Source organism: Abramis brama (assembly GCF_963993115.1).
Source record: "Abramis brama genome assembly, chromosome: 19".
NCBI lineage: Eukaryota > Metazoa > Chordata > Actinopteri > Cypriniformes > Leuciscidae > Abramis > Abramis brama.
In genome coordinates, this window is record NC_139981.1 from 11,775,566 (window position 1) to 11,836,842 (window position 61,277).

The window sequence follows — 61,277 nt, forward strand, 5'->3', positions numbered from 1 at the left end:
TAATCAAGAGGAGATAAATATTACAGCACATTAGCTCCATTTATTCTACAAAATCAATTCTTCTCTGGAATGTTTTCCTTCCCTTTCTGCTCCAAGCTAAAAGAGAAGACAAATCGCTACTTTTTAATACAAGCCCTTAATTCAGATGAATGGTAGTGTCCATCTTTACACAATTCTCCTGTCAGCCCGCTTCTCCATAAACAGCTAGCTGCACCAGAAAGCTCCTATCTCTACCAGAAATTCAATCTATCAAACACCACCACAAAAGCATACCTACTAATGACTATTCACACACATATCTACATTTGCACACGTTTATGTTGGTCAGGTAACTAAAGGCTGGCCCACACTAAAAGATTTTTTAAAACCTTATCAGATTTTCAAAATGTGAGAGACCATAAACATGACAATAAAAAAAATAGATTTTGTACCTATAGTGTGTGGAGTGCCTCGATGTGACCAAGAAAGCACAATATACACTAATTTTCCATTCACAAACAACCAGATTCCCGACTGTGAACACAGGAAATCTAGCAAAATCTCTCAAAATTTTCTAGTGACTGGTCACACCTAAATTTTTCAATTGGCCCAAGTGAAATTCTGTAAATTTAATTTTAGAATTTACAGAATTTAACTTGGGCCAATTGAAAAATTTAGATGTTAGAAGTTGGGGAGATTAGAAATTTTTTACAGTGTTTCAATCACTCTTAATAATCAGGATTTAGGATTGCGGGATAGGGGGAAATTATATGCTACTTTGTTTTTAAATGAACACTAACCCTTTTTCCAAACTCATTCTTCTCCTTTTCCCATCGCATATCAGCTTGGAAAGTTGTTTACTTTAAATAAAAGTTAAGAAAATATTTGAAAAGAGGAAATAAAGTGCCTAACGGCTATTTAATAGGGCGAATAAAGTGTTTAACGGGTAGGGTTAAGGTTAGGGGTAGGTGTAAGGGTGGGCTTTAGGAACAGGGGCAAGTTAAGTCCCAATAAAGGAAGCATATGATTATATATTTTATAATTTTATAATCAATACACTGAGGTGCAAATAGTATCTGCCACTATTTGCACTAAGTATAAATAACATCTAACTACTATTTCCAGTTAGTGCAAAGAAAGTACTGCCATTTTCACTAAGTGTAAATATAATTTAACATATGTGCAAATAGCCGCTGCCTATTTCAAACTGTAATAATATTTCATAATATTGTTGTTTTTACTGTAGTTTTGGACAAATAAATGCAGCTTGGGTGAGTATAAGAGACTTTTTTCAAAAACATTCATGTTCACCATGTGACTAGTCAAAATTTAGCTTGCATCCACTTATTTTTCAAATGACAGAGCAGGGTCTTATGTTTGCTTCACAGAAAGGAAGATGGGAACAGTAAGGCAAACAGAAGAAATGGTAATGACATAAAAGACAGAGAGTTGATGTTTGAGTCTAATTCCCTGCCCCATTAGCCAGGTAATGGCTGATTAAAATGAAGAGGTGTTAGATGCATTGAGTCCTCCCTAGTCATAGGGGCACTGCACTCCCAAAGGTTTGCAGCAACTATTGATGGAAAGTCATTACACTAGGATGTGGTGAAATCTATAGTCACCTAAAGGCTTGTGAGATCATCTAATTAACTTAACTGAAGTGCATTTTCTAATACCATTTTATTTTCAACAATTTGTCTAATTTATTTTGTGTTCCATAAAATAAAATAAACAATATGGGTTTGGAATTTTCATTTTTGGGTGAACAAACCCTTATCTGTGTTCTGGACTTGGGACAAATGACCTAATATCTAAAGTCTTACTATAAAAAATAAAGAAAAACAGATCAGAGCAGAGCTTATCATTACCAAAAAAAACTTGTTCAACCTTCTAGAAGCTTCTTTGAGGGAAGTTCTGGTTCCAGAATAAATCATAAGCTCAATTCTAACAGTCACTCACTTTCATCAGAGTCAGAGAAGGTTGAAACACCTAAAACATTAAACAAACTATTAAATGAAGCTGTTTAAAGCTGCTCAGCCTCAAAAAGAAGGTGCAGACACCCTGACGATTCCACATATTCAGTTATAACATCAACATCAAAGAGATTTCAGATATTCTGCACCTCAAGCATGTTGTTTTTAAACGGCTCACTGAACTGAACACAGGTGGATTGAAAATGAAAAAGTTAGACATTTTATATTGGTAGAAAAAAAATAATAATAATTTAACAAATCAAAAATGTAAATAATGTATATTTCCTTATGTGATTGTGCACCTTTGAAAGTGTATTCATTTATCCTTCAGTGTCTCAAGGACATCTTTTTCTGTTTTTCTCTACAGAGTCCTACAAAAATCCTTTCTATCACTGCCCCACTCTTTCAATATGGGCTTTTTGTCTCAATTAAATTTACGGAAATTCATCAATGTTGAGCCTTAGAGAGTGATGATGTACACCTGCTTGATATTTGTAAACCTGACAGCACTCTGCTTTGGCAGTTTCGCAGCAATCAACAGCAGATGTCATAATAACTAAAAGTGACTGTCTCTGCTGTACTAAATAAACTGTTCAATGTGCAGTTACAGAAAGATGCCATTATGGAGCTACTTTCATAATCCATCATCTTATTCGTGATCCATCATCTTAATCAACACTGGTTACAACAGATGAATGCATTTTAAATGTTAATACTAAAGCTACATTCAATAATATTTCAAAAACATGTTGACATTAACAGTAAAGAGTTATTGTATTGCACAAAATGGAAGATTCTTGTATGCTGTCTATATGTTTCCCATCACAATGTCTCTTTCCGTAAAAATAAACTAGACATACCAGGAACCTTTTTGTTGTTGTTGTTTATTTCATTGAATTATTTATGATAAGAGAACACTTTTAAATGACCATTCCATTTGACATTCAAATCAGTTCTCTTAGAAACTAAGAAATTAGTTTCATCGTGCTATGCATTGCATTTATCTACTTAGCTATGTCCACACTTCTTTATAAATAACATAACTGGGCTGCGTTTCCCAAAAGCATTGTAAGCCTAAGTTGATCGTAGAACAATTGCCACCAATGGTCTCTACGATCAACTTGACTTACGATGCTTTTGGTAAATGCAGCCCTGGGCAGTAAAAATGGAAATCTGAGAACTTTATTTTCCTCATTTACTTTGCTAATCTGCTGGTTCAAATATCCCCCATTATTTCAGCTGGGTGTCTGTTTCTTTCAGGTAAATGGAAGGCTTGTCTGTAAGACTGTAATGTGAGCTACGTCAACCGTCTTTGAGTTCCATTATGGTCATAATCACACTTCAATGGCTTCTTCTCTGTAACAGATGTTATTAAGTATTACATCTAAGTGTTGTAAGAGAGTTGATGTCATCCCAAATATACTGTCAGGCCGTGTCATCATTTCAATCTGTTATTCCGAATGAAACATGAGAACACAGAAAATTGCACTTGGAGTTCTCAAGCAACGATAGGAACGTCTAAACAAAAATCATGCCCAGCAGGAATTTCCAATAATGCTCCAAGTGGAAATAACAACAGAGATGTTGATCGTTTTTGCTTGTCACTGCAGTGCTGACAATATTAGTATTCGTTTTCGTGGAGTCAATATGTTACTTTTGAGTACTATGATCATCCGAGTGAATGTTTCGTGTAAATTGATACTTTTAACTGAAGGGTCACACATCAGATGGATTCTACCCCTTTATTCTCTCAGATGGCTTCATCAATAAAATTACCGCTGACAGTTAAGATGAAAAAAGTGTCTTGTGCAAGTTGAATAGGGCAAAAAAGCAATCAGTTAAAAATCATTCTTTTCAAATATCTAACTAAAGATAAATTCATAAATATAGATATACTGTATGTGTGTGTATAGATAGATATAGATATAGTGAGAGAGAGAGAGAGAGAGAGAGAGAGAGAGAGAAAGAGAGAGAGACTTGCAGTAAAACAGTCATGCTTGCAACAGTCATCATCAAAAATATGTTTTACTGCTCAGGTTGTAAATTAACATTCAAGTGAAAAAAAAGTTTTTTGGGGAGTAATCTCTGATTGAATGCAGTGAATCTCTTGTTTATGCTTCCAGACATGCTTCGACTTAATGCTTTCTTTCTTTTCCTTTCATCTATCTGTGGCACAATTTACAATTTCTCCTATTACTGAAGAAAGGAGAAAGATTCTGAAAGTGGTCATGAAGGATTCATAATTGGGGGTTTGGACAGACCAATAGTGTGTTGTTCATGTTTGACAATGATCAGCCTATTTCACTGGTCTGATTTACAGTGTATACAATGCATTATAAAGCAAAATATTAAACCATGTGGAAGCACAAGCATATTTTTCAATTGAAACAGTAATAAAAAGATATGTAAAATTAAAAATGAATGTCAATAGAAAGATATACATTTTAAAATGAAGATAAAACTATTTGGACTCTTTCTGGTTGCAAACTTCAAATTTAACGTGTGAATTTGAGGGGAACTGACTTCCTACATAAAAGTCACCTTGAGACTGAGCTTGGATTTGGTTAATCCTAATTGCAAAGCTGTCAAAGAAAGGGGAAGTTAGTTCTGAGCAAAGGTCAAGCATCATTTGTTTGCAGATGGCACTTGGTTTGATATATTCAAGAGTGACTTAAGAATCCAAATACTTTTTAGGGCCTTATAAAGTAGGCTATATGACATAAAGATAGAAAAGTATTATTGGTTGCTGTATTCTTGAACATTCTGCAAGCATTTCAAAGTATCAGCAAAGCTCTTTTCAAGGAAAGTCTGTTAACTCAGCAGCCATATTTGCAACACCTCCGGGCAGCTATTTCGCTAAAGGGGGAATCCTGAAATCTCACAATTAAATAACATATTTCAGATTAACAACAAAATCTGACCTGTACTGTCACATAAATGTTGCTCAAATAATCTTACAAAAAAGCTTATTTTCAGGCTAGACCAGCCAATGTGCATGTCCAGTCCTAAGTGCGAGTCTCAGGTTTCTGTATATAATATGTGCTTTCGTGTAAATTGATACTTTTAACTGAAGGGTCACACATCAGATGGATTCTACCCCGGCAAATGGCAGTTGCAGTGACTTTACCAATTAGCAATTGGTTCTTTTATTTAGAAGGTGGGACATATTGCACATTGCAGTCTCTCCCATTCATTAATTCTTTGTATATCTATAGTCTTTGGTATCAGCTAGCAAAACCCTTTAAAGGTTAAGAACAAGAAGTCTATTTAGGAGAGCTCATATTTGTAACTCTTTCCTTTGAAGTTCCCTGCGGTTCAAAAACAGCAGGGTTAGAGTAGTTGTACAGAAAGCCAGCTCTGTCTGGGGTTTAAAACATACCTTTCTATATGGTGACGCTCCAGTCCAGCTTCCACTAGCAAATGTGCAGCCACTGCAGTGGCACAGCTGGCACATTACTGCTGTTGGAAGAATACAGTGGACTACAACCAAATGTCCTCCAGCCAACCTGGTGCTCATATGACTGTTCTTGTATTATTCTGCATTTGTGTAAAATGGTTGAATGACCATTTCACTTGCCACCTGTCATGGTCTCTAAAAGGCTTCAATAACTATCTGGTTGTGAAACCGGTGATCAAGTTCAGCCTTATTGTATATGTTTTTATTTACAGTGATCACAGGTAAATCATTCTGTGAGAAAACCAAACTACAAGTTTGTTGACAAATTGCAAGTTTGCAAGTTGCAAGTTTTTGCAAGTTTTGTAGAAACTGGAGCAAACAATATGTTTGGTTATGGTTTTGTGACTTTAAAATACAATGTAGTCAGGTGATAGCAGACATAATATAAATAATATAAAATAATATAATATAAAATAATATAAAATAATATAATATAAAATAATATAATATAATATAAAATAATATAAAATAATATAAAATAATATAATATAATATAATATAATATAATATAATATAATATAATATAATATAATATAATATAATATAATATAAAATAATATAATATAATATAAAATAATATAATATAATATAATATAATATAATATCATATAATATAATATAATATAATATAATATCATATAAAATAATATCATATAAAATAATATAATATAAAATAATATAATATAATAGAATAGAATATAATATAATATAAAATAATATAATATAAAATAATATAATATAATATAATATAATATAATATAATATAAAATAATATCATATAAAATAATATAATATAATATAATATAAAATAATATAAAATAATATAATATAATATAATATAATATAATATAATATAATATAATATAAAATAATATAATATAATATAATATAATATAATATAATATAATATAATATAATATAATATAATATAATATAATATTTTGTTGCATTGTTTCCATAGCTATACCCTCGTTTGTTACAATGGCCGCTTGTTATCTTGTATATACCCAGTGTTTCTTATGTTCGTTGTCTGGTGTTGTCCAATTTGGATGTATTGTGTGGGTCGTTTTCAGTTTTGTTCAGCCTGTTTTGGATTTTATCTGTTTTTGCCTGTTTTGTTATCCATTGCCTGGATTTTCTATTATATTGTTAATAAACTGTTATACTGCACTTGGATCCTCTTCTCCCTCATTTCTGAAACACTTATCGTTACATGCAGTTGTAATGCATTTATGTCTGCATTTTACATGCAATATAATACATTTATATGGCTCAATCAATAACTCATCCTGCTTAAAATATACTCCTTAAACAAACATGCACATTTTTTTTCAGTTTCCACAAACACTATACACAGCCAAAAAGTAGCCTATATGTGGCAAACACTATATCTGTATGTGCTTGATGAACATTCAATTCCAAAACTAGAAGCATTAATAGGGGGTTAAGAATGTTGGGCCCTATTGGAGTTCAGATTAAGAGAACTGTCCTTCCCTGTCATGTCCAAGGACTCCACCAGAAAGGCCATCTCAGACAATTAGCCTAATAAAATAAAGCGAGTAAAAAAAGAGTGTGTAATGAGAAAAAGAGGTTGAGAAAATCTTCAAAACACCACTAACATTCTGACATGCTGCACAACATGCATACACTCTCCGATCAAAACAGTATATGCTCAGTTATGAGCGTTGTTAGGCACGACGCGAAGCGGAGTTTTTTATAAAACGGTTACCCACACAATACAAATATTAAAGCCGAAAAATATGTATCTATCATAGACAGTATATAAACTGGACACAGTGACCCCATTGGATTCAACGGAGACAAGTGAAGTCAATTAGAAGCACTAACTTCCTGATGGTCGAGCGTACTGTGCAGACTCAAACTGAGCTTGACGACGTAGATGTGACGTAAGCAACCCGTCTGTCTTCTAGTAGCAGTGCCAAGCGAAAGCTCAATCATTCCCTTCCGAAACTTGCAGAGATGGAGAGCGTCAGTAGGAGGTGTCCATGAGATAGGAGCAGGAGAAACTTTTGCTAAGTATTCTGATTAATTACTTTGCCATTTTGCCTCCACGTCCCCCCGATTGCGCGCGAGCTTCTCCTCCTGTCCATACGGTAATCTCTCTACTGTGCGACAGAGAGTCGCGTGGTTATGACGCAATCGTTAGCCTATTTTTACAAAAACTGCTTCTACGGGGCCATAACGTAAGATACAAGGTAATGGAGCCTTTTATACATTTTCGTGTTTCTTTAGAAATAAATAATGGACAAATGGAGTCTTTAAACGCCTCAGATGTAAAGTTATTCGCTGTCAAAGTGACGCCAAAATGAATGGGAGTCAATGGGATGCTAACAGCAGGTGATGGTCTGCTAGCCAATGGCGGCGCCCGAGGAAACTTCAAAATAATATGAAACGCTGCCCCCCTGGTATCTATGCAACTTTCAGGAAGTAAAATCACTAAAAGCCTTCCTTCCGCTGGAAAAAATAGTCCCGGACCGTAAACAGCAACAGAAGTTACATACATTATTTCGCCAATAGATGGCGGCAAAGACTGTCTTTATGAGTGAGTCAGTCAGTAGAGAAGACTTTTACATTGAAAGGACTCAAACTTGTGAACACGGAGAAGGAAGACGCAACTGACGGCTGACTAATAGGCACGGGAAAATCCATTAACTGTTAAAAGGACAACATATAGCAGCCGACATTCAAACGGATTTTTTTTATTATGAATATAGGACTGACCTGAAGAAAAATGCTATGTCTACTGTAAATGCAGGTACACTCGCTTACTCGATCTCTCACAATACTCTACTATAGCTTCAATGAACAATATCAATAAGATCTAACACGTGTTTAAATTGCTAAGAGTGGTTGCTAGGGGTGTTGTGTAGTGCTAAACCTATGGTGCTACATAGAACGTTGGGTGAAGCGGTCATAGTCGTGTTTTATCGTGAATAAAACACAGCTATTGACCAATCAGAATCAAGGATTGGAACTAACCGTTTTATAAAGAACATTTACATTATAGAAACACTTTTAAAGCAAAATGCATGAACTCACTCCACACCTGCCAAAGCAGTGAAACAGTGGCCTCTGGTGGCAAACAACATGAACTGCATGTTGTTTTTATCAATTGCACATCTACAGTGTACAGCAGTTGTTGACTACGTTTAAATATTAATAATTTTTTATCCAAATGTTTTTTGTCTAATCACAAAACAAACAGTATGTATAAGGATTACAAATGCCAATATTTGAACATAAAAAAAGGAATTTGCAGTCTTCCCAGTCTACATCATTTTGTTTGTTCACTTTATTGACACTCCCATGCTGATATACTTAAAATATTCTAGACTATCATAGATCAAATTGCTTATTTGTTCCAGTATCTCGTCTTTTAACTTTTTTCTCCCTTAAGTCTAGTTCACACTACAGGATTTTAAGCCCGGAATGCAAATCTGCTGAATGCAAATCTGGCCGATGAGAGCCAATGAAAGAGCAAGGCATAGGTTGAGGTCCCTGAAAGAAAAACAGTAGCAGCACCAGCAATGGCTTCAAGAAAAGTTTGGACCCAAGAAATGGAGCAAAATTTAATTGAACTGTGGCAAGAGCACGAATGCCTGTATGATGTTTCCAACGATATGTACCACAACCGAGCTGGCAGCTACTTTTTTATTATAAACATGTTTTTACTCACCTCCAACTCTCTCTGTAGCACAGACAATCCCTGCTGCCCGCGTGTGCTTATCCATCCTCTCACCCATATTCTTTTTTTTTTTTCGGGGTTCTGAACAGATCATTGCGCAAACAACTTGCATCGCCAATTTTGTCCTGGCGTCCATTTTCAAATAGACAACTCCTGTTTCGCGTAATTTCCCATTCCACTTCTCGCGTGTGTTTTCGTGACAAAACGTGGTTTGGGGACAGAGTTGTTGTCAGCTCGTGTAGTGTGTAACCCCCTGTTGCAGATCATTTACGTAGTGTCACGTGGTGTGAACACCACAACGACTTCAAGACTCCAGAGCAAGTCATGTAGTCTAAACAGCACAGCGATCTGACGACATTTAAAGCTGTGTAGTGTGAACTAGGCATTAGATGCTTTTTATATGGGTATTTTATAAATGAATCGTATTTGCTGTTAATGTTGTATGCGTTCTCATTTTAAAATGATTGAATCTACCAACGTGACCCCTGTATCTATACAGGCAATATTATGAAAATTATTTTGTGTCTGTGAATGGAACAGGATAACATCCTTTAAAACTTCAATAGCTTTCTTCATTGCCAGTCTTTGGTCTCAAATGAAATGTTACCTTGAACAATGGTTAAAGTTATGAGAGGGAGGATATGTGCAGGCTCAACATATTCCATTTCCGTCATCCACCGCGATTGCTAATTGCACGAGTCATTGTGACTGAGAGCCTCAAAGCATCCATTCAACTTTCTGAAATGGTCTACCCAAACAAAAAGGACTCATCTATATAAAACCTTCAGCAAAAAACATACAGTCGAATCAGAAATGACGTGATAAACTTCTGACTCTGTTCGCTTTGAAGCAAAATGATATCCAGCCACAGTCGTAGCAAAATGCAGCATTCAGCAATCTGCCATTAGTGCTGTAAGTGATGCCTGAGATGTGAAGGGTAAATTCTTCCCCTCACAAAGCCACTAGAGACCCATCCACTCCTACCACATATTCCTGAAGATGATTGCCTCCATATCTCATGTGAGGTCTATTTTACATGTGTGAGCACAGGATCAAGGATGTATTTTGTTATTTCTATTTTAGATACTGTATGTGAAGGGAATACTCTTCAATCTATACTGTTAATGAGGCCAAGATGTGTGTTGATGATTATTAATCAGTTACATTCTCCTACATTTAGCAAAGAAAAAAGAACTCATGGTAGGTGTAGAGATGTGTGTTAAACATATATTTAAAATAACTTTAATTTAAATATGTATTTTGGAAAAAGTTGAGCAGCAAGAAGACTATTGGCAGTATGGCAATGTTTTAAAAAAAGTAAATGAAAGGTTTTACAAAGGCAGTGTGGGAATGTAATAGGTAATTCATGGTGCATTATATTATATTATATTATATTATATTATATTATATTATATTATATTATATTATACACTCACCGGCCACTTTATGTCCACGTTCAACTGCTCGTTAATTCAAATATCTAATCAGCCAATCACATGGCAGCAACTCAGTGCATTTAGGCATGTAGACATGGTCAAGACGATCTGCTGAAGTTAAACCTAAGCATTAGAATAGGGAAGAAAGGTGATTTAAGTGACGTTGAATGTGGCATGGTTGTTGGTGACAGGCTGGTCTGAGTATTTTAGAAACCGCTGATCTACTGGGATTTTCACACAACCATCTCTAGGGTTTACAGAGAATGGCCCGAAAAAGAGAAGATATCCAGTGAGCAGCAGGTCTGTGGGCGAAAATGCCTCGTTGATGCCAGAGGTCAGAGGAGAATGGCCAGACTGGTTTAAGTCTGATAGAATGCCAACAGTAACTACTCAAATAACCACTCGTTACAACCAAGGTATGCAGAAGAATGATATTGAAGCAGATTGGCTACAGCAGTAGAAGACCACATTGACCAAAGACCAAAACAGGAGACCGAGGCTACAATTTGCACAGGCTCTGAATGCATCTCAATTTCTGCTGCGACATTCAGATAGGGTCAGAGTTTGGCATAAACCACATGAAAGAATGGATCCATCCTGCTTTTGGTGGCGTAATGGTGTGGGGGATATTTTCTTGACACACTTTGTCACACATCATGGCAGTGTAGTTGACAAATCTGCAGTAACTGCGTGATGCTATCATGTCAATACAGACCAAAATCTCTGAGGAATGACTGGAATGGCATTATTGCTGAAATATTTTTTTTAATTAAAAAAAACATGTGCTGTGGTTATAAAACACAACAAAAACATTGGAATAGCAAAAAAATATTCCTGTCATTTCATTCAAAGTCTTGGTATTGATGCACAGACACTAAACTACGTTATTCATATGTGTGACCATTCGCCATTAATTCTCCCTTTACCATTGTCCAGACAATTTCACCACTTACAGCAGTTACATGAACGTCTTTTACCCTGGGTCACAATTACCACACAAGCCTTTGGTTCCCAGGCAGAGAGTCATATGTCAAACCCATTATAAGGCCCGTGATTGAGGTTTTCATTTTTGGCATCAAATTCAAAAGTGTGCCTCGGAGAAGCACTGGCAATTTGAGTTGTAATTGTAGTCAAGATCCGTTTAGTCACCGGAAAACTGCAATTACCCTCGAGATGTATCCGTCTGTGTGAATCTGTCTTCTCTTTCTGAGGCATTGTGTGACCATAAGAGACTTGTGTCAGAGCTGCTACACATGCCGTTATCCCTCTCTGTTTAGTTGTAAACATACAAATACACATAATGACTTCAATATTTTATTGCCAAAAGTCATCAATCCTTCTTGTTCTTGTCTGTTTATCCAGCAGGAAAAGCAGCTTTTTGTGGTAAATTTGGTTTGCTAAGTGATGTTGTGAATGCACACACTAACAGCAAGAGTCAGTCTTTTGATTCAGAAGTGCTTCTTTCCATTTTCAAAATGTGAAATGAAAGCAGTAAAAAGAGAGACGTGAGAAAGAAATACCATACAAAACCATCACAAACTACCTACAGAGCCTGTTTGTAAGTTTGTAAGACTTGATGGGACTTTGTGCTGCCCTGTCTGAAAGGGTGAAATTGCAATATTCCTCCCATAGTTCCTGCTCTCACAAATCAATTTTTGTCGAGGGAAGATGAAACTCATTTTCACAATTGTTCCATTGAAAAAGTAACAAACAGACGTACTCAAGCGGTACTTCTTTTTAACATTTTATAAGACATCATAATGCGATGTGTTGGAAATCTGCTTGGCCCATAAATTAATAAAGTGTAACCCCATTAAAGTCATTAAAACAATAAACCACATAAAATAATTTATACATTAATGACACTAAAATGATTGAATTTATAATGAACATATTAACGAATTTAAGATTGCATTTAAGATTTCATCATTTGCTTCAGAAACAGACAAGCACTAATAGACATCTCGCAAGCCTTATAGAGAGCTGTCAGAAGAAATATACCCCTTCATTACCCTCTTCCAATAATCAGTTCTACCACCTGTTAGGTGCCAGCCATGTACAGTGCATCAATACTCCTTGTCTCAGTTTTAGTTACTGGCTGAATTATACACCAGACATCTCATCCACCCACTGGCGGTCTGCCATGCTTATGAAATCAGTTCTTTAAAAAAAATTATTAATTAAAAAATGTATTAAAATAAAATAAATCAAACACTTGAAAATGGTGCTAGCCTGACCTCCTGAAACCATAATTGAATTCAAACTGTTCCTTCACTCATTTTGGTATGAATAGTCCAACCAACATCTCTCAGTCTAACAGAGTCTCTTGAACCTAAGTGGGATGCATACAATGAAGTGACCCCATACCATGTGTTTTGCCTCAATGAAAGCTCCTGTGGAATCTGGAATTGTGGCTTTCCACCGGGGATATTCACTACCATTCAAAAGATTGGGGTCAGTAAGATTTTATGCTTACCAAGGCTGCATTTATTTAAAAAAACAAACAAATAGTAAAACAGTAATATTGTGGATTATTACTGTCTATTTAAATAACTTTTCTATTTTAATATATTTTAAACATGATCCTTCAGAAATCATTTTAATATGCTGATTTGGTGCTCAAGAAACATTTATATGATTATCAATGTTAGAAACAGTGCTGCTTGGTATATAAGAAACTGTAATGCAGTTTAGTTTTTTAAGGATTATTTCATGAATAGAAAGTTAAAAAGAACAGCATTTATTTGAAATATAAATATTTAGTAATGTTATTATATATTAACTGTCATTTTCAATCAATTTTTGAAACCCTTGCTGAATAAATATATTAATTACTTTAAAAAGATTTTTGAACAGTAGCGTATGGCATTATGCTTACTTAAACTTCAGATTTATGCCTAATTTGTAACAATTGCTGAAAATTATAGAAAAATCACAAGCAAAGGAAAATTATTAGTGACAAAAAAATGACAAAAAATAGCCCAAGCAGGCACTGACCATCCACAACCCTATGATCACTGCAGTACAGTGCAAATGCAACAGTGTATACACATTTAGTCAACATTGAATTTTAGACTTTTTTTTAGTAGTAGAATTACTACTACTACTACTACTACTACTACTACTGACTTTAGCTGAGCAACAGCCGAAATGCATTCTTTTTTTGTTATCACTGTAAGGCCCACCCAATTGGCCCAATGACAGTTTCCAACAGAGCGGATGAAGGATACTTGTGCGTCTTTTCAGTGTGGCAAAGTAGTTTAATTCCAAATAAACTTTTATCAGACTCGAATTTAGGTTAGAATGCCAATTGATTATTGACCATTTATATAGACACTTAATTATTCTATCTATCTCTATACTCTTATTGTACTCGTACGCTGGCCGTTCTTTTATGCAGATCCGACGGTCACAAACTCGCCAGTCTTGGTCACTAGAGAGAGGTAATTGACTAATACTTTAGATGGCCGCTCCCATGCCTGCTCTATCTAAAAGTATTTTTTTTATTCCCCATAGATCTGTATACACTTAAATAAAGCAACACTATCTGTAGTCAGAGGTCATTACCACTACTACAGATTTAAGCCGACCAATATTACATTCTCTGATAGCAGATTTGGTTTGGTCATCCCAAGGTTTCCCATGTACATTTAGCTAGAGTAACATTACATTAAACAGAGGTTCACCCTATTTAGGTTGGTCGATCAACATTTTGTTGTCCTAAACGGAAATTCCCCTTTTTAGCATTTACAGTCTAAGTACACTTGAACCAGTGCCAAGTGTTAGCTGGAGCTCTAAAATCTCAGTTGGCTTGTCCTATGCTCCACTCAAAACTGGACTTTAGTCCATTACTAACCTGAATGCAGATTTGTGGTAATCAAGGATACAACGTAATCTACTAGAGTTAATTATTTCAGAGAAAGTCAGAATAAATTCAAATGTTACAATTTATTATTAGTTGGGTAAATGTATCATGCCAATTACATAATCAATTAAAATAAAATCAATACAAAACATCAAATGCTCAGAAACGAAGAGTAAAAGATGCATACCTGACATCAGAAAAATACATAATGCTAAGTGTCTGGAGGACTGAGTGTCTTGTCATTTGGTGTTTTTCTCTCTCGTGTCTCTGTCAACTGCCTAATTGTTCTTTTGGATTCTCAGAAGGCACTTTACAAAGCATAAACATAAAAGTATACATTTTAGCAAAACAAACAAACCAAATAATATAAGACAAAACAATATAAGAACAAACACAATATAAATAGACAAAACAACAGAGCCAGACAGCAAAGGTATAAATCAGAGGTGATGGGATCAGAATGTGTGAGACCCAACAGGCAGTGCAATAGAATAAGAGCAAGTGGAAAAACAAATGTCCAAACGACAGATTGAGGATTAACACAAAATGCCTCAAAACACAAAATGCCTTTGTCCGGGACAACCATGCCAGGGAGAGAGAGCCTGTGTCACTCCAGTCACGGTGCAATGAAGCAGAAGAATTTATTTGTGTGGCACCACCAAAAAATACTAGTCATTATGATTTTTTAAAATTAATCATTAAACAATGTGCAATTTATTATAGTGCATTCTCACTATAAAATCTCTTTCAAAAAGATTACCATACATATTTCAGCGCTCATCCATAAATCACACATGATTTATATTAAAGTGGTAAATTTAATTTTTCACCAAATATAAGCATATATGTATCATACGAAGAGAAATTAGCTGCAGCATTGCGCAGTTAATGTCTTTATACCCTTAGAATAAATAGTAGAAACTCTATTTGTGCTTATTGCAAATTTGCATCTGATCAATGACCAAGTGAAAATGTACATGCAGGTGAGAACCAGAATAAATGAGCACCATAATTTATGAGCAGAATATTAAGGTGTCTGTTTCAGTCAGGCTGAATAAGGATGAGCAGTGAGTGCATTTGAAAGGACAGTGGCCCTGGGGGTGACCCTATTAAAATGGCAATCATGCAGACATGTCCTCAATTCCCTCTGCTGGTTTCTCCTCTGAGAAGATAACACTTCCAGTTCATATCAGTCGAGAGTGAGCAGGGACTACGTCATATTAAATAATTATTCGTCTGTATAAGAATCAGTGTTATAATAGCTTTTTAAATGTAAGAAGAAGTGCCCCACTTAGTTTAAGATGGGTGGGAATTAATATCATAATTTTGTCATTTCTATCTCTGTTAAAAAAATTAAAAAAAATCGGTCTGTTTTAATGGTTAGGAAGCTGTCCAAGGATTATGGTCAATTGCCTGGAAATCTCTTTGACTGAGCTGACCAAGGTATATTTCATATAGGTGTTGATGACGACCTGATCAATGACCTACTCGCACTTGCATAAGGCTGAAACCACTATCATTTGCTCGATGACTTCTATAATGCTTTTTTCATCATTTTGCCTCTCCAACTTGGGATTAAACTCAGGTGGATATAATTGAATCTTCACACAGTCTTCTAGATCACAGATTACCTTACTGACAAGTGGCAGTTCATGATGCTCCAGACTTTTGTAGTGATGATGATGTAGTGAATAGCAGCAGAGTACCACAGGGTTCTGTCCTGGCCCCTTTTCCATTCACCCACCACGTGCCATCAACTCATGGTTTCTGCAGAAGTTCAACATCATCAGTACAATTTAATCAAAAGTAAAGCATTTCTCATACAATAAAAACACCACAAAGACCACAGTCTTCTCAATGGTTAGTATATTTGTTCCCTGGAAATTGAGTCCATAGTCTTAGCACTTTTAGCTGTTGAACTACAGTAACAATGAGAGTATTGACCCAGAGCATTTATTTGCTTAAAAACAGTCTCTAAACCATGTTTTTAATAAAAAAAAGAGATTATGTAACACTAGCATTTAGTTTAATCATTTGCAAGTAGCAAGCAGTGATAATTTGGTAGTGGCACAGCATAATCGCATTAAAACACAAATGTGTCTATATATGTCTATATATGTCTCACATTTTGGCTGGCCACAACCTTCTTCCTAAGAGACAGACGTTTCAATTGAACCGACTACTGATGGTCAAGATAAGAACTGTCAAACAGAGCACCATATACACTAATTATCCTCCTGCATATTGGGGCTGTGATAATTGGCATGCTGGTGACTCTTAACATACTAACTTAGTGCCCCAGATGCATTATAATAACAGCTTTATATATTAATGTTGTTTATCTTTCTGCCTTTAAAACATAGAGAGTAAAGAGTGTACTGTGGAGAGTTGCAGGCCTGGTCCTTTCCCTAATGTCTATTTTGTTCATTGAGCCAAATGACAAGAAAGAAGACAATAGGCTTACATGCCACTTCAAGGTTTATAGAAGCCAGTAATATGGCATCCAGAGCATTTCATGTTCAGAATTAGGGCACCTCTGCGGTTTCATTAGAGGAGGGGACAGGATGAGCTGCTCTGGTGAGACTTCAAATAACAAAAATGAACACAAGCCCAGTCGTACCATTATGAAAGCATGTCAAATCTCTGAAGTGTACTGCATTGCTATTCGAAGAGGAAATGTCAGGGATACAGCAATACATGAAAGCAATTGTCTGTAGTCAGAGACAGGGCCGGCCCGCGGAATAGGCACATGCTAGGGGCGCCACTCATCCATAGGGGCGCCAAAATGAGTGAACGAGTGAATTTTTATTATTATTATTATTATTATTTTTTAATAATACTATTTTGAAACCATTAATTCAAAATACTACCAAATAAAGCAAAAAAAAAAAAAAGAACTCCACATAAACTTAACTAAGTCCCCCGACTCCGGTCCAGCACATCAATCTTCCCCCGCCCAGCTAGTGCTTGTAGTGTGTCAGAAACAGAGCGCGTGCGATTGTCTGTTGTTGTGTAGCGTCGCCCCTCGCCGCATCCAATGTAGACAGCATTGCTTTTGTTTGAGGGCGCTTAACACACTCAGGCCCCCCTGTAGAAACGTGCCTGGCAGCTCGCGCCAGGTGTAGACACGGTGAGAATTACCTGATTGTGACGGATGGCCGAATTTACATGACACATTATAAAATTAGCATTATAGTCTGCGATAGATACAGTGCCAAAAAGAAGAGAAGTGGATAAAGACAGAGGTAAAGTGATGTAATGAATGACCAGTTTATCTAATTGCATAGTAGTAAGATACTATAATTTAATGGCAGTTATTTTTACCTTAAACTTTATGCTAGCAGTTGTTCTGAGTTCTCCAGAGGCCCAGACAGTGTGATTTTGTAACAATCATATCATTTTAGACGCATTTTTTTATCACTTTTTTTGATTAGGCTAATGTTTTACTCTACAGTTGTGCAGTTTCGGGGTTGATATATGGCATTTTTTAAAATTTATTTGCCAAAATTAGTAATGATATTTATATACAGGTTTATTAAAAATAGCAACGTTTTATGTAAAATTCACATTAAATCTGTATTGTAAAAAGCGCTATAAAGATAATGGGGACTTGACTTGAATGCAAGATGTAATGCTCTTGCTATTTGTGTTTAGGCTGTAGTGTGTGTGTGTGTGTGTGTGTGTGTGTGTGTGTATTTATATATATGTGTGTGTGTGTGTGTGTGTGTGTGTGTATGTGTGTGTATATATATATATATATATATATATATATATATATATATATATATATATATATATATAGGCTAAATAATCATGAACACAATGACGGGGTGAAATAGGCTGTGATGCATGGGGCACCAGGTAAAATCTTGCCTAGGGCAGCCAATTGGTCAGTGCCGGCCCTGGTCAGAGAAATGAAGACAACAAGGTTTAGTTAGTAGGTTTTTAAGCCCTTCGTGTTTTCCTTCAAACTTCTTTCGCAGGAACACATTAAAATTGACCTTCTGATAAATCAATTATTTATATATATATATATATATATATATATATATATATGTGTGTGTGTGTGTGTGTGTGTGTGTGTGTGTGTGTGTGTGTGTGTGTGTGTGTGTGTGTTTTATAATATTTCATACATAAAATAAAAAACAATGAAAAAGTAAAGACCCTATTGGCCAGGCAAAAAAAAATAACCACCCTGAATATTTAAAAATATATATTTTTTAAAAAATCTGTCCATGGTAGAGAATATCATTAATCATGCAGAGTTAAAGATCAGTCAACTTCATAAGCCTTCTTTGACAATTAAAGCAAAATGAGCATAGATTAAGATTTTCCACTGTTCATGATATGTGTGGGTGTTTGGCAGCAAGAAAAGAAAAGTAGAAAAGTACTGATATGATAAAACAAACACATTTCTGGGGCGAAAATTCAGATGCAGATTGCTATGATTGAGGAAAAACAACCTCCAGTAATGTGGCTTCTTATACCACACAAACAGCAGGAGGACTTTTTTTTTTTTTTTCTGTGGAAGGGAATTTACTTTGACTCAAATTACAGGCACCCCTGCTGTTTGGCTTGATCGTCTGAGGCTATATTTATGAACATTACATAAATGTGTGTGTATAAACACACATATCCCTCACAAATGCATATAATTTTATGGTGCATATGGCGTCTGCTTAGAAAGACGTTTTAGCACTTCTCCACCCAAGGCAATGCATCTCTCTGACACTCACACAAATCTCAATGTCAATCCGCATGTCTCCACACATCCACTTAAGCTTCTGTAATAGAGATATAATGCTGCATGGAGAAAGAGTGAGGAGGAAAGAAAGAGATCACACAACTGGGACACCTGTCATAACCCCAGCAAATCATGGACCATTAAAGAGCGTTTTAAACAGCCAGATTGATTGCTGTCTTCCTATCTCACTGCATGTTTGATCCAGTGCTTAAATTCCCTCTACTTGTTGTCTCTGATCCATACAGCCTTCATCTCTCTGCCCAGTGCGCAACAGATGCGCTCACTGAAGACTCTCGGTGTTGTGTTAATTTATGTGCTGCTGTGCGTAGCCCAAGGCAACGTGGACATTGCAGGTGGGCTGTGTGTGCCTCTAAACATGGAGGAGATTGTGTCCATGAGACGGTCTGAGGGAGGATATATTTCTTCTGCACTTCACCATTGAGCTTTCCCACTCATCTCTAATTCCTTAATTACAAAAAAGCAGGGATTTTATTACCATTGGTTACATAAATTAGCACTAGAAAGGAATAAGAATAGAAATTTAAGTAGGAAGACAGAGAGAGGTGGTTGAAAATGTGCTTTTGGTGGTGGTGGGGTGACGAGTCACTGAAGGGAAGAAAGAAACATAAAGGAGAAAGATTAGAGTCAGGAAGGCAGTGTGAGCAAGAGAGAGCGTGAATACGAGACTGGCAGACACCATTAGTCAAAGCCTGACAGGAGACTGTGACCGACAGGTAGACCAGTGCCAAGCAGGCTGCGACAGCCTTGGCTCTGATTGGTCCTTTTTGTTTGGAAGCCTTGTTCTTGATTAGTGTTGTTTTGAGAGACCAACTAATCTCTAACAGCCGTTCAACTTTAGCTCAACACTGCCCCCTGACTGTTATATTTATATATTACATATATATATATATATATATATATATATATATATATATATATATATCACATAAATGTTGTGTGTTCAAAAGCATGAAGAAAATAAATAAAAGAAAGGGAACAGCACTGAAGGGATGACGTATTTTTGTAGGCTAAAACCTGGAAACAATTTTAGCACTTCCAGTTCCATTGTCCTGAAGTTATTGGGTTGTTTGAATGGGTGTTTTGTTAAATGGGTCTGTGGTTAACACAAGCTCAAGATATTTCCACGTTTTATTCTACAACATAAAATACATCAGTAATACCCCTTAGTGATTTACTTCCTTTGTGATTTTCTTGTCTTGAAAAAGGTGATTACTTACAAAGGTTGTTGGGAACATTAAACATTAGTTCCCTTTTACTGCCTCATTGTGTTTATAATCCCACTCTTGCAAACTATTTTAACCCAAATAGAGACAGAAAGAGTTTAATGGTGGTAACATTGAAGTCATGCTACCGTGGTGTAGTTTGTATATAGTCTACATTTAGCTTTGTACGCGATTGTATTTACTCTTTAAAATTCTTAAACATTGTGTTAATTTGTGATTATAACAATTAAGGAACAAAACATAATCATAAACTACAGTGGTCCAGTAGTGCACAACACAACAAAATTTAAAAAGCAAACATAAGTTCACAACACATGAATCCAAAACACAACAGAAATAAAGCCGCAACACAACAGAAATGCTCCCGACCACAAGAGGGCTCTCGGAGCGCGGTAAAGTTAGTTTCCCTTGCCATTGTTCTATAGAGTCTGCAGTCTTAAGATATCAATACCACAATTAGTTTTAACAGTATGTAAACATTGTATATCGACATAAAATATTACTTCAAAATCACCTACATGAATTATAGCTGCGTATTTATACTCAAGAATGCTTTGACCCGCTTCCACAGCGCATGATCACTAAGGGAACGTCTGGCAATTCCACCAAGTGGTTAAAACGTATAATTTATTATAATATAATTTGATAAATAAAAATAAAACCGTTTGGTGAATTGCAGAATTACAGGAAGGTATTGGCACAATTTCACCTGTAGTAAGTCAGTCTGGGGTGCGTTTCCCAAAAGCATCGTTAGCCAACTATGGTCGCAAGTTCCGTCGTTATCAGCATAGTTCAACGAGTCAGTGTTTCCCATTCTAACGAACATTCGCAAACAGCATTGCAAAGTTGTGTGGTTGGAACGACAGCTTTTGACCTGTGGTTAGAAGCATAGTTTCTTGTTTGCATGACATGTGGACTTAATAAATCCTTATCTTGAGCTAAAAAAGCAAGCTGACATTCAGTACAATCTATATCTTTTATTTAGAAGACATACAAATGTCATTTACATCTTTAGTTTGTCAAGAGATTTAAAGCACCGTTTTGGAAGAGTGCACGTGCGAACGTGCTCTACCACAAAAGAACGAGCCTATTATTGAATCTGGAAATAAAGCAAAATGAGAAACAGTCCTCAGATGCCATGTTCGTAATTTATAGCAAAACATCTAGCATTAATTCGATCTCGAACAGATTCATTAAAGAAAGTTATTACTCCACCACCTGAACGGCCAATTTGCGACAATACGGTTTCGGGAAACCGTTGTGACTAGCTAGTTGATTTCTTCAACGATGCATATTACTATGGTAGTGAACCAGCGAGTTACATCGTTGTACAGGAAACGCACCCCTGGTTACTAGGACCGTACTACAACCTTTGAAACATGATAAAAGAAAAAAAAAACTTTTGTTATATTACAGAAATTTTGTTTCCTAAAAATAATTGTTTACTGTAAATACATGAAGGGAGATATTGGAAAAAAGTCATCTGTAGTAAGTCAGTGTTACCAATACAGTCAAGCTTTGGATTTTGAGCATGTCTGTTTTTGAATGTTTAAAGTAATTTTAATTAGCCTAATACAAATTATACGTTTTAACCACTTGGAGGAATTGGCAGACGTTCCCTTAGGGATCATGCGCCGTGGTAGCCGTCAAAGCATTCTATGCAGCTATAATGCATGTGGGGGATTTTGAATTAATAAATGTTGATATACAATGGTTAGCTACATACTGTTAAAACTAATCGTGGTGTTAATACATATTTTTAGACTGCTGACTCTTTAGAACAGTGGCATGGAAAACTAACTTTACCGCGCTCTGAGAGCCCTCTGGTGGTCGGGAGCATTTCCGTTGTGTTGCGGCTTATTTTGTTGTGTTGCGGCTCTATTTTGTTGTGTTGTGGCTTATTTTGTTGTGTTGTGGCTTATTTCCGTTGTGTTGTAGCATGTTTCCGTTGTGTTCTGGATTAATTTCGTTGTGATGTGAACATGTGTTTGCTTTATAAATGTCCTTGGGTTGTGCACTACTGGGCCACCGCAATACACTTTTGTTTGTCACAGAAGCTTATTTTCTGCAAGAATCCAAAAAGCCTATTTTTGTTTCAGATCAGCCTACATAATTAAATCATCACTGCAGCGCTCTATAATGGACAATAGCATTTTTAATATTATATTACAAAATGTACAAACATATGCTGACTTTTGCAAACCATATCACCCATCAATTCAGACAAGTTAATAATGAGAGTTTCATGAAACCTCTCAAGGAGAAACAAGAAGGCTTAGACATAAATCCCTGAGTCCAAGGGGTCGTACTTGTACTGAGAACTTCTGGTGCCAGTGGCCCACAAGTCTAGGCGTACTTGATCGATTTTGTCCACTCACATCTAGCGATACACACACATACACAATTACACAGATGGTGTAACACACTCACCCACACATTCAATTCTGCTAGTCCATATCTCATGTGTCATTATAGCTGAGCAAGGAGGTAAAACAATCTGTCTTAATGCCTGGGGCTTAAGCTTGCTGGGAGATAAATTGACTTTTTAAAAAGTACTGAAGTGAAAAGCGTTAGTGTGGAAGTCCGAATTTTTTTAGCCAGCCAGAAAGTATTGGTATTGTTTTAAAGTTGTCTGTATTTATAACATCCATAAAGATGACAAATTAAAAGTATGCAAGTAGAAATGTACACATCTATGATTCAAAATTTCATGACATTTCTGCTTATATGTACATTAACTAATAATAATCAATTGTTAGAATGTTTAATGCAATTAATTTGATTATAGCATTGATACTGTCAGTGTCAGCCATTGCTTTGCAGAAAAAGAAACTCGAAAGTAGACAGTCTGATTAAAAGAAAATTCAATTCAATATTAATTAATTTCAATGTTTTAGAAATGTTTTTATGTTAGGGGAGTTTCAAATGAGAAATACACTTATATTGTTATCTGAATATAATAAAAATATATATTATTATTTGAAAAAAAAAATCAAAGCTAAATACTTGCATAAACATGCACAATACTATTTAACATTCACTGAGGCTGTACTAAAAACAAACCTCAAGGTTCTTTTGAAAAGGAACGATAACCTTGAGACAGGAAGATAAAGGACAGAAAGAGAAAGAGAATTATGCACCATGTGGTTGTTTGTGGTGCCCAGCTGAGAACATTAAAACACTAATAAGACACAATTCAAATACACCATCACACCTGCAGACATTTCCCCAGATTAACAGATATTAGCTTAAAGTCACAAGGATTTGCTTTGTTTAGTCTGTTTAAGGGGATTAAAGAGAAAGAAAATATAAGGAAGGAACAACATAAAGATACAAAATTAATCATTTATACCAAACAGATCATCTCAGTGAAGTCAACAGCATTAAATTTGCTTTAATAGCTTAAAGAATAATTCAATTCTCTCTTGCAAAAGCATTAGCATTGTACCACAGGAGGACAGACTTAATGAAGAGAGCAATGGGCTCAGATGAACCCTAGATAGGACAACAGAGAGGTTTCTAATTACATTAGCAGTATCTCTCTCTCGCTCTCTGGGTGTGTGTGTGTGTCTATTTGTGTACCGAGGTGAGACCAAAAGAAAGCGAGCGAGGGAGATCTAGTTGCATTATAGGTTGACAACAGCCCTTGTCCATTCACCTGTGGGAAACTTCTGACCTTCAGTGCACACATCATAACAGAGACCCATCACAACATAGCCTAGATGCAACCATACAAACCCTCATCATGGATCTGATGGGACACAATACTGCACCACTGTATTCATCAGCAATCACCTGGCTGTGCTCGACTCTTCAATGACACAGCGAGATACTCCATGCTGGCAGGACACAGAGGGATCTGAAGGAGCCAGAGCAGGTCAGTAAGATGAATAATGTAGAAAAAGAGTGACCTATAGGAACACAGCAGAGTGTTGATGAATGCTAGCTATTGAATTTTCTGTTAAGAGTTTATAACATGAGGCAAACTTGTATTCGTTTTGGGGGTGCTTGTATTCTAATAGTGTGAGATCCTTGTATTCTGATATTGAACAATTAAAATAATACAGTGTAGAATGAGTTCCTTAAAAATACACTACTGTTCAAAAGTTTGGAATCACTAAGACATATTTATGCATTTGAAGAAAACTGGTATGTTCTTTTCAATTAATCGAAAACAGTAAAAAGTGGTGACGTTTTACAATTTTATATATGTCAATATTACTTTTAAAGCATTTATTACAGTTTATACAACTTAAAATTAATTTATTTATATTGAATTGAATGAAATGTTCAAAATACACCTTATTTTTCACATATTTTACATTGTTGCAGCACCTGTGTGTGTTTTTTTTTTTTTTTTGGTGTCTTTTTCAGCTGTGTAAGTACACTTGCATTTCTTGCAAGTCATGTCAAATTTAAAAATGGTTAAAAAAAATTGTAGTCTATTATTTTAAGAGAGGAAGGCTCTTATATATCAATATACAAACTGGATCAAAGCAGAATAGAACAAGAAGAGAATGGCCCAGATGCACATCAACAAGAGGACAAGCACATCGGACTCTCTAATTTGAGAAAGAGACCCCTGACTGGAGCTCAGCTGGCAGCCTCATTGAACAGACATTCAACAGACCAGCTTTTTTCTGCATTAGTGAATAGAAGACTCTGAGCTATGGGCCTTTTAGAGAAAATACAATATCTGACACTGACAAATAAAAATAAAAGGGTAGAATATGCTAAAGAACTGGATGGTAAATGATGGTAAAATCAACTAATCATATTTGAGGGACACGTTTACAGCTTATGTCAAGTTTAGGTTTACAACCAAGGTTCTTCCACATCAGTGTTATTCTCCTATCATTTCCCACTGATTTTAGAGATAACTTATGGGTATGGTTAGGTTTAGGACAACATTTTTGGACAGGAATGTTGTTCTACAATCAACAAAAAATTTTGACCCTGAAATGTGTCTAACTCAAAAAAATCAGGACGTGCAAGGAAATAGATAGGATTGCATTTTCATACAGGAATGTTGTTCCAGGATCAACAAAATATGTTGTTTCAGGAATGTGTCTAATTCGGCAAAATCACGACGTGCATATAGAAACAGTCATCAGCCATCATTTTAAATGTCTTTACTTTCATTTGGATCGATTCAATTTTATTAAATTTTATAGTGATTCCAAACTTTTGAACAGTATATTTGTGACTTGTATTCTGTATACAACCTCCAAAATGTTTTGCCACAACTACCCAAGAAATTCTTCTAAAACCAACATTGCCTAACACATAAAAGTCAATATAAATAAAGTGGGAACTGTGTTACTGTCTCAGGGCATTTGCTGTTGAAGAATCAGTTACGTTTTATAGGTGTAAAACGTTGCAGGCTGTTCCAGGCAAGCATGCTGATATGGTAGTTAACGCTTCACCTTGTTTGACTCAAAGAATTCTTCTGCAAATATATCTGGCAGTTCTCCCAGCGTGTTCCTGGAGAGGAGATTCTGGCAGTTCAGAATGATGCAACAGATCTTGAGAGACATGTTTGTAGATCCAGAGCTTCTGGCTGAACTTAATGAGGAGCAGAGGCATATTCTTTTCTACAAAATACGTCAGGAGCAGGTGCGACGATGGACGGAGTGTGAGAGCAAAGAGGGAAGCTGGGAAAGTCCCCTGACCAAGGAGAGAGACGGTGGGTCCGGCAAGGAAATCTTTCCTAGCCCTATACGTAATCAGATTAAGTTTGTTGTTTCCGGGTCCAAACACTCTATCAGATCCCAAAAACAAACAAAAAACGGTGCTAATATACACTCAGGGTGTGCTGTCCTGAAAAATTGTGATTGTAATCTATATACATAACGAAATTTCAGTTACAGTGATGCATTTTTTATGAATCGTTAAAACACTGGTGTCCGGGACAGTCCTGAGTCCTGGTTTTAAAGCTTATCTTGAATGTGTGCTATTCTCAATTGAAATGGAGTAGAGGTTTGGACCGAAAACAGTATTCACTACCTCACAACTTAACAGGTGGATAGTTTTGTTATCATATTTCATAATATCATCATAATTTGTCTTCATATCCTTAGTGGAAAAGGCCATTTCAGTTTGTACTGTGACATGGCCCAAAAAAAAATATTTTCTTTTATTGTACTTTATTCTTTTCTACAATATTTGTATGTGAAATGTATTAGCAAACTCTGAAATCAACTGTGCATCAAATCTCCTTTATTTGTGTGTTGCTGCCTATGTAAAGTGTTGCAGATATGTCACTTGTGAAGTTCTATGATTGTTAGGATGGTCCCTAGAAGTCAGCTGCCTCTGTAGGCCATAGGCAGCGAGGCAGCCAGCAAAATGACTCTTTGGTTAAAGGGTTATTTCACCCAAAAATGAAAATGTTGTTTTGAAATCCGATATGACTTCCATTCTTCTTCGGAACACAAATGAAAATATTTTTAATACATAATTTTTTCATCATTATCCATCTTTTGAAAGTCCACACAACCGTATATCCTATAACCGTATATTATATAAATCAAGCGGTTTAATCAAGTCTCCTGAAATGAAACCTGTTTTTCATATAAAGGGAGTCTTTTTATCATATAAACAGATTTCATTTAGGCTTTAATTTACATACAGTGAGGAAAATAAGTATTTGAACACCCTGCTATTTTGCAAGTTCTCCCACTTGGAAATCATGGAGGGGTCTGAAATTGTCATCGTAGGTGCATGTCCACTGTGAGAGACATAATCTAAAAAAAAAAAATCCAGAAATCACAATATATGATTTTTTAACTATTTATTTGTATGATACAGCTGCAAATAAGTATTTGAACACCTGTCTATCAGCTAGAATTCTGACCCTCAAAGACCTGTTAGTCTGCCTTTAAAATGTCCACCTCCACTCCATTTATTATCCTAAATTAGATGCACCTGTTTGAGGTCGTTAGCTGCATAAAGACACCTGTTCACCCCATACAATCAGTAAGAATCCAACTACTAACATGGCCAAGACCAAAGAGCTGTCCAAAGACACTAGAGACAAAATTGTACACCTCCACAAGGCTGGAAAGGGCTACGGGGAAATTGCCAAGCAGCTTGGTGAAAAAAGGTCCACTGTTGGAGCAATCATTAGAAAATGGAAGAAGCTAAACATGACTGTCAATCTCCCTCGGACTGGGGCTCCATGCAAGATCTCACCTCGTGGGGTCTCAATGATCCTAAGAAAGGTGACAAATCAGCCCAGAACTACACGGGAGGAGCTGGTCAATGACCTGAAAAGAGCTGGGACCACCGTTTCCAAGGTTACTGTTGGTAATACACTAAGACGTCATGGTTTGAAATCATGCATGGCACGGAAGGTTCCCCTGCTTAAACCAGCACATGTCAAGGCCCGTCTTAAGTTTGCCAATGACCATTTGGATGATCCAGAGGAGTCATGGGAGAAAGTAATGTGGTCAGATGAGACCAAAATAGAACTTTTTGGTCATAATTCCACTAAACGTGTTTGGAGGAAGAAGAATGATGAGTACCATCCCAAGAACACCATCCCTACTGTGAAGCATGGGGGTGGTAGCATCATGCTTTGGGGGTGTTTTTCTGCACATGGGACAGGGCGACTGCACTGTATTAAGGGGAGGATGACCGGGGCCATGTATTGCGAGATTTTGGGGAACAACCTCCTTCCCTCAGTTAGAGCATTGAAGATGGGTCGAGGCTGGGTCTTCCAACATGACAATGACCCGAAGCACACAGCCAGGATAACCAAGGAGTGGCTCTGTAAGAAGCATATCAAGGTTCTGGCGTGGCCTAGCCAGTCTCCAGACCTAAACCCAATAGAGAATCTTTGGAGGGAGCTCAAACTCCGTGTTTCTCAGCGACAGCCCAGAAACCTGACTGATCTAGAGAAGATCTGTGTGGAGGAGTGGGCCAAAATCCCTCCTGCAGTGTGTGCAAACCTGGTGAAAAACTACAGGAAACGTTTGACCTCTGTAATTGCAAACAAAGGCTACTGTACCAAATATTAACATTGATTTTCTCAGGTGTTCAAATACTTATTTGCAGCTGTATCATACAAATAAATAGTTGAGAAAAAATTTTTTTTAGATTATGTCTCTCACAGTGGACATGCACCTACGATGACAATTTCAGACCCCTCCATGATTTCTAAGTGGGAGAACTCGCAAAATAGCAGGGTGTTCAAATACTTATTTTCCTCACTGTATAACATTGATCAACAGCATTTTCATCTTTGGAAGAACTGTCTTTTGAAAGAGTTCATCTGGGCTGGTTTTCACATCTGCCTTTATCGCTGTTTCCAGAAAACAGGAAGAGTGTTCAGTGGCTGCAGGGCAAAGATGGTGAGGTGTGGGTCTGGATTATGGGGGACGCCCCTGGAGACAAACCATACGAGGTGATTGTCAAAGAGCTGATGGAGGAGAGAGCCAGGCGACAGGCTCAGCTAGAAGCCCAGGAGCTGTGGTGAGGATTGTGAGCAATTGCATGATGTTTGTCTGTATCTTTTGACTAGATTAGAAACTGATTTCATGTCCAAAGAAAACATAAAAAAAAATATTTTGCAGTAGATATTTAGCAATTAGGCATCATGCTTCAGGATGCAACATGGAAACATAAGGTTTATTTTGTTTATACAGAAATGATTCTGAAAAAGATTTTGCACCTAATTTTTTGGCTTTTTCCAAGGCGGAAAAAAGAAGAAGAAATAAAGCAAAAGTTCAGAGATGCCATTGCAAAGGAAAAAGCACGTTTAGTTGCAGGAAAGTGGAAGGAAGAAGCCGAGGACAGAAAGGCAGCCAAACAGGAAGAGGAAGGTATACGAGAAAAACTAAAGGTGATTGATTAACAAACCCCTCAAACTTCTAACTGTGCTGCAAAATGAGAATGCACCAATTGGCTTCAGCAATACGAAAATGGTTGCCAGCGTTCCACAAGGATCCAAACTATCTGCTGGAGAGTCAGGGGACTAACTTAGCAGTGGGAGTCACAAAACAATCCAAGTGATCAATTACTTGTAGGAGACCTGCACTGATGTACACCTTTAGGGCCCAACATTCGTTTGGTGGATGTTGTTTTCCACCAATCTCTCTGTAAATTATTTAGGTAAGTGTGTGGAACGACTGCAGAGGTTGGCCCTCTGTACTTTTATTCTCTGTATCTCCCTTTGAAAGACAGAGAACAATGAGGAAAACAACCAGGCAATCAATACTCAATCTGAAACCAACAGGAGGGCAACTTGCTGCATCAACAACAAAAACTAGGGCTGAGTGCTTTTCTAGTTCTCCAGAACAGTCCATGTATGTACTTTTGTTTGTCATGTTAGTCTTAGTTGCTTCCCACTTTAAAGGGCTAAATGAAACATAAAATGTATTACACAGAGCTGAGGCTGTTTTTGGTTGACGTTGTGAAAAGTAGAAGTCGTGTTATAGCGTAAAAGGGTCAATGACAAATAAGAGTGCTTAGGAAAATGAAAATGTTGCCTATTGATCTTTATAAGTCTTTTGCACTTTAATCTGTACTCTTAAAAATAAAGGTTCCAAAGGGTGTTTTTCACAGCAGTGCGAGAGAACCTTTCAGTGAACAGTACTTAAAACAATGTTTTTCTTACATTCTAATAATCTAAAAAAAAAAAAAATTCACTACAAAGAACCTTTTGTGCTTTGAAAAGGTTCTGTTTTTGTTAAAGGTTCTTCATTGTGTTAACATCGATGCCAATAAAGAACCTTTATTTTTAAGAGTGCATTTTTTATGTGTTGTTTTATTGTATATAATGTTCAGAGCTCTTTTTGTTATAAGAAAAGAATAATTAAATTTGTATTAGAATGACAACACTTTTTTGCAACTTATATCGTGATAGTACTTTATACCGTTATAATGTGATGGCCATTGTCGTAATAGGAAAATTTGATACCATCACATGCCTGCCTATTGTATGAATGAGATGTAATAAGATGATGTCATTGACCCAAAATGTAGATGCTTGATAATTCTACAAGCCAAAAAGCATGTCAACTTAGTAAGAACGAGAATTGTTTGGCTGCAAGAAAGTGAGGGGAGAAGTCAATTAATTATAAATAGAAGATTACATCCTAAAGGCGTCTTTATACTGCAAGATTGGTTATACAGAAGTTGCACTGATTGCATTATCTTTTCAAAGAGGAAGAAAAAGAAAACGGCAGAACGTAGGAGTCGTCGGGGCAGACAAAGGTGGAGGCACGACCATTTTTCAAATTATTACACTGCAGATTCCCAAAGAGGCCTTGATGGTTATCCTTGATTTGTGGCCTGGTAATGAGACCTTCTAAAGAAACTTGTCAAATATTAAAGAGCTCATTTATCATAGCCCACATATCATCCCTCTTACTGGAAAGTGCTGAGTCATTAAACTTTGAAGTGTTTCTCTCACAATAATCCTTAAGAAATCCTTTAAAAGACTGTCGAGGCACGACAGAAAAGTGGAGAAAAGTGAAAACAAAAGGGTAGTTGTCTAGCTTTTAGTTAGATGTGCTTCAGCTATATGAAAAGGCACTTAATATAGAGTAACTATGTCAACAAACTCAAAGAAAAAAAACTTTGTACTAAACAGAATGAACAATGTTAACTGCACTCAAGTTTTTGGACTCTAGTGGTCTAGTCAAGGGGTGTCTGTTTTCCGATAACGCGTCATTGGTAATTACCTTATGTCAATAATTACACAGCTTAAGTATCTCAAACAACCATGCTCCACATGTTATAGTGTCCTCGAGGATTAATTATTCAACCAAATGATTTCCATTTCAACACAGCTAATGAGCCACTAGTGCTAATTCATTAGTGCTGCAAGATTTAGAACAACACATACTGAGGCTAAGTAAGGACTGAGGTGCATATGATTTGACAACACACTCTCTCTCTGTGTCTCACAAAAAAAACTTTCTATATTACTCTCACACAGAAACAAGAGGAAGAGGAGAGGCAGAGGGAAGAGGAGGAGATACGACGTGCAGAGGAAAAAAGAGCAAAGGAGCTATATATATCCCTTGAGCATGAACAAAAAAAAAATGAACAACGTGACAAAGAGTGGGAGGAACAATGTGAGTGAAGATGTTATTTGTTCATATGCATTTTCATCTGTCAAACCCTTTTTCTGTTTATTATTTATGTTTCTTCTCAACATCTACAAAAATTGAATCTCTTTACCTCTCTAAGCTTCAGCCTGTTGTGTAAATGTGAAGAAAAAAAAAAGATAGACCGATAGATAGACTGTTTTGTAACATAGTAGCTGGTTTCTACCTGGTAATTAAGTTAAAATAAGTTAAATAAATAAGCTACCATGTTAAAAAAAAAAAAAAAACAGTTGATCTCATTTGGTAAACTATTAGCTAGTTTGTTGCTTACCTTAGACCAGCTAGAAACCAGCTGCCATGTTTCAAAGCACACTTACCAGGATTATAAAAGCTGGATTTTGTATCTAATATATCTGTCCTTTCTAATCTAACCATCTATTCTTTCTTCTTCATCCTCTTTAGTACGTCGCTCCAAAGCAGCTGATGAGGAGATGACAAGGAAGGCTCGCTGGGCAAGAGATGAGTATAAGCGTCAGTCTCTACGGGCCATAGAGAAAGGCCACGTGGCTGGCCTGAGTGGCCACTTCCAGAAACAATCCCACCGGAGACACAGTACTTTCATTGAACCATCTGCCAGTCCTGTCTCAAGCAATGAAGTCAAAACCAGGCCCGGCATTCAACGTGCAGAACCTCCTTTGTACCGCCGCAGACAAAGCCGCAGGCATAGTACAACCACAACACAGCCACTAATGGACAGGTAACCATTCTGTAGAGAAATAACAGTATGTTACATTAAATATAAATTATACTATACTTTTAAGGACATTCATTTTAAATACTAAAAGTGAAATTAGGCATTAAAAATTATAATGTACAGCATTATTTTATTTATTTTGAGATTTGCTAAAGATTACATTTAACAGTATTATATTATTTATAATCAACTGATATCAAACTGTAAAAAATGTCTAATATCATACAACAACCGTTATGGTACCGATATAATGGGCATCCATAACACATGTGTGTGCAACACTTCCCTACCAAAGAAACACTTCAGACCAGCCAAGCTGGTTTAAGCAAGTCTAGCTGGCCAAGATGGTGCTCAGCTGGTTCAGCTGCTCTGCCAAAACCTGGCCTTTTTAGGCAAACCATCTTTGGCTGGATTAAGCTATCTTTTCAAAGGTTTATGCACCATATTAACTGTGTAGTTCTGTTAATTAGCGCTCTCCTTTCCCATTAGCCCTGCATGGTTGCGGACACCACGACCCAGTTCCAGGGAGTTGGTTATTCTCTGGTTTACTGAAGAGCAGAAACCAAAACAGGCGGGACATGAAAGGAACGGCAATACTATCGCCCCATGGTTCCATGGTAAGGTTTCTTAATGACCTCTCTGGTGTCTCCGGTTATACGATACATTCAAATCCATTATCACCTGATAAACTGTATGGAACATGAATAGCTTGCCAATGTCGACATTAATTGCAGAACATGGCTGAAGATTACTGTGCCGTAAGCAAGTGGGAAACATGAGTAGTTTTAGCAAGCCAGACAGATGCTAGCACCACTCAAGCAGATAACAGAGCTCTGCCCTTTTACCCTCTTGTACACACTGTCACCCAGATCCACAAGGAGAGAGAAATGGAGTATGGAATATGCTGCCTTGTTTTGAAACCAGAAACTGGCCGACCAACAGATGGAGAGCAGTTGTGTCTGCATCTACTTGTACACGGACAGACAGTAGAGAGAAATTGAGGGGAGTGCTCAATAATTCAAAGGTTTTGCTAGGCTAATTACTGGCGTTGTGAGTCCTGCAGCTTTGTCATGTTTGATTGGGTTACAGTGTGTGACTCCTGGTTAAATGACAAGAGAGCAGATTATTAGGCTTGTGAGTGTCGGAAATTCCAACGGAATGTGGGCCGCATTTCAGTATGTGTGATTCTGAATAGATGCATATCTAGATCCAATGCACACTCATTCATACCCTTACTGACACACATACACACGCCATGGAGTAGATTTACACCAACACTGCTGGTACAGATACATGGAAAAACATTCTATACCACTTTCTACCTGGCACCTGGTGACTCTATTACAGAGATAACAAGATTACAACGGAAACAATGCTGAAATACCTAAACAACTCCTCTTTAAAAGTCATTACCTTTGTGAAAAAGAAGTGTGCTCATTGAATGTGCATTTGTAGTGCACACATGAAATAAAAGGCCACTTAAAAAAATAGTACACTTTCACGGCTGTTTCTCAACACATTTCAGTACACTTTTGAAAAGTGCAATAATAATGTCAAGTGAAAAGTTTTACTTTAACACATTTTAAATAATTGCTTTAATAATATTTTATCATGCTTTAAGAAGTAAACTTAATTTGATGTGTTGACTAACATACTAAAGTACAAGTAGTAGGCTTTTGTGGTTATAGATTATATATTTTAACTGTAGTCTGTCATTTAATATTACATTTAACTTCATTACAAATGTGTAATTACAAATAAAAACATGACTAGAAAGTTTAAATTGAAATTACATTCAATTTATTTTCCCATCAATGCTTTTCAGTACATTCGGCTGTACACTTTAACCATATTTCAAAGACAACAGAAGTAATGATGAAATTACATTAAGATGTAATACATGAGTATGTCAAAAAAGCACTCTTAAGTTCAACTAGCATTTAATATAAATTACAATACATTTCAATTAATTGCAAATAACATGCAATTAAAACTCAGTTATCAAATATATTATTTTAAAGTATATTATTTCCATAATAAGTACTCTTTTTAAAAGTATGCTAAAGTGTATTTCCTTTTTCACAAGGGTAAAGGATCACAAGCCAGGATCTTTGAGGTGCATGTTTTAGGGAGTTTGAATTAGTGTACACATAATTAACTCTTCACTGACAGTTGACTGGAATGTTTATCCTGAAGGTATCATTTCTCGAGAGGACTCAGAAAGACTGCTTATGAATTCTGCTATGGGCTCTTTCTTGGTACGGGTCAGTGAAAGGATATGGGGCTACACACTGTCCTATCGCACAGCCAGCGGTTTCAAGCATTTCCTTATCGATGCTTCTGGGGACTATTACAGCTTTCTGGGTGTGGACCAAAACCGTCATGCCACCCTTGCTGACCTCATTGACTTCCACAAGGTAAGAGAGCAGAAAAGCAACTTTAGAAAGCTATTGTGAGACATAAGGGTAAATGGAATTTTACTTCAAGAATGCAAAAGATTAAAAAAAATAATAATATCTACACCAACCAAAAGAATAGAAAAATAAAATAGAATATAGAAAAATTATTTTCATATTATTGTATCAATCATTCACAATAAGACCAAGCAAGAGTTTAGAAAATAGAGCCGGTGTCCCAATTCAGAGACTACATCCTTTGAAGGCAGAATTCGAAGGTAGACTGTGTCACAGCGGCGTGACAAAGGCTGTCCCAATTCGAAGGCTCCTTCAAATGCGGCCTCGAAATACATCCTCCGTTTCCTGGGCAATGAAGGATACAACAGATTGATCCTTTGCGACCTGCACTTCCCCAGAATTCATTTAAAGTGGTTCAAATGTTGACACGTCTTACTAAGATGCAATTTTACTTTGATATATTATCGCAAAAAAAACAAGCTCTGTGATCAACAAAAATGTATGATACTTACACGTTTTGTCCATCAAGATAATTTTAACAGATGAACACAACTTTTATGAATTTTGAAGCCTAAATGCAGCTGCCAGAAGTGAAAAAACTTTGCCATTGTCAATAGTTTGGCTCTTTTTTTTTTTTGGCTTTTGACAAATGTTTGTTGGTACTGTGGTAAATTAATGTTTGACATTACATTCTGTGCATTTCATGTTTCTATTCAGCCCAAACAAACTTATACATAAACAAATGCCCTTTGATTTGCACACAGCATATTCAGAAAAATGTCCATTTCATAGCATGACTCTGTTTACGATAAGTTTAAAATGTTAAATGTATGTAATACATACTCTAAATCTATTAAATTCAGGAACACTGAATAACGTCTTCATCGAAAGACTGGGTGATTTATGAACTAGGCTATTATGTTGTGTAATATTTGGGGGAGCAGCATGCATTTTAACGAGAAAAGATCCAGTCACAGATACGGAATATCCGACCCAATACGGCTCAATTTTTGTATGTACTGTATATTGCTCTGTGGAGCGACAGAAGTGTCGTAGGCCATACTGGGTTACCCTTACGAAAATCAACCATAGTTTTTTGGCAGATTGAGTACCATTTGTATAACCAAAGTTTTACAGCAAATACCATGGTTAAACTATGGTTAGTGTAGTAAAAATATGGTTAATTTTCGTAAGGGTAATACCATGATTTTCCAGTCAGGGGAAAAGGATTTTTTTCACTCACGCTGACTCCGCCCCAAGCCACGCCCTCAACTATGACTAAACACCGACGATGGAAACGGAAGTGCAAAAATGCAAACTCGTTTCCGCATTTTGGCCAACAAAGTGATCATACCTGCACGCTAAAGTGATTTTTGATTTTCATGCAGGTAGCGCTGCTGGCGCAAGTTTGTACCTTCATCTCGCCATTTCCTACTCCTGATCTCTCCTCTTCACTTTTTGGGATAATTCACCAAAAACTGAAAATTCTGTCATTATTTAGCCTACTCACCCACATGATGTTCCATGCCTTTCTTTCTTCTGTGGGACACGAAAGATGTTTTGATGAATGTCCACACTATGAATGTGGATGGATGAATTCGTTTGTTTAGATTCACTTGCGATGCCTGATTCGTGAATGAATGAACGAATCACTCTTTTAAATCGGTTCTTTTTTTTTTTAATGAATCGATCAAGGATCTTTTTGTTTTGAAGCGCTCGAAACACCACATGCTGCGGAAGAGTACAGAAGAGGATTAGGGCCAGGCAATAATAAAAAAATAAAACCATCTCGAGATTAAAGTCATTATAATGCGAGATTAAACTCGTTAAATTTCGAGAAAAAAAGTCGAAATACAATCTTGAGAATAAACTCATTAAATATCGAGAATAAAGTCGTTGTGTTTCGAGAAAAAACTCGTTAAATTTCGAGAAAAAAGTCGAAATACAATCTTGAGAATAAACTCATTACATTTCGAGAATAAAGTCGTTGTGTTTTGAGAAAAAACTTGTTAAATTTCGAGAAAAAAGTCGAAGTAATCGTGAGAATAAACTCTTTAAATTTCGAGAATAAAGTCGTTGTGTTTCGAGAAAAAAAGTCGAAATGAAATGTAGAGAATAACGCATTCGATCAGTGTTCATAGCCTACTGATAGAGGACATGGCAGAGTTGGATCACTTAGTCAAGCTATATTTTAGACTTTCTTTCAGTAACAAAGAATAGAACATTCTTAGGTCTAGGTTGGCTAGGTCTTTTTAGAAGAAAAAATCAGTCCAATTTGCGCGATGTACTCGCTTTTGTCCAACATGAAATTCATCAAGGTTTCGTGGTTTCCCAGGATACCATAAGACGCATTATTAAACTTGTTGATCCTTAAGGTGTGGAATTTTGACGAAGGAGAGTAGGCTACACTTGCGCTGGCCCAAATGCACTCTGGCATATGGACAGCTATGATAAATTAAAACCGTACGGCATTGCCATTAATGGCTGTATAGATGGTTACAGTCGTTACATTCTGTGGATGGAGGCGTACACAACCAACAACGATTAATAATGCGTCTTATGGTATCCAGGGAAACCACGAAACCTTAATGAGGTTGATATCAGTAGGCTATGCAATGAACACTGATCGAATGCGTTATTCTCTACATTTCATTTCGACTTTTTTTCTCGAAACAACGACTTTATTCTCAAAATTTAATGAGTTTATTCTCAAGATTGTATTTCGAGTTTTTTTCTCGAAATTTAACGAGTTTAATCTCGAATTATAATGACTTTAATCTCGAGATGGTTTTATTTTTTTATTATTGCTTGGCCCTAATCCTCTTCCGTAACATGCCGATGACACCTGCTGGTCAAAATGTGTAGGCCTAAATACATTTTTTTTTAAATTAGTAAAGTCAAGTATAATATGATTAATTTCATTAATTATGATGTAATTTGAGTTTTTATATTAATGTCCAGTGCTTGTTTTATATGTTTTAGGAAGGACTTGACTAATAGGCTACGCAAATTAGAATCCATTAACTATCACTCTCCCTTTTTTTGTAGGCTACACACGTTTATATAAAATTCATTACATTTCTTAACACTGAGCCTATAATAGTATATAATAGTGAAATCATTTAGCGTCCAATGTCTTTAAGTAATCTCTGGTCAGTTTTGTAATACAAAGCCATTATACTTAAAGCCATTAGACGCTTTCCATTAGACGCTTAAAGCTAGAGATTACTTAAAGCCATTCGAAAACTTTCGATGCTTTGAGTCTTGTTTGCATTATTTACATGACTTGACAAGTTCAGAATGCCCTCCGAATCACTGATTCGAAACAAACATTGATGTTTCAAATTGAAACATCAATGTTTTGTTTCGAACAAAGCTTCAGCAGTGTTTCTAAAGCGCCCATCACAACACTGTGCCAACTGTCATATGCGCGTTCATAAGTTGTGAAGCGTGTGTGACAATCTGAAAAAGTTACAAATATTAGCATTTTTCTAGCACCCATCTATTGTTTAGGTTCGGAAGACATATCAGCTGGTGTCCTGGGGTTGTTCCCGTGCACTTGCTTTTATGTAGGCTAGGCCTACTCATATAGATAGATTATTTTTTCTAAAAATCATCTAAGAAAGATATATAGCCTACCTCTGGGACAGCATGATGGTGAGTAGCCTAAATGATGGGAGAATGTTCACTTTTGCCTGCTGTAGCTTATCCCTCTGAATCAGTTCGCAATTCAGCCTGAAACATTCAGAAAGGTCAATCATGCACTGAATCGTTTGCAAACTGTTTGTCCTTGAACACAGAAAACGAAAAGTGGTGGGATGAAGTGACTATTTACTTAGTCACACATTGAAAATGAAAGCCTACAATGAAAATGAAATAAACTTGCAAAACCATTATTCCCCAGAATAATGTTTTCACTGAGGAGAAGCCCTGATGCCCAGATACACGACAGCATGTGCGGGATTAAAGTTTGGTCAGTCTTAAAGTCTCTAGATCTCTAAATGTGCTGTAACATCACAATATTTGACAAATGGATTAGTAGTCCGAGCTGATTCCTGAGTCAAACACTGTAATGTAACCTAATCTGCACTAAGGCAACTTTCAGTAACTAAGAGCTTACCTTCACACATCTCTTCAGCATAACCTATGTAACCATGGATACATATTTCCCTGTCTGGAATGCTGTCAAAGTTGGAGTCACAAGCTGTGAAATCTCTGACATTAGTTACATGCAAATGCAGGCGACGGTGTAAAACTGTCAAGCGTTCCCGCTTCACGCCTCTACAATATGGTAAAAATACATTTAAAAAACGCTGTAGAGAACCTGTCAACATATATATGAAAATTACAACAGGTTTAGCTCAGCTAGAAAAACAACCAGAATTCAATAGCAATCACAGAATGAATACAAAAGCAACTCAGATTTATCCTGAAACATAGCAGTGCTGATAACAAGGCTGCCCTCACTATTTCAGGCCACATTTTTGAATAATTGAATAAATTGAATGACACAGCATATGATGATTTCAGGCATTTGTGTATAAGAAATGTTGTACTCTCGCTATCAGAGTGCACAGCACTCTGGATAATGGCAACATCTGTCGATTCTCAGGAGGAAGTCATCACAACCACAGGGAAAGAGCTGCTGCTGGAGGCCTGCATGCGGACTGGACCCTCTGCCGACTTCGGAGGGCTTTTCCCATGACTCCGCACACGATAAAGACTTCAAAGGCGAATCTCTGCAGGGCAGCTAATGTAGCAGGGTGTTCGTTGCATTTCAGAGAACATGGTCAAAAATAAACAAGACTTCTGGTCCTCATGTTCTGCCTCTGATTTACAGTGCCTTTTGATCGGGCCCTAGACTTTATCTTTGCATTTTATGTGCTGATCTTAAAGCTGAGAGTACTATACTCTTGTTGGTAGCTGACAGCATTCTCGAATATTTCAGAGATTTATGATAAGTCTCCATATGATCCTGGCAATTGAAAGAGTTGACACTAACTTGACATGTTGTGTTTTACATGTATTAGTGGTCTTTGTGGTTGAAAAGCCATTAGCGTTCCATTTTTTGTCTTTTTTGTGATTATTACTGCATTCACAAGTCATTGACACAAGTCAAATGCATTCATGTAGTGCAACTGCAAGTATAAAACTGAAACAGAACTATTGTTTTCTGCTCTTTAGAATGGGATGTGATGCAAATAGCAATATAAGAACCATTGTGAGCACTGAAAGCGAAAGAAATCAAAAGAAAGTACCTTACTGTGACTGGGGAAGGTCTGATTTAACAACAACAGGAAAAGACAGTTTCCTCTTTCCATCCTTTAGTCGTACTGTAGCTTTTTCCATGAGGGGAGATAGTTGTTCTGTACCTTCCAGTGAAAGAAATCATGTCTTTTACACTTCTGACCCAGCAAAATATGTGCACATCACCCTACAGAGGGGCAATGGTCTTTTTTATTTGTTTTCAGTTTGTTCCCACTCCATCTGCCCTGCCAGAAAAGCCCATAATGGGACTTTTTATCAGGACCGATTGTCAAAGGTGTTCAATCTAATGTAGAGGTGACTGTAAAAAGGCAAAATTACAGAGAACCCAGTCCTGCTTTATCACAAATTGAGCAAGACAATTGTGCTTGCAATTACTGTGCTATTAGTAATTTTGAAAGGGAAAATGCTACTGCTACTATATAGTAAAGATGCTTTAGTAGTTGTATGGGCTGAAAAAGTAACAAAAAAGTTCTAGAGTTGCGGCTAATGTACCGCACTGCAGGCTTGCTTAAGAAGTGAACCTTTCTGGCCTGAATTTTAAAGGCCTATTTTATGTTACATTGTTCAGGTTGTTTATTTGTTGTTGTTGTTTTTTCCCTGCTCTCCTGCCAAAGTCAATCCAGGATTCAAGGTATAGGCGATATTCTATAACTGCAGCCCTCGGGGAGTTTCTACTTTTAATTGCTCCAGTCATTCTTCCATACAATGCAACAAACTGATACATGACCACTTTAATGAATTGTTTCTTTATGAAGACAACAAATCTTTATCAGAAGTTCTGTTACTTCCATATTCTGATTTCCAAAAATTCAAAAGTAAAAATTGGGTAGGACAGGTTTTTGAAAGTGGACATTACTAGAAAAAAAGAGGGATTCTCAGCCTCAAACGAATGTTGTTTCGATACATTTCGACAAAAGTTGTTTTAAATTTTCACTGATTAATTGTTCACAAAAAGACCAAAATTACATTTTCAAATATATTAAAATAGAACAGTTACTTTAAATTGTATTATTTCACAATATTACTGTTTACTGTATTTTTGATCAAACAATGGCAGCCTTGGTGAGCATAGGACAAAATTAATTCTATTGTTTTTTTACTGACAAGTTCTCACTTAGTTATCTGTATAATGTGTTATCTGTATAATAAAGTTAGCTGGAACCTGGTTTTACATTACATTTAAATAGGATCTTGATATAACATTCCAACTTTGAGATTTGCAGCATAACTAAGCTGGAACTTCATAAACCAGCGTATTTTCTTTAAAAAAAAAAAAAAAGCAATGTATGTTGATAGCTAAACTTTTTATTGAATATAAAAACAATGAAAAGTAAATATTTACAAAGACAACACACATTCAAAAACAAAAGACATAAATCCAACAAAAAGACATCCCTTCATGAAAAAGGAGGCTCTTGCAGTAAAATCAGGGAAACTACTGCATTTTAGTAAATACTCAAATCAAGTGTTAACACTACACAGTGGCACAGACAGACACTCCAAAAAAGGGACAAAATAGTGCTCTCTGAATTGAAAAGATTAACAATTTCTATGTTTTTAACATAAATTCCTTTTTGCATTATTGTGAATTTCAGAGGTCATTTTATACAAGTATACTATGATAGAACTGTGAAAAGGAAAAATAACAAAAAGTCTTTGGGCTAAGAGTGAAGTTAATGTTACGTTAATGTTATGGATTTTAGTTTGTGCTATAATGGCAGTTACGTTTTCAATTGAGAATACAAAAAGTAAATATCATTTGATGCGAAATGATTGACACAAATCAAACAAAAAACCTCTATCCAGCTAACACATGGTATAATCCTTTTGATAAAACCTTCAATGCGAGAGAAAAGGCACAACCTGATTTTTTTGTATAAAGTCACCAGGTAAGAATAGAAGGAGGTAAGTGTTGGCATCTCAAAGGCAATGTTGACATCACTATTAGAAACCATATGGTGATTTGCATCAAACTCCAGTGACTCCTAAAGGTCTGCACAAGTCCAGGCTTGCACATTCAAATGCAAAGACAATCAGATAAAATGATCATTAACGGAACAGATCTTGATATATTTCTTCTGCACTCTTTGCAGTTAACATTAAATGCAGACCCTCTGTCTGCATAAATATGAATAGTTCAACTCAATGAACTAAGAAAATGGAATGTATTTACTGCAGTTAAAACTGCTTTACAATTGTTCTTTCATTACACTTCTTACCATGAGGCCAGTTAATCTTTTTTTAATCATCACCAGCATGTTTTTATCTAAGGACAAATAAACATGCTTCAAAAAGACATTCCAGTTTGTGCTTTTGAACTAATTATTAAGAAGAGAGAGATTTTGGAGTAAGAGGACCATACCGATACATTTCAATAATTAAAGCTTGGTTGACTATCCTGCTTCTTCTCATGATTAGAATTACAATTCAGGTTAGTTTAAAGGTTATGGTCCCACCCTGTGGCCAGTATGTATATCAAGCTTGGTTAATAATGGTCCCAAAATTACAAATGTTAATGTTGGTCATATAAAAAAATTATAATAATAAAAAATACACAATGGGAGTGGTTGGTGTGCTGCTGGAGGTAAACTTGAAGAAGAGAGAAGGCACACATGTGACAGTATCCAAATGAACTTAGGCAGCTGCATATTCAAAATGTGGTCTTTATAAATGCTTAAAAGGTGGTCCAAGTGAATGGTCCAGAGTCCTCTTTTCCACAAATGTTCTTGTCCTCCATGAAAAAAAAAGAATAACTGGAGGTCCACATATTGTTCCATACATTGCCCTTCGCTCGCTTCCAGTTACATGAACTCAGTAATAATTAAACTTTACTTTTTCTATGTCTCCAATCAGCGTCCTTGCCAAGAAGATTCCCACCATCTAATAGCAAAGTGACAAGACACAACATTAGATTCAGATTCACTTCAAAACTGAGTTTTAAAAAGACATACTCTTAACATGCAGAAGAGTAATTCTTTTCAGGGCCTACAATTTGTATTCATTCTGATGACAGAATCTGAAATTCTTTATCCATTTGTTTTGTGAGGGGTGACATCTAGCTGTAAAACATTTTCCATGCACATCCATTTTTTTTTCAAGCACATCCAATACCTGTAACAATGATATGACTATGAAGACTCCAGCCACAATGTACAGATTGCGTGGAAGCCACTCCTCTAAAGCCATCATGCATCCTTTGACATAAATGGTGTTGCTCCATTGAGACTGAAAAATAAAACAGTGTGTTGTTTATTCACAAAATAAGTGACAGTAAACTTTGTGCAATTAATTAAAAAGCCAATCTACATAGCAACATATGACACATGACTATCTGAGCTGTATGATGTTTTTGACATATTACAGTACATATAACTCAGCACAGTTGATCAAGGCAGTCATTTTGAAAATTATGATTATTGATGTTTTCGTAGCTAGGTGGCACTCCATTTTAGAGTGACTACTCAGCACTCGTTAAGAGTCAAGTCAAGTGTATTTATATAGCGCTTTTCACAATACAGATTGCATCAAAGCAGCTTCACAGCATTAAACCAAAATAACACAACAAGGTTGTTTCTAGTGTAAATTTATTGATTGATAAAATTAAATTAATATCCCCAAAATATCCCCAACTGAGCAAGCCAAAGGCAACAGTGGCAAGGAACCGAAAACTCCATCAAGTGACCTAATGGTGTCCTAAAACTCCATCAGGTGACCCAATGGAGGAAAAAAAACCTTGGGAGAACCCAGGCTCAGTCGGGGGCCAGTTCTCCTCTGGCATTTATGAACTAGAGGCCAGATTGTAGTTTGAACAGTAAGATTTAAAATGTTATATGAATGCCTGGCTGAAGAGATGTGTCTTTAATCTAGTTTTAAACTGGGAGAGCGAGTCTGAGCAACGAACAGTATCAGGAAGGCTATTCCAGAGTTTCGGAGCTAAATGTGAAAATGCTCTCCCTCCTTTGGTGGATCTGGATATCCTAGGTATGACCAAAAGCCTCGAATTTATTGATCTTAAAGAGCGCGATGGATTATAGGGCGATAGAAGATCCGTTAAATAGACTGGAGCTAAGCCGTTTAGGGCTTTATAAGTCAGTAGCAGTACCTTGTAATTAATACGGAACTTTATAGGTAACCAATGTAGTGATGATAAAATCGGTGTTATATGATCATATTTTCTTGATCTAGTAAGAACTCTAGCGGCTGCATTTTGGACTAACTGTAGCTTGTTTATTGAGGATGCAGGACAACCAGCTAATAAAGCATTACAGTAATCTAGTCTCGAGGTCATGAATGCATGAACTAACTTTTCTGCATCGGAAACTGATAGCATATTACGTAGCTTAGCAATGTTTCTAAGGTGGAAAAAGGCTGTTCTTGTAACATATGAAATATGATTTTCAAAAGACAGGTTGCAATCGAGTATAACACCCAGGTCTTTTACTGTAGAGGATAAAGTAACAGGACAAGTAAGAGTTAAGAATTGATTTGTTTCATTCCATTCAGTGGTTGCTTTGTAATTTGATTATGAATTTGTTTCGCTTGGTGTACCGTCGGCGTTACACTTCGGGTTTATAGGGTTAAAGCAGAACTTTTGTCAACAATTTTGAGAACAAAATGCCTAGTAAAACTGTACAATATGCACTCACCACTGGCACAACTGATCTAACATCATATCCACACTGCGTGTTCACCACTGTATCCTGTAAAGAAAAGTCACAGGTTCATTAAAATGAGGCCTATAATTACTGTAAAGTCATTTACGATAGAAAAACTAAGTCATTTAAACCAAAACCAGACATAGCCTGTGCCTAGAAGAAAAAGCTTTTGGGGTGTGAAGAGATCTTGTGCCACAAGATCTTACGATATTAAAACATAATGATATTTCTCGTCAAGGTGAAAAGCTGTCTCGTGATATCAACACCTTTTACAGTGCTCACATTATATTGTTCTGTCTTTTACTGCATTATGATAATTCATAACCAGAAAGTAGAACTGAAATGACAATAATCATAAGATGATTAGTGTAAGGCTGGCACAATTCCTCAATTAAAGTTGTGTTGATTGCAATTTAACCGGAAATGGCTGCACATATGCATCATAGCATAGTGCTATTATTTATAAACCTACACTAACACAGGAGAATACATCAGTATGAATACATCAGAATACATCAGTATTTTTTTATGCTTTTATGCTCCAATTTAATATGTATAATTTAGATTTTATTTTTTGTTTTTATTTTTTATTTTTAGAAAAGCCTTTCTAGGGACCTGAGATGCAAATTAGCTTTTGCTATACTCTCTATGTGCAATACATATTTTCCAGTTTGACTGGGATCATGTTTTTTTTGTACTGTCCCTATACAAATAAACTTAAATAAAAATAAATATGCAAACTGTTGTTCATAGCGATTTCAAGTAAAAGTTTAAACCCTCGCTCTAAGTTAGCATGTTCTGATGTCCATATGTTCTTGTTCAAGAAATTATAATGACTGTAGCATTTCTATCGTGAAGAAGTGGCCAAATATTAAAGATTAGGTGGACACTTGAATTAAATGTTTTTGGCCAATATTAAACAAGGATTTGATCATGTTGTAAAGTGTAACTAACAGCAACAATCAAACGGCCATCGCCGCCTTCTGCAGGCATTTGTTATAATGTACATAAGTTGATTTTTATAATACATAATGTAATATACAAAATATAATAAACAGTGTTCTTCAATAAAACCATAAATTACTTGCTTTTAATACCTTATTTAAAACAATTATTATTGCCTCATTGTTATTATATATGAATTTTAAGTCATTATAACCGCTATTCTCCACAAAATATTATCCGATTACTCTATTAAATCATGACTTTCTGACTTTCAGTTTTTCCAGTCATATTTTGTCATTGAAGATTTCTTATAGTGTTTCTTAAAAAAAAATTGTCTTATCTCATTCTCGTGAGCCCAATTTCGTATATCGTCTTGTCTCATGAGCTAAGTGTATCATCACACCCCTAGTCAGTATCCTAAACACAAATAAAACCTAGCCCTTCTAAGATGAATTCCCTAGTGAAAGTGAATTAAATTGGTTGCAAATTAAGGAGCATGTAATGATATTTACAAAGTAACAGTTAAAGTTAGAGTAGTGAGGGTGAGTAGTGAGTAGAGTAGTGAGACTTTTTTTCCCTATAAAATGTGGAATAATGTTTTGAACCATGCAATTACAAAGTACATTCTGCAAAGTTTCTCAGACAAAGATGTATGGGTTTGGAATGACAAGCATTTCAAGGCCACAGCAAGCAAAGGAAGTCTTCAACGTGCTTGGCCTTTGACTTGAAAGCACAATGTTTTCTTTTAAACAGTATTTTTTATGATGAAAATAACTCTTTTTTTTCTGTGGAGGGCTGCTGTGAAGGAGAAAGGAACCTACAGCAGGGTCGCTGATGCAGCAGGAAAATGGCACTCCACATTTCTCTCTGCTGTGGTGACTCTGTGAGCAGTTAAAATACACATTCAGATTCCAGTCATTGGGGTCTTTAGCTCCACAGCAATGATTCTGTGAATAAAACAAAATGTACATTCAGGATGTTTTTAAATCAAACCCTGCAACAGGCAAGGTGAGTAAGCACAGTCAAAATTGCTATCAAGTGGTATCATAATTCCCCAAATTACATTAACAATAATTTAAAATGTAAAATATTATTTGAGAAAACACATAAATTCAAAACCAAGACATATGTGTTCATTACTAGCTCCAAAACTGCTCTACAATATCTATGTATAATCTCCTTAATATCTATGGCTTTTTCATCCTATTTATGGTTTTGTTCAGGTTAAATCATGGTTGTTAATTTAGCATTGATTTAATTAAAGAAGAATTGGCGAAAAGACACAGAAGAGTGAATAGCGAAGCACAAAGTTTGTTTTTAACAGTTTCACCTCTAATAAGTATGTGGTGGTTAGCATGTTGAGTAAACAGAAAATTTACATTTAGGATTAATTTTAAAGTATTATTACTGGTATATAAATCATTCAATGGCCTAGGACCTCAATACTTTGCAGATATGCTCACTGAATATAAACCCAACAGATCACTCAGATCATTAGGATCACATCAGCTAGAAATACCAAGGGTTCACTCTAAGCATGGCGAGTCTGCTTTTAGCTACTATGCCAGCCGCAGCTGGAACCAGCTTCCAGAAGAGATCAGATGTGCTCCTACAGTAGTCAACTTCAAATCCAGACTCAAAACACTTCTGTTTAGCTGTGCATTTACTGAATGAGTACTTTGCCACTGTTCGTCCGACTGATTACACTGTATTTTATTTTGCATCCTCCTTTTTATTCTAAACTGAAACTTCTAAATTCTAAAAGAGACAAACATAAATTACTTAATTGGGGAACTTGAGAGATGAAACCATGCTGATGACCTGGGCCTGTGGTGGAGTAGTGAGTTTAACGTGATTAACCTCGAGGTTCTGTGGGGTGCAGACTGGATTGATTCCATTCCTAGAGCTTCCGAACAAATGGGTTTTTGGGGTGCGGACTGATGGGGCAGTGAACCCGAGGATACCCTGTGAGTCAGTCCTAGAGCTCTTCCTGTCCGATTTTAGGGGAAAATCTGGTCCATCGGAGACGTCCAATAGATTTCTTAGGCGCGCCGAAAGAACACCACTGACACAGTGTAATCACCATGGGAAAATCTCAGAGTAAAACTGGGAGTTGTGAAAAATATGATACACCGGTGTTTTGCCAGATGAGAAGTTTATCTATGTATCATCTTTTTACTCTTTTAACAGGGTACCCCCAGGATCCTCCAACTTAAATTCAAGGCTTTTTAAGACCTTTTTAATACCATTTCAAATGAAATTCAATGCCAACTTCGTACCAATTCCGACAGAAGTATGAGGGGAAAATGTCAAATCTGTATACATTTTAAACCCTAAAAAATAATTATGTACAAGTAGACTATTTGAATTAAATAAAACATTTTATTTAAATTATCAGTCATATTTAATACATACGCAGCAGCATTGTAGCGTGCACGTGTGTAGGCCAATGTTAATTTTGGCAGCCATTTTTGATTTAGTCTTACTCTTCATCTTCAGACGAAAATGCTTATTGGTCTTAGTCACATTTGAGTCATTCTGCCTTTCATAGTTTTAGTTGACGAAATGTGTTTGCATTTTTTGTCAACTTTTAGTCATTACTTTTAGTCAAACTGCAGTTACTTTAATTTTGGTAACTATTTTATATGTAGTCTTTAGACAGAAAATGTCATAATTATTCTCTCTAGGCCAATTCGATTAAGCTTATGAGAAATTAAAATTAAGCTAACAGGCTGTATTGACATTGCACTCTTTAGCAGTAGCACTTGTGCAATTCTACATATCCCTTTTCCTTAGTTCTCCAATTTTTTTTAGAGTGCCGTACCCCCTCTCTTCCACGACTGCAGTCACATCTTTCCATTAAGGGACAATATTTGCCCCATTTAATCGATTTTTCCATTTCATTTTTCACCTTTATAATACTTTTAAAAATAAATAATGCTTTAAATAAAACAATGTTCAATAAATATTCAATGTTAAAAAACGTTTAATATTAATAAAAATATGATATTAAAATCGCCAGTAGGTGGCGGTAACTCATTGTCTTTGTCAAAGCCACAGATTTTGTTGCAAAATAGAGCAATAAGCCTGTTTAAAATTTAGCACATCACTTAATATTACCTTTTTTTTTTTTTTTTTTTTTTTTTACTGTTGTATAAAATCAATGTCACATTTGAAATCGTGTGGATAGTTGGGAAACATTGCATTCTTGCTCGCATAATGATCAACATTAAAAACACTGCTGTATATCAGCCTGCATTTTGATCGCAGATTTAGTCGCACAAACAGCGCAAGCGGCTCGTGACAGATATTCTCAAATGAAGATCGCTGAACTCCAGCTTGTCTGTGTTTTCAGATCATCCGCGCTTCTTCAACAATGTAGAGAGAGCGCGCGTGGATGGTTGTGGCCAGATACTACTGAAAAGACCGGGTAGAAAACATGCTCTTTTAACCTGTCTATGCTTTTAACAGAAAAGCTCTGATTAGTAACCATCGTAACGGGTGCGCGCGCTTTCGCGCGTTCTTCTATGACGTGAAGCGCGAGGTGCACTCAACGTTACGCGACTAATTTTTAATTAGTCTACATTAGTAACAGCTAATTTTGTTACGGTATGAATTTAATCATAGAAAAGGCAAAAAAAAATTAAGACCTTTGTAACGAAATTCAAGACTTTGTATACCAAATTCAAGGCTTTTAAGGCCTTAATTTGAGATTATCAAATTTAAGACTTTTTCAATGCTTTTAAGACCCCGCGGGTACCCTGTTTAATTCATTTTATAACTATACCATATATCTCTTTTAATTTCTTTTGTAACTGTTTTTATTTTCCTTGCTTTTATTTTGTGATTATTTTAATTCCTTTCTGTAAAGCACTTTGAATTGCCATAGTATATGAAATGTGCTATATAAATAAACTTGCCTTGCCTTGCCTAATGAATGCGAATTGGTATATATTTAAAAATTCTCTCAAACTTACCAGCTTCTGAAGAGAGTCGATCAGATTCTGCAGGTCAATGTCTTCCCTGTAGGCCTTCACATTGGCCAAGAAGAATTCGTTAATCCACTCCCTAACTTGGCCCTGGAACACAAATGCCAACACCGCAGCCGTCAGCTCCAGGAAGAAGATGAAGCCAATGACTCCAGAGAACTGAAAGAAAAAGTCAAGAAGCAAGGTGAAAATTCAAAGAGTAGCTTTTGACAGTGTAAATAGTACTTGTAAATTTTTATGTCTGAGAAGTATTTACATTTAACTTCATAAAGTGCCTATCTTATACAGGTCTGGCACTGCAAAGCATGCAAAATTTATGACCAGCTTATGTGATGGCACCTCAGTATCACATCGAAAGGATGAGAACTTACAAATTTAAGGAGGCAGATGTTTTCCCGGAGTGCTCCGACACAACCAGCAAATCCCAAAACGAAAGTGACTGTGCCCACAACAAGCACCCCCCAAACTGGGTCGAAACCATGTAGACGTGTGACTTGCGTCAGATCTGATAAAACCCCCTGTGGGCAAATCAAGGAATAAACAATTTTCACTAGTGGTTTTCCCTGAGCCACTAAAACACATTTACAGCCACATAAACAAATTTTTAGAAACTCAAGTTCTAAGAAAAAGTTTTTAAGGGTGTTCACACTTGGCAGATTTGGTTTGATTAAAACGAACTCTGGAGCGATTGCTCTGTTAGTGCGGTTCATTTGAGTAAGTGTGAACGCTGCCACCCGAACCCTGGTGCACACCGAATAAGCGGACCGAGACCCTTGAAAAGATGGGTCTTGGTCCACTTTCAAACAAACTCTGGTATGGTAAGGCTGAAATATGAGTGCAACACGGACCAAAGACATGCAAACTAACCAAAAACAGGACATTATGTAACAAGAAACCCTAAAAAGGACAGAATGCTCAAGCATACCTGTTTTTTCCTCATCATAGTTGCAATGTTTGCCCATCACAGTTCGGTACAGGCAATCAGAACCGTGTCTCCTAACATCAGATCTTCGTTTGTGTGTGTGACAGAAAGATTCTTGCCAGTGTTCTGACTCCTTTGCTCATTTTATAAGCTCATCATGAGTCAGCTCCATCATTTGCATGTGGTATGCACATAAAGCAACGCATTCAGCCCAGCACACACAGCATTGTTTTGCGTGTATATCCAAGTTCAGTTGCAAAATATACGTCATAAAAGCTTCTTTTTTTTTACTATTAGGTTCGGTGTTTAAAAATAACAGTGTGAACACTAAGCAAACCAGGACTAAATGTTTTATTTTTTGGTCCAGACCAAAAGATCCAAACTACAAGTGTAAACACCCCCTAAAAGAATAGACAAAAGAGGCTTTCACAGGCTCATAGACCTACTCACCTTTTCACTCCAGGCCCAGAAGCCAATTGCAATGAATGCTGTTCCAGCTAGCTGAAAAGCAGAAGAGGTTTAGGAGACATTAAGACATTGACGTTGCATCAGAATAGTCAAGTTCATACAAAGAAAAAACCTGCAACATGTGTGGTTATAACATATGATGCATTAATATGACTAAATGTGACTAAACTCTAGAACACCAAGCAACCAGACACTTCTACTTGGAATTTTTTTTAAAAAGTTTAAAAACACAGTTCAAATTTTGGGGTCTGTAAGAATTTTTTTTTTTTTTTTGAAAAGACTGCATTTATTTGATCAAAAATACAGTCTGTACACGAAAAAAAATAGGAATATTGTGAAATATAATTACAGTTTAAAATATTTTTTCTGTTTTAATATATTTTAAAATGTAATTTATTCATGTGATGACAAAGCTGAATTTTTTTTAGCATCATTACTCCAGTCTTCAGTGTCACATAATCCTTCAGAAATCATCTAATATGCTGATTTGGTGAAAAACGTTGTTCTGCTTAGCAAATTTGTGGAATTGTTTTTCTATTTATTCTTGATGAATATCATATTCAAAAGAACAGCATTTATTTGATATTGAATTTTTTGTAACATTTTACTCTCACTTTTGATCAAATTAATATGTCCTCTTTAATAAATACATTGAGTTTAAAAAATCTTACTGACCTGACCCCAAACTTTTAAACGGTAGAGTTTAAAATGTATGAACATGCTAAAGATACAAATTATTTAGCTTTATTTAAAAGTATGGAAAATAAAGTGTCAATTAATGGTCACAAACGGCATGAAATATGCATAACACAGTGTGAAGTAACAACAAAACTTGTTTCTCAGGAGCCATGTTTAAAATTGAAAACAGGAAAACGGGTTAGAAGCTGTTATCTGGTATGAACTCCTCCCATGCTTCCTTATACAGGACATCACAAACTACTGCAATAGCATGTCAGCGTAAATCTGTTTCCTGTTGACCTTTATGGAAACCTGACGTCATTAGGCTGACTTTTTCTCTTGATATATAAAGGTTCAGCTGTGGGTGTTAACATGCTGTGATGAAAATGCAGTCAGAAAGTGTGAAACATCGGTGCACACGGTGTAAAACTAAGTGGAACAAATAAACATGAAATGTGGTGCTGGTCTGCAGATTATGTTATCTGAGCAAGAGTGGCATAAAAGATAGGCAGGGCAGACACAGTACTAGATGTTATCTACTGTAGAACTGGAAGGGTTGCCCATTTAAACATGATTTGCAGATGAGGGCATGTTTGTGTGTGATTGTGCATGCGTTCACACGGAAACAAAACATTGTCATTAACTTACCCAAAAGATAATGTTGTAGCTGAACATGAGGTATTTGTAGCAACAGCTGACCTCTGCATTTTCATATCTGTAATAGTGCATCTTCTTCTGTGGAATAAAGGAAAATGACATTTGAGATTACCACGTTAAAACATCTAGAGAGATCTTTATCATATATTGTTAACTTAAAATGTGCACTAACAGAAGTTGAAATACATGGGAATGCACAGAAGTGTTAAAACTAATGCTGATCTGACAAACTCACCCAAATTATATCACATCCTCAGGATTAATCAATTGCACAAGAGTTTAATTACAAAATTCACCCGCAGATGTTGGTAATACAGGAAACAGTGTGTATTGCATTTCCTGTCATGACAGTAAGGATAATGTTTCAACGGACTGCATTTACAGAAAGAAAGATAACTTCCCCATTTTTTTATAATGCAAGCAGACCCACCCTTGCTGACTTAAATGGATTTTTTAACTAAATGTTGTTAAAGATAAAATTAAACTTTTCAATTCCAGTCAAATTTAACATACTTTACTTTCTTGTTGACCCCAAATTGGGGGTTTGTGAGTTGATAAAAAGCGAATAACTAATTAAATCAAAACAAGTAAAATAAAAATAAATGAAACAAAAAAAATATAAAGAAAAATGAAGAAAATGATTTGTTTACCTGCATGTTATATGACCATTAAATGAGAACTGAGAAAACTGTTTGTTAGATTTTTAAATAAATTATTGTTATTAAAATAATTATCTTGAGTGGCTGGATTAAGCTAATGGTTTAGGTCAAAGGGTTCTGACAAAAATGTTTGGGAAATTCTGCATCTACCTTATACATTCACATCCAAAAATCTTGATAATTAAAAAAAGTACTACTTAATGATCAATAAAACCCTTCATAATAAAAACTTTTTGTATTAACTGCCCTGTTACTAATCTGCAGTAAACAGAAAACTAAATGAGAATCTGCTTCAAAGATTTGTAAATATGTCTGATACATGACACACACAGAAAAAAAAAACTCTAACCATTTAAAAAAAAACAGCTGGATAAAAATGTCGGGTTAAAGTGTTATGTTATCATAATTATTCCAATTTGGATCAGCTGCAAACAGTTCACTGGAAAACCACTGAAGATTTCATACGTGTGTAGGTTTGTGTTTTCTTTTGATTATCACATCAGATATGATCACAAAATATTTTAGTGCTCCAGAGGCAACTCATAAGGGAATATATCCGTCCAATAATCAGAAATCAGCGATTACACACACATACACAAGATGGCTCACAAACTCTTCCCCACTACTTCTTCCTCTTACTAGTTAGCTAAGTTGCTAACGTTAGTTGATTAGCAAAGTTGTCACAGATCACACTTTAAAACCAGCTGCCAAGGCAAATCTCGGTCTTCCACAACAATTAATGTTCACGTTTAGGAGAAGTTAATGTAGTGAACACTGTCAGTACAATAATTCTGGAATATTTTTGTTTTGTTTCTGCGGTAAAAACAAGAACAATGCTAAGAGCTAACTTAGATATCTCAACATAGCTAACCAACTGTATCACCTCACGACTTGTCAAACCCAACTATTTACTCACATTTACCTACTAAATATATAAACAATATACCAAGATATAAAATCTTTACAATGACTAGTTAAAAATGCAGCCACAGTTTAATTTATTTACGTTACTTGGGAGAGTGCGCGAGCGCGCTGAGGGTGAAACGAAACGCTCGAGAGCTTATGTCTGTTTAAAGTATTTACAATTTAAAAGCACAAAGCAGAGCGGGTTATTACCGATTTTTACAACAACAACAACAACAACAAAAAAACGTTACTCAATGTTAAGAAATATAAATACATAAGCAGTTATAATATGTAATCTTAAAGCGCTCACCTCTTTGTTTATGTCACACAACGCCTCCGCCTGGTAGAGTTCGAAAACGAAAAAGAAAAGCTAGCAACTCTTCTTACACCCACCCCACACATGAATGCGAGACTTTGTGAGTGAGTGTGAGAATACGCCCGACTCCCGAGTCACTCAAAAACACAACCAAATCTGTTACACGATTATTTACCAGAGATCCACTTTTTATTACATAATTATGCAACTATATTAAAGCGACGTTAAACACACGAACAGTAGCCTAGCCTACAAATATCTAGTATTTTATTTTTATTGTTTAAATATTAATAATAATTATAACACAAACACACATACACACACACAGTATTTTCTAATATCTAGTGTTTTATTTTTATAATTAAAAAAAAATATATTTTATATTATTTATGCTGTTTAAACAATAAATTAAATATATTATAAATATATAAATTAATTAAGGTTGGGGCTAATTCTGCCACATCAGCTACTGTGCTATGAATTGTGTAAACAGGAAGAGACATTCTTGGTTCTCTAGGGCTCATATATATATCACACACACACTCACTCTCTCTCTCTCTCTCTCTCTCACACACACTTTTTATCTATCTCCATATAAAACACACCTCTTTGCTATAATAAATGATAACTGTACTTGACAGCATGATTCACATCCGCTGCAGTTTCAGAGGGACAGAATAATCACTAGCTTCCTCCTTTTTTTTTTTTTTTTTTTTTAAGTGTTGTTTGAAGGAAAATGTTGAGAAAAAAAATTGGCAAACATCCCCAAAATCAAACATCCTGCTGTATTGTGCATTGTGAGCACAACATAGCAAAAAATGATACCCCAGAACACACAATGGAATAGAAAACAGACCAGTACATTTTTAACTGGGTTCAACACTTTCAGTCCTTTGTAAAAGCTCACTCACACTGCAGACACCGGCAGATTCACTTCGGCAGATACCCCTGTCACCATCTGCTGGCATTGGTCAGATCATGTTCAATCACTGTTTGTCAGGTCGTGGAATGTCTAAGAAGTGACATAGGCCTAATACTGTAATTTGGTGAATTTCCGCATCTATTGGTGCAGTGTGAACTGACATTAAAAGATTACTAATTTGGATGAACGTATACATAAATAGCCTCCAAAGAATATGCAACAGCACATACAACCCCCTTCTAGTCCGTTCTGCGTAGATTGTGTATAAGAAGTGAGGATTTGAAGATTGCAATGCTTGTTCACCAGACCTTTGGAAAATACTTCTACTGTCCAAAATGTCCACCTGGCCACCAGCCAGTTGCACTGTGACTTATTTTGTTCTGAGAGAGGCAGGAATGTTTATAAAGAAGCGAGTAGAGTCATGAAGACCTATGGGAAGAGAACATGCTGTTGGCAGGCGTAATAGTAGATGGAAAAAGAGCGTGGAGACATTTTTCAGTTACCACCAGCCCCATGAAAGCACATCAAAAGCTTTTCATCATACTCCTGCAATCCAGATGTGAAACAATGGAGATTACCTTCACCTTGTCACCTTATATTGTTATTGGGTCATGTTGTATTGTATAGTTCCAGAGTTTTCTTGTTTACAGATTAACAATCCAAAAGTACAATATAAATTTCATAAAAGCCTTTCTACTATAGGGCTAAAAAACCCATTAGTGCTGGTTCCACCCTTCTTCAAACCAATCGCTCCTGTTGATCAAAGGAGCTGCAAGCAGAAGGCCTTCCAGTTTATGCAAATCACTTATCTCCTCTTCCTGTTTCATCACTGTTTCACAAAAACTATTTACATTGTAAAAGCAGCTGGTGCAGGTAGACTACCCCAGAAACATTTAAAAACTCTTATAACCCAAGACTTTTGAATGGTTGAGTATACTTTTTGATTCAGATCAGAAAAGGGATGGATAGTATCGAGCACAAATACTTCACCTTATGGATGACAAACATATTTGACGAATATCATGTTTTTTTGGCATTGAGGTTATCCATGCATTAAAGAATAAGTACAAAAAGCTATAGCAATATACCGAACAATTGTATAAAATCTGAAATTTGAGAGAGCATTAGGGGGAAACACATCTTTATTTAAATACAAGTGCAGCAATTAAATGAAGTCAATAAAAAATGTCTGTACACACAGCTGCATGATTACACTTTTACAGAGACTATTGAATAAATAGCAAAAATGAAGATAAATAAGATTAAAGCCCATTTAATTAGTCTGAAAACATCTGAAATCTCTCATGTTGTTACTTTCAGATCAGATAAATAATAAATTATTGTTTAAGCATATCTTTATAGTCAATAAATACATTGAATAAATAGTCATAGATACATTGCACACAGCAAAATTCAGCCATACATATGGTTGTCCTCAGACAACTAGTGGCTGTTTAGTCCTTCTCCCTGCCACCAGTCTCCTTGCAGTTCTCCCAGGATCTCCTGCAGCGACAGGGCCGGCAGCTCAGGCAGAGGCCCGTGGTGAATCCCGCTTTCCTGTTGGCTCTCCATCCTCGGAACTTCTGGGTTGTCTACACAAAAAGAGCTGGAAGCTGGAGGAGTGCCCTCCCAGCAACCCGAGTCTGGGGTAACAGGGGTCAGTGGCTGAAGGCTGTTGTGTTTTTCAGATGGAGAGTAAAAAAAGCTCTGGATGGAGCTTGTTTTGCAGGCATAGGCATCATGATGATATGGACTCCACATGGAGCTCATGGGTGACCTCCTGTCATACCTCGTAGCCCAGTTAGGGGGCATCTGATGCTCTGGGCTTAGAAGAGGAGGGCCACAGTGAGCGTTCATGGCTCTGGCCTGATGGTGTCCGTAAGAAGGGGTGCAGTAGCCGGAATCATCACCGACAGACATGGAAGATGGAGTGTCACATCCATAGTGGCCATCCCTTTCCATCTCTTCCTTAATATGATCTGAGTGCGCAGTTGGTGAAGTGCATAAAGGCCCAGTGACCGCACCAGACTTGCCGCCCTCCCTGTTAGAAGAGTGAATCTGCACCGGTGAATTCTGCATGGCACTGTAAGCTGGCAATGGTGAGTCAGATTGCCACAACGGTTTCTTTCCACCCTTGCATTTCAACGTGCGAGCCCTCCTGTTCTGGAACCATACCTATTGCAAGTGGAGACATCAAGACATAGAGGGTCAGTCTCATAAGAATACAGTTGGTAGATTAGACTCAACCATCTAGTGCATACAGATAAGAGCTTCCCTGTCAAAAGATTCAGGTTAATCATTGTGAGATGACATCCAGCTATGGTGGCATGAAGTCAGGATGGTTATCTATGCCTGGTATGTCTATTGTTTACAGGCCGTATGGTCTCTAAACTAAACAGCAGATAAACACAAAGACGCTTACGTCATGTCAGATATTGATAGTGGTATCAAAGACAGCAAACAGTATGTTTCACATAAGGCCTTATTAGCATATCACTTCACCTGTTTTTATGCGTAGCTGGTGAATTTGTAAATGCGTAAGAGATACAGAGAAAGAGAAGAAGAAGGGGTTGTTTCCTTATTTACATAATTAAAGAAATAGTTCACCCAAAAATGTACTCACTCTCATGTTGTTTCAAACCTGATTTTCTTTCTTCTGTGGAACACTCAATATGAAATTTTGAAGAAGAAAAAAAGCCTTGGTTTTCTGTACATATAATGAAAGTCAATGGGGCCAAAAGTTGTTTTAGACCCTGCTGACTTTAATTATATAGATAAAAATAATGAAAAAATCTGTTCCACAGAAAGACATTTAGGTTTGGAACAACATGATGGTGATTAAATGATGACAGAATTACATTTTGGGTGGGGGGTTAAATTTCCCCTTTAAATTTCAGTGAATTCAGTGTGCTATTGTACATAACGTGCCATAAGACATCGTGACCCACCTGTATGCGAGACTCTGGTAGTCCAGTAGTTTGGGAGAGACTTTCTCTGAGGCTGATTCCTGGGTAAGGATCTGTCTCAAATGTGGCACGCAGAAGCTCAACGTGTTCCTTTGAGAAACTCGTCCTTTTCCTGCGACTTGCACTTCTTGATACATTACCGCTTCCAGATATTTTTGCAGATGCATCTGAAAAATAAGATCAAAATTAGTGCAAAGCCGATCATAGTGTTATCATGATTGTCACAACCTTATAGTTTAAAAAGAAATACTATATTACAAGCAAACAATATCAAATGCAGTGTATGAATACTTCTCATCAATAATAATATATACAGCAGAAGAACAGTAACAGACTTTTGGTTTGAGATGGAGAAGATTGGCTTTTCTTATTACGTAATATCTATCCATACAAAAAATCACCATTCAGTATGCTTACCAATACTGTTGTCTTTCCACATGTTGAGCTGGGCTGGAGAAGTATAAAGGTCTGTCTTGTTTGATACTCCTCAGGGATTTGATTTCTGACCCCTACAGCACTGTTTTATACCTGTACCTATCCCATGACCCCCTTTTCACCCACACCTCCCCCATTAGAAGTGCTTATTATGGGTGAAATAGGAATAAGATGAGGAACAAAGCCAGCCCATGCCAGTACTTAAGTGTTTAAAAATGTCTTTCTCAAAAAAAAAAAAATGTTTTGTCTCTTTAAATTGGATTTTATAACATTTAAAAGTTTTCTTTTTAGATATCTTTAAAAAAACAAATACATGAAGAGCATTAGTCGCTTTTATACAGTATGTTTATATATGTATATATATATATATATATATATATATATATATATATATATATACATCATAACTAATTATAAAGTTACAGCTTTACAGTTTGCATATTCTCGTAATGACCATTAGCTGTAAATCATTCAAATTTAAATAAAAATACCACACATTTAAAACAGCAGAGAATGCAATGAAATGTTAATTTGTTGTTTCAAATCTATTTTATTATATTCCTGTTTACAAAGGCTAAAATAAACACAGACTACCAAATAATATATTTATATTCTTTATATATATATATATATATATATATATTTTTATTTTATTTTTTTTATTTTTTTTATTATTATTTTTTTTTTTAACTATTAAGGTTTTCAGCTTTACAGTTTGGATATTCTAAAAATCCCCATTATCTGTAAGTCATTAAACAACATCATAAAACAGCTTTAAAAATTGAGAATGCAATAAAATGTTAATATGTCTGTTTCAAAACTATTTTTATATTATATTCCTATTTACAAAGGTTAAAAATAAACAGACTGTATGTTAATACAGAAGGCTTATTGCACATTAATCAAACATATAGAATTACACTTATTGGAAAAGTGTGTAAATAGATGGTGTCTTTGCTATAATTGCTCTTCATTCAAGCATTGTAATCAATAAAACAATAGACTCGAGAAAATATTAACTAACAAAGACATTAACAACGTGCTTAACATAAGTTTAAGCAAAAGGCTGTGAATGGATATCTCTTTGTGTCATCTAATCTCTTTTCAAAAGAAACATGTTTTGGAATCCAAGGAAAACAAGGAGGGTGATTTGTGAAATGATTAATAGGAGAGTTTACATGTGTGAGGATAGTCACACCCTCTCTTCTGCTCCAGAGGATCCAGAGGGGATAACGGTCATTTCAAAGTCAAGGCTTGCCAAGCTTGTCAATGCAGATGAGCTGTTTAGATGTGCTGCTGAATTAAGCCAGACTAAAGCAAACTGAACATACCGACCTATCAGCCAAGACATAGAATGGATAGGTAGGTAATGGATGGATATAACGGATCAATAAATAATGTCCATATCTGACAAGATAAATATTTCCATTCAAACAAGTTCAAATAAATTATGGCATCGGACTGATTTTTATGAAGTCCAGGTTCATCTTGTCATCTCATCTTAGTGCTTTTGTTATGGTTATTAAATGAAATTACCATGTAAAGCAAGTTTTTTATTAAGTAGTTTGGCAGCATGCATTGAGGCTATAAAGGTTTTTTTCTTACAAAATGTAGAGCGTGACATCCCCCCATTCTTCAAACATAGCCTACCTACTTGGCTGATACTGCATTCTGCTGCAGTTTAAATCCAATCAGTTTGTTATTTTAAGATAAATGTGCAAATTGCAGATAGTTTTCAATTTTTTGTTTTGTATAAAATGACCTTGCAACATTACTATTGTATAGAAGCAAATATAAAGCGTAACTTTCTTTTCCCACCGTTTCTGTATGGCTTTTTTTTCTCCGTATTTGAAATTTTACCTTTTTGTCTTTAAAACTCCTAGTCCAGCTGTTCTATCAACACAATAGTAGTTAGCAGTTATTGAGCTTTAACAGCTTTAAGATTGTGGCACGATTTTTCCCTGATTCACAGCTGTAAAATCATCAGATGCATACAAATATATTCAATGCTATAGTTGTTGATTTTAGCGGATAAATTAATTGTATACTTGTTTTTTTTACCTGTACAATGAGGTAAATGAGGGTATTTTTTTGTACCTCTGATCTAACCAAATGAACTACTGAGATTTAATGAACATGTACATTCAAGAAACGAGTTAGCATGTTAGCGCTTCTGGTTATGTCTATAAGTCAATGGGTTTTATGTTCAAAGCATGAAATGAAATACTATATGCGGTTACACAAGCTCAAGATATTTTCAGTAATTTTTACTTGTCCTTAAAAAGGTGACAAATTTGTAGGTGTCTTAAATTTCATAAATACAAACGCAACAAAAATTGCTGTCCATTCATGTTGATGCACTGAAAAAAATGATTTGTTGAATTTAATACATTTTATGGTAAGTGCTTGCACAAAATTGATTTTAGCTACATTTAAACAAATGCATTAAGTTGAACCATGATTAAGTTCAACTTAATGCATTTGTTTAAATGTAGCTAAAATCAATTGTGTGCAACCACTTACCATACATTTTTTTATTAAATTCAACGAATCATTTTTTTTCAGTGTATGTTGGGGAAAGTAAAATCAGTAGGGAATAACCAGGCACTGAAGTATCTCTGTATCACACCGCTGCTGTATCCTTGAGCAAGTCACTTAACCTCTGGTTCCAGCAGGGCGATGAGAAGTGTCACCTAAATGGCAAGTTACTGCCTGGCTATGAAAAATGCTGGGGCCAATGTACGGCTGCTTAGTTCCTAACCACATTTTTGCCTGCTAGTGGAGAACACCACCTAGAATACTCTTTGAAAGAGAGTGTTTTTGTCATTATAGTTATTACATATTAAAACCTCTGAGACTAAAGGA

The 61,277-nt window shown here is 36.1% G+C and overlaps 3 protein-coding genes across 4 annotated transcripts; 1 reads left to right on the forward strand and 2 right to left on the reverse strand.

Moving 5' to 3' along the window:
• Positions 1-24,081: 24,081 nt before the first annotated feature.
• sh2d4ba (SH2 domain containing 4Ba) lies at positions 24,082-39,444 on the forward strand. Its single transcript, XM_084092632.1, has 9 exons — positions 24,082-24,281; positions 25,873-26,090; positions 28,717-28,876; positions 29,099-29,246; positions 31,347-31,485; positions 31,921-32,215; positions 32,702-32,829; positions 34,409-34,629; positions 39,239-39,444. The coding sequence occupies exons 2-9, from the start codon at positions 25,916-25,918 to the stop codon at positions 39,329-39,331; spliced, it is 1,359 nt and encodes a 452-aa protein (XP_083948758.1). The 5' UTR covers positions 24,082-24,281; positions 25,873-25,915; the 3' UTR covers positions 39,332-39,444.
• Positions 39,445-41,179: 1,735 nt separating this feature from the next.
• tspan14 (tetraspanin 14) lies at positions 41,180-54,222 on the reverse strand. Of its 2 annotated transcripts, none has more exons than XM_084093685.1 (9): positions 54,084-54,222; positions 52,200-52,286; positions 50,856-50,906; positions 49,855-50,001; positions 49,472-49,642; positions 46,316-46,441; positions 44,541-44,594; positions 43,006-43,119; positions 41,180-42,774 (listed from the first exon to the last, which is right to left on the reverse strand). In XM_084093685.1, exons 2-9 carry the CDS (start codon positions 52,278-52,280, stop codon positions 42,706-42,708), a joined length of 813 nt encoding a protein of 270 aa, XP_083949811.1. In that variant the 5' UTR covers positions 52,281-52,286; positions 54,084-54,222; the 3' UTR covers positions 41,180-42,705. The 2 variants fall into 2 exon arrangements, with proteins under 2 accessions (XP_083949811.1, XP_083949812.1); XM_084093686.1 differs by lacking the exon at positions 54,084-54,222 and adding an exon at positions 52,444-52,542.
• Positions 54,223-56,424: 2,202 nt separating this feature from the next.
• Positions 56,425-58,416, reverse strand: mxtx1 (mix-type homeobox gene 1; the record flags this gene model as incomplete). The annotated part of the gene is given in 4 exon segments (XM_084092652.1): positions 56,425-56,454; positions 56,458-57,186; positions 57,960-58,144; positions 58,395-58,416. Coding segments are annotated over 4 exon segments (966 nt in total).
• Between the last annotated feature and the right edge of the window lie 2,861 nt (positions 58,417-61,277).

Bases quoted from the DNA above. Each gene is read 5' to 3' on its own strand.
- sh2d4ba (XM_084092632.1), top strand. From the start codon at position 25,916: ATGATGCAACAGATCTTGAGAGACATGTTTGTAGATCCAGAGCTTCTG. The intron at 28,877-29,098 runs GTGAGGATTGTG...GCTTTTTCCAAG, and splicing joins CTAGAAGCCCAGGAGCTGTG to GCGGAAAAAAGAAGAAGAAA. The intron at 34,630-39,238 runs GTAAGAGAGCAG...GTCGATTCTCAG, and splicing joins ACCTCATTGACTTCCACAAG to GAGGAAGTCATCACAACCAC.
- tspan14 (XM_084093685.1), bottom strand. From the start codon at position 52,280: ATGCACTATTACAGATATGAAAATGCAGAGGTCAGCTGTTGCTACAAA. The intron at 50,907-52,199 runs GTAAGTTAATGA...TCTGCTTTTCAG, and splicing joins GCTACAACATTATCTTTTGG to CTAGCTGGAACAGCATTCAT. The intron at 44,595-46,315 runs GTAGGTTCCTTT...TTTTCTTTACAG, and splicing joins GCTGCATCAGCGACCCTGCT to GATACAGTGGTGAACACGCA.